The sequence below is a fragment of the Podarcis erhardii genome, assembly GCF_964252035.2.
Source record: "Podarcis erhardii genome assembly, chromosome: 1".
NCBI classification, from domain to species: Eukaryota; Metazoa; Chordata; class Lepidosauria; order Squamata; family Lacertidae; genus Podarcis; species Podarcis erhardii.
The window spans coordinates 21,536,843-21,608,931 of NC_138497.1; the positions used below are offsets into that span (position 1 = coordinate 21,536,843).

General features: G+C 42.5%; 2 protein-coding genes across 2 annotated transcripts in view; both read right to left on the minus strand.

Moving 5' to 3' along the window:
• LOC309342856 (alpha-1-antiproteinase-like) overlaps positions 1-1,894 on the minus strand; it is a 9,894-nt gene extending 8,000 nt beyond the window's left edge. Inside the window, exons 1-2 of the mRNA XM_081863800.1 lie at positions 1,825-1,894; positions 1-470 (exon numbers count right to left, since the gene is read on the minus strand). The exon at positions 1-470 is cut by the window's left edge and continues 184 nt beyond it. Of these exons, the coding sequence (XP_081719926.1) occupies positions 1-470; positions 1,825-1,879 (525 nt within the window). The 5' untranslated portion in view covers positions 1,880-1,894. The remainder of the gene's footprint in view (positions 471-1,824) is intronic.
• A 21,297-nt stretch (positions 1,895-23,191) lies between these two features.
• Positions 23,192-52,256, minus strand: LOC309343043 (alpha-1-antiproteinase S-like). The gene is given in 5 exon segments (XM_081864181.1): positions 23,192-23,514; positions 50,128-50,275; positions 50,570-50,840; positions 51,249-51,336; positions 51,338-52,256. Coding segments are annotated over 5 exon segments (1,251 nt in total). The 5' UTR covers positions 51,890-52,256; the 3' UTR covers positions 23,192-23,322.
• Positions 52,257-72,089: the final 19,833 nt, after the last annotated feature.

Sequence of the window (72,089 nt, forward strand, 5' to 3'; positions counted from 1 at the left end):
GAACTTCTTCACGAGTTTCACTTGGTCATTTGTGAATAGGGCATTCCCAATGCTCAGCTGGATTTCAGCATTGGGGAGGTTCAACATGTGTAACAGATGGCGGAAACCCTCGTGTATTTCCTGCTCGCTGGTATCTGACTGGTTACAGCCAAGTCCTAACAAAAGCTGACTTAATGTGGTGTTTTGAGCTCCCAGTGACAGTATGGCCAACGCAGCGGAAATGCTTAGAGGGGAAAAGATAATGTTCTTCTCAGAGGTCTCTGAAGCGACATGGTGGTAGAATCGAAAGGCAAAGTCAGCATTTCCTTGGACTATCTTCACAGAAGGCAAATCTCTGTCACCTTCAGCAAGAGGAGAATGGTCATGGTCCTCCTTGTGGTCAAGAGTATGGTGACAGTGGGCAAAAGCACAGAGCCCAGCCAGAAGCAAAGACAGGTAGATGTGAGGCATTGTGTTCCTCTGGAAATTCTCTGGGGGGAGGGGATCACATTTAAAAATGATTATTGCAACTATACAATGAAGGAGGTTGGCATTGCGTTTATGTCTACTTTATATTAACATGGCAGACAATTCTTTATTTGTTGCTTTTGTCGTTTCCGGTCTCTTAAGCTTCTCTGGTACTGTTGTGCGGAGGATTCTGGCTTGCATTTCAGCTATTGTCTGGCATTCTGGCAGAAAATTTTTAAAAACCCACTCCCCCCCCCCCTTTGGGCAGAATATTAGGGACAAAGTGATCTTTGTTAAAACCCATGTTTTTGTTTTAAAAAAGGAAACAAACGTGCCAGCACTCATCATGAAGACTCATCATGAAGTTGCTATAGGAAGTTCCAAACATTTAACAATTAAAAAATAAATAAATGGTGCCAGTACTGTGTGCCCCCAGAAAAAGCACAGGTTAAAACCTTTATCAATAACCCAAAATGGAATAAGGTATAAGACAGCAAAATTTGCCTGATGCTATTTCTTTTTTCTTTTTTCATTTTATCTTTCATTTTAATTTTGGATTGTTACATGCAGTTACACCTTTTATCATTCTTTACAATACATACTATCGACATATATATTACTGTCTATTCATTTTTCTGATTTATACCATTGTGACTTTGCTCCATCCATGCTCAGCTTTCAATATTATTCATTACTATAATATTGTGTTAAGGAAAATAATTTACATATTCCCCATTAGTCACTTTTCTTCTTTTAATCTTAACTTTACGAACTTCAGTCAATGCATATCAATAAATTTGTTTTGAAACAATGTTTTGTCATGTATTCTTCCACACATTCCCATTCTTTTTTAATTTTTGATTTGATTGGAATCTAGTAGCTGCTGTCATTTTAGCCAGATCTATCAATTCAAAAAACTTGTTTTGCCACTCCGCTACTGAGGGAGCAGTGCCCCTTTCCAGTTTTTGGCTAATGGTAGACTGGCAGCAGCTGTGGCACATAAAAACACATTTTTCTTATCACCAGGGATGTCTTTTGAGACTAAGCCTAGTAGAAACGCTTCTGGCTTTTTCTCAAATGATGTTCTAAACATCTTTTTTAGTTCTTTGTGAATGCTGCTCCATAATTTTTTTATTTCCCCACATTCCCACCATACATGATACATCGTTCCCTCCACCTCTTGACATCTCCAACACAAATTTGATTTTAGTTTGTATATTTTGGCTAGTCTGACGGAAGTCATGTACCACCTACATGACTTCAGTACGTGCCTGATGCTATTTCTAACCACCCTTTGCAACTCCCTATTTCTAAAGCTGCTTCTATTCCGCAGCCTCCTTTTCAAGCCATTTTTCACTATCACCTCCTTTTTCATACCTGCTCCTCTTCTCTCCTTTCCTGACATCTCCATTTGCACACAGACCACCCCCATGGTACCCTCCAAGCCACCCTCTGCTGTAGCAGCATCGGGAAAGGCACGCTTGATACTTACAGAACGTTCAGATGTGTCTCTGGGAAGAAGCAGGGAAAACTCTTTCCAGTAAGCAGCTATTTTTCTTGGGGCACTGTCTGCTTCATTAAACACAACTGACTAACCCCAGAACAACAAATATTGACCATGGCTTGCATTGCTGGACACCAATAGTCCCAAGTCTAAAGCGTTGTGGCGATCACACAGGGTTCCCGGACGTTTGACAGTCTTTTGATCCCTTTGCCACCACTGTGTTTGCTTCCCCGCTGCCACCAACCCGTTTATCTCGGGTACACACTGTCCAGACAGTTTTTAACATTAAACCAAATAAACAAGTTTATTTTATAAGCATTAACAAGTTTATGGTTTCAGATAATTTTTCTTGTCAGTTTCTTAACCTTAGTTTCTTTATCGGCCTATACCTTCCTAACACCTTCTAACTGATTATCCCAACTGTTTAACTGACTCCTCTTAACATATTCTCTCACTCTCTCACATCAAACTAGCCCAACCCACAGACTTATCCTCCCTCCCCCTTCTCTAACTCCAGACTGACTTCTTAACAACTCTAACTCTAACTCCTCCCCTTGGGTTCCTATAGGTTAGACATTTTACAATTAGCCAAGCCTTGTGAACCCAGTATGATGTCACCAACCTAGGAGGGCAAACGCCACAAGCGTACTGTCCCCTCTAGTGAGGATAAAATTGGGGGTGTCAATGGGTTCTCCTGACAATCTCATACCCCCAATTGTCCCATTTTAAGTGGGACATCATGGATCACAGAAGCCAATCCTGGATTCTGTTTGGATCCTGAAATGTCCCATTTAAGAGGGGCAATCTGGCACAAATCAACAGGGCCAACCCTGCTGTTTCTAAAGGTCCTGAAGGCAGGCCAAGGAGGAAGGGGGAGGAAGGAAAAGGAGGGAACTCATGCCTGTAGTAAAAAAAACTTCCAGGGCTTAAGGGAAGGTCTTGGTTTTGGGGAAAAGTGTCTCCCTCTGTGTGTGAGTGACAGCTTTAGTTCTCTGGTGACAGAGAGAAGCAAGAGATAGAACTGGCTGTTGTGTGGATGTGGGTCAGAAAAATGCAGGTCACACTACTGAAGTTGAATCCTGAAAAGAAAGAGGTGCTTTGCATTCTGGGCAGTGTTGCACATCCTTGGAAGGAGCAGCTCTGTAGTCTGGCGGTACTCCTGGATACAAAATTGTCACTATCCAAATACTCCCTTGAATATCAACTTAATTGAAGTACATTGTCCACTGCACTGATAAATTTCCCCATTCCCAGAGGGCTAAACTATCCTAAATCCCATTATCACTTTTGAATGCCGGCAAGACCATGGCAGTGATCTGCCCTCTTTGAAGATAGTTCCAGGAAATATTGGGTTTGCCTCTAGATTACACCACCAGCTTGCTTCCAGGCTTGCTTATAACATTTTCTTTTAATGTGAAGAGTGTCTGGTTCACAAAAAAGCATCCAATGTCAGGGACTGGTCTGAATTGGATGCATTCAAAAATTCATCAGTGGGGTTGTCGTTGTGGGAGCAGGACCTAGCTACCACGACCCTTAGGCCTTCTCCACCGCTGTCTTGGCTTCTCGTACACTTTCTAATTCTGCCACCTTGGCCTAAAAGGAATGAACTTGATCCCAGGGGACCAGGAACTCATTGCACCTCTGACATGCCCATGACTTCTGCCCCATGGGGAGATAATCATACATACGCCGAGGGTGCAAAACATTGGAAATTCCTCCAAGTCCCTACTGACTTTCTACATGCATGGTTGGTTATGTTGTCGTTGTCATCATCCGATTAAGAGTTAGGGATTACATTGGGCAGAATGGGGTGCCCTGGTCTCCTCGCCCTGCTGATGAACTCACATGTCTAAGGCACTTTATCAGCCAGAGCTGATTCTGGTTCTAAATTTATATTCTCCTGAGTAGCTCCTCCCAGCTATTGTAGTAGGCAATAAGATCAGGGTGTGTGGCTCAACTTCTGTTAGCCTACTGGGGACGGAGAGTGAACAATGGGTGCTCATTAGGTAGCTAGTAAAATAAGTTTAAATACAATTGACGGGAAATTAGAAAAAATAGAAAACACAATGGAAAAAAATGAAAATGAAAATGAAGAAATAAAGAAAAAAATAACAGAAGTCTTTCCCACATCCCCACCATACATGATACATCATTCCCTCCACCTCTTGACATCTCCAACACAAATTTGATTTTAGTTTGTATATTTTGTCTAGTCTGATGACTTCAGTACGTGCCTGATGCTATTTCTAACCACCCTTTTCAAATCCCCATTTCTAAACTGCTTCTATTCTACAGCCTCCTTTTCAACCCATTTTTCACTATCACCTCCTTTTTCATAAATGCTTCTCTTCTCTCCTTTCCTGACATCTCCATTGGCACACAGACCACCCCCATGGTACCCTCCAAGCCACCCTCTGCTGTAGCAGCATCGGGAAAGGCACGCTTCACATGAAGCTGTCTCTGGTTGCAGGAGTTCAAAATAAACAGTTAGAGAGAAGCAAATGCACATATTTCGAGTGAAGATCGGGAGATAAGACTGCTAATTAAAGTGATCTATCTGAAGTGGAGCGACGGGCTGGATTAACAATAAATCAAGAAGAAGATTCATCAAAGTATTGGTATGTCGGAACGGGACTGAAAAGGGGGGTGGGGCTTTTCTTTTTTTATCTTATGTGAGTACCTGACAATCCTCCCCCCAAGAAAGAATCGTTGCAATTACTGATTACAAGCAGGATGATTAAGATCTGTGTAGAAATAAATTACTAATCAAAGATATGGGAAAGGAGTGAAAGCTCTTTGTGATGCAATTATAAAAAGAGAGATTTTCTATGGCAGGCCTGGCCACAGGATATGGAGGGGGAGGAGGACCATGGCTTGTTATTATATCGGACTGTGAGTTTGACCTGGCAGGGCCCCCTGAGAAAATTGAGGAGAGACTGGCATGCCTGTGGAAATTAACGGACAGACTTTGGGAATTTTTTGTACGGAGGTGTGGAAATGGCGTCTGTCTATTTTGATATGGCTCTTGGAGGAGTGTAAAATCTGTTACAATATGAGAACATCGCAGCTGCAGACAGCCAGCTTGTTGACATTATGTGATATGGCTAGCTGTGGGAAAGTAAATTCCCGGAAGTTCACAGGCTTTGGTAGTCTGTGTCCAGTGTGTAATTTGAGACCTTCCTCTTGCATATGTACAGGAAGTCTTAGTCTCTTGCTTGCTGGAGTCTGAAGTGATCGGACGTGTTTTCTTGTAGGCTTGTACAGTCAGGAATAAAGACATGTAAATAGATTTCTGGCTATCTCCTTTCCCTGCTGGGAAGCAAAGAGGGAGGGGGTGTGCATTTTCCCATGCTGGGAGATGTCGCCTATTGAGACCTATCCTGGACTTGTGGGGATTGCAGCCAGGGAGGTCACCGGTAAACAAGCCGGGAGCCTGGGAGAGGAGCCAGCCTCTCCCAAAGAGGCTTGTTTTCCAACATGTGGTAGCAGATCGGAGGTCGATGGATCGTAAACATTGTCCGCAAAGGGAGTGGTAGCACGCGGATGGTGGCTACTGAGTAACGGCTGAGGACGGCTGAACACTGGTGGAGATGTGTTTTGCTGATAAGCTACGTTCCACGGACCCCTGAAGGTATGCTGATTTATGGCTGAAAGAGTGAACGTGGATAGGAATCCTTCTCCGGTTCACTGAAAAGAAGCTGTTTTTTCGGATTAAAAACAGCACAGAGAAGGCCACATACTTCACATTCCAGGGCAGCTGATAAAGTCTGCCATTGCCTGCCAAGTTCCGTTGCCTAGAGACAAGACGTGAGTACTTTTTGAGCTAATTTATGAGCTAGTTAGCTTTAGAGGCAACGAGAGAAAAGCAAGCCGAAACGAAAGCGAGGCTGGGACTGAGAGGCTGGGAATAGCTGTTGGAATTTCAGCATTTGCTTGCTATCTCACAGACTGAGAAAGGGACTTTCCAAGCTGGGCTAACTGCCAGGTGCAAGCAGCTTGTAAACAGCCCAATAGACTTTTGGATTTTACAGCTCGCTGCTGAAGGCTGAGGCTTGGAATTAAGATGGCTCTGTTCTCTCAGAAACTCCGGAAAGTTTGTGAAGCTGGAGTGAGAAGCAAGGGCCGAGAGTTGGCTGCACCAGAGGGGGAGAGCCAAGATGGCGCTGGCCAGATTCTTGAGAGCTCATTGAAACCTGGGAGGAGCTTTGAGCCTCAAAGGGGAGGTGAAGGAACTGTTGCTGTTCCTGTTGCTGCAATGGATGTTGCTGACAGGGGGAGTGAGGCTCGGAGTTCCCCACTGCTATTGCAAGGGAAGAGCAAGCTGAAGCTCTGAACGTTGTTCGTTGTTACAATTGTGGCCAGCCTGGGCATATTCAGAGGAACTGTAAGAAGCCACGTCAACAGAAAGGAGCTAGAGGGAGCTCTGCAAAGCCTGAGGCTTCAAGCAAAGGTGAAGCCAAGTCCCAGGCAAAACCAGCTAAGGCTTTGATGTCGCTTGAGGCCGCATCATCGGTGGAAAATGCTTTTATTTTGGACACAGGTTGCACGCAGCACATGGCATCACGCTGGGAATTGTTTTCTACGTTTAAGAAGCAACGCTTCACTGTGAAGCAGGCCAATGGCCAGGAGTTAGAAGCGACTGGATTCGGAACTGTGTATCTGGAAAGCCTGAACTTGACTATAAGCAATGTGTATTTTATTCCTGATTTAAAGTTCAATCTGCTGAGTGTTTCGCAGATAACTAAGAAAGGACTGGTGTTGTCCTATGATAAGGAAAGCTGCAAAATCTTCAAAAATGGAGAGCTGTATCTTTCTTCCAGAGAGAAAGATGGACTGTATCTGTTGACATTTGAGGAATCTGATTACAATATGTCTATTGCATGTGATTCTAAAATGATTTCTCTTGCAGGTGTGACGAAAGACGTCGAGGATCAGAAGACAAAGAAGGTTAACAGAGTTTTTCAGTGAGTGTATGCTGATGTAACTGGTCCTCTAGCACCATCTAGAGGCAATGCTAAATACTATCTTGTATGTGTTGATCACTTCTCTCATTATGTATGGATTTACATTTTGCAGAGGCCCAAAGAAGCCTTAACAAGGTTTCAGGAGTTTTCTGATAAGGTTAAGAATGTTCATGATGCTAATCATAGAATCATAGAGTTGGAAGAGACCACAAGGGCCATCGAGTCCAACCCCCTGCCAAGCAGAAAACACCATCAGAGCACTCCTGACATATGGTTGTCAAGCCTCTGCTTAAAGACCTCCAAAGAAGGAGACTCCACCACACTCCTTGGCAGCAAATTCCACTGTCAAACAGCTCTCACTGTCAGGAAGTTCTTCCTAATGTTTAGGTGGAATCTTCTTTCTTGGGAACCCTGTGTGATCCGGGAACCCTGTGTGATCGCCACAACGCTTTAGACTTGGGACTATTGGTGTCCAGCAATGCAAGCCATGGTCAATATTTGTTGTTCTGGGGTTAGTCAGTTGTGTTTAATGAAGCAGACAGTGCCCCAAGAAAAATAGCTGCTTACTGGAAAGAGTTTTCCCTGCTTCTTCCCAGAGACACATCTGAACGTTCTGTAAGTATCAAGCGTGCCTTTCCCGATGCTGCTACAGCAGAGGGTGGCTTGGAGGGTACCATGGGGGTGGTCTGTGTGCAAATGGAGATGTCAGGAAAGGAGAGAAGAGGAGCAGGTATGAAAAAGGAGGTGATAGTGAAAAATGGCTTGAAAAGGAGGCTGCGGAATAGAAGCAGCTTTAGAAATAGGGAGTTGCAAAGGGTGGTTAGAAATAGCATCAGGCACGTACTGAAGTCATGTAGGTGGTACATGACTTCCGTCAGACTAGCCAAAATATACAAACTAAAATCAAATTTGTGTTGGAGATGTCAAGAGGTGGAGGGAACGATGTATCATGTATGGTGGGGATGTGGGAAAATAAAAACATTCTGGAGTAACATTCACAAAGAACTAAAAAAGATGTTTAGAACATCATTTGAGAAAAAGCCAGAAGCTTTTCTACTAGGCTTAGTCTCAAAAGACATCCCCAGTGATAAGAAAAATGTGTTTTTATGTGCCACAGCTGCTGCCAGTCTACCATTAGCCAAAAACTGGAAAGGGGCACTGCTCCCTCAGTAGCGGAGTGGCAAAACAAGCTTTGTGAATTGATAGATCTGGCTAAAATGACAGCAGCTACTAGATTCCAATCAAATCAAAAATTAAAGAAAGAATGGGAATGTGCGGAAGAATACATGACAAAATATTCTTTCAAAACAAAAGTATTGATATGCATTGACTGAAGTTTGTAACGTTAAGGTTAAAAGAAGAAAAGTGACTAATGGGGAATATGTAAATAATTTTCCTTAACACAATATTATAGTAATGAATAATATTGAAAGCTGAGCATGGATGGAGCAAAGTCACAATGGTATAAATCAGAAAAACGAATAGACAGTAATATATATGTTGATAGCATGTATTGTAAAGAATGATAAAAGGTGTATCTGAATGTAACAATGCAAAATTAAAATGAAAGATAAAATGAAAAAAGAAATAGCATCAGGCAAATTTTGCTGTCTTTTACCTTATTCCATTTTGGGTCATTGACAAAGGTCTTAACCTGTGCTTTTTCTGGGGGCACACAGTACTGGCACCATTTATTTATTTTTTAATTGTTAAATGTTTGGAACTTCATGGTGATTCTTCAGGATGAGTGCTGACACGTTTGTTTCTTTTTTAAAAACAAACAAACATGGGTTTTAACAAAGATCACTTTGTCCCTAATATTCTGCCCAAAGGGGAAAAAGTGGGTTTTTAAAATTTTTCTGCCAGAATGCCAGACAATAGCTGAAATGCAAGCCAGAGTCCTCCACACAACAGTACCAGAGAAGCTTAAGAGACCGGAAAGGACAAAAGCAACAAATAAAGATTGTCTGCCATGTTAATATAAAATAGAGCTAAACACAATGCCAACATCCTTCATTGTATAGTTGTAATGATAATTTGTAAATGTGACCCCCCCCCCCCCCAGAGAACTTCCAGAAGAACACAATGCCTCACATCTACTACCTGTCTTTGCTTCTGGCTGGGCTCTGTGCTTTTGCCCACTGTCACCATATTCTTGACCACAAGGAGGACCATGACAATTCTCCTCTTGCTGAAGGTGACAGAGATTTGCCTTCTGTGAAGATAGTCCATTTCTACTACGACCTTCGTTTGGAGGTGAGAAGAACATTTTCTCTTTTTTTATAATATTTTATTCATTTTCAAATACAAATTTATACGACCATTATCAGAATTTATCACATAATCTTTTTTTTTTACTTCCCTCAGTTTCTCTGCCAATCTTCCATTTTATTTATTTGTTTACACATTTTCTAATTTTAATATTGCCTTTAAAATATACCCTCCCCAGCCTTATTCCCTTTTTTGCAATATTCCTCATATTTTCACAGAATATCTTGAAAACCTACAAGCGTTGTCTGTTCATCACATATATTTTTCATATAATCTGTAAATTTTCCCCAGTCCTCGATGAACTTCTGGTCTTGCAAATATCGGATCTTCCCTGTTAGTTTATCCAGTTCTGCCAAGTCCGTAAATTTTGCTCTCAATTCTTCAACCGTCGGTAATTCTTCCTGTTTCCATTTTTGGGGCAGGAATATTCTCGCCGCTGTTACTGCGTACTGGAAAAGTTTACAGTCTTTTTTACATATTTCATTTCCTACAATTCCTAAAAGAAAAGCCTCCGGTTTCTTAACAAATGTATATTTTAACATCTTTTTCAATTCATTATAAATCATTTCCCAGAAGCCTTTCACTTTCTTACATTCCCACCACATATGATAAAATGTCCCTTCTTTTTCTTTACACTTCTAACACTTATTACATGTTTTATACATTTTTGCAAGTTTTACTGGTGTAATATACCATCTATATACCATTTTCATAACACTTTCCTTTAATGCAGTACATGCCGTAAATCTTAATCTTTCATTCCATAGTTTTATCCAATCATCCAATTGTATATTAGATCCAAAATCCCTGGCTCAATGTACCATCACTGATTTAACTTCTTCATTTTTGTATACAATTCCAGCAACAATTTATACATTTTTGATAAAATTTTATACTCGTTACTTAGTATTTCTGTTTGAAATTTTGAATCCTATTCCACATAACCGCACTCTTTACAATCCTTTTTAAACATTTCATTAACCTGATAATAATGCAATAATAATAAAGGAGACTTCTATGTGGATGAGGAAACAAAGGTGAAAGTCCCTATGATGAACAAAGTCAGCTGGTTTGAGACTTACCATGTTAAGATCCTGTCCTGCAAGGTTGTGAAGCTCCCTTACAAGAGCAACGTTTCAGCATTATTTATTCTTCCTGAATAGAATAGATCAAGCAGACCTCTCCGAAATTCCTGGGAAGCGTGAGCTGAAGATTTCCAAGGTAGGCTTCTCAAAATTCTACAGGTTGATCTATATTTTCTTACATCCTCCATTTTCCACCAAAGGTACCCTCTTGTCTGAATTATGTTCAAATGAACATAATTTGGGGTACTTGAACCACAATCCCATCTCTCATGGGGAGGAGGAGGCAAAAATATTTGCTACTCCAGCTCAGATGATTAAGAGGCACCAAAAACCCATCTCTCCCTCTGCTATAGCCTAATGGCATGAGTGGTGCTTGATGACAGTTGAGGGGGGAGCCCCAATGGAGCTGGTCTCCCAACAGAACTGATGGAGAGACTCTTAAGCCCCAGTTCTCCTTCTTCCCTTGGTCATGCTATCTGGGGCTGATGGGATCTAAAAATATCAGGGGGGCCACAGAATTTTCTAGAGCAGATGATTCGGTACCAGTTGCTTTGCGAAGACTGCATTTAGCATTGGAGAAGGAGGAGAAATCTGATATATTTGCAAGCTTTGTGCAGACAGTCTCGTTTATCACACACCTGCTTTAGTCTGACCTGCTCAGGCACTGTAATTATTTTTTACGATATATACGATATCTTTATTGTCATTGTGCTACACAGAACAATGAAACTGAAAATCTACTAAAAACATTCAACCCCCCCTAAAAACTCTGAAACCCCATTTTCAAATACAATATACTATAGTGCTGATTAATTATATGCTGTGTGTATTACTGCAGCATAATTTCAAAGTATATTACTAAATATGTCTTTTATCCAGTTATATAAACTTTTTGTATTTATCTGTTTATGTGCTGGCTACCTAGTGTTTATAATATTATAAGAGTAATATGCCTTTGACTGTGTTGACCACAGCAAACTATGGCAAGTTCTTAAAGAAATGGGAGTGCCTGATCACCTCATCTGTCTCCTGAGAAATCTCTATGTGGGACAAGAAGCTACAATTAGAACTGGATATGGAACAACTGATTGGTTCAAAATTGGGAAAGGAGTACGACAAGGCTGTATATTGTCTCCCTGCTTATTTAACTTTGATGCAGAATTCATCATGCGAAAGGCTGGGCTGAATGAATCCCTAGCCAGAATTAAGATTGCCGGAAGAAATATCAACAACCTCAGATATGCAGATGACACAACCTTGATATGCAGAAAGTGAAGAGGTACTAAAGAACCCTTTAATGAGGGTGAAAGAGGGGAGTGCAAAATATGGTCTGAATCAAAAAAACGAAGATCATGGCCACTGGTCGCATCTCCTCCTGGCAAATAAAAGGGGAAGAAATGGAGGCAGTGAGAGATTTTACTTTCTTGGGCTCCATGATCACTGCAGATGGTGACAGCAGCCACGAAATTAAAAGACGCCTGCTTCTTGGGAGAAAAGCAATGACAAACCTAGACAGCATCTTAAAAAGTAGAGACATCACCTTGCCAACAAGGGTCCGTATAGTAAAAGCTATGGTTTTCCCAGTAGCGATGTATGGAAGTGAAAGCTGGATTATAAAGAAGGCTGATCGCCGAAGAATTGATGCTTTTGAATTATGGTGTTGGAGGAGACTCTTGAGAGTCCCATGGACTGCAAGAAGATCAAACCTATCCATTCTTAATGAAATCAGCCCTGAGTGCTCACTGGAGGGACAGATCATGAAGCTGAGGCTCCAATACTTTGGCCACCTCACGAGAAGAGAAGACTCCCTGGAAAAGACCCTGATGTTGGGAAAGATGGAAGGCACAAGGAGAAGGGGACGACAGAGAACGAGATGGTTGGACAGTGTTCTCGAAGCTACCGGCATGAGTTTGACCAAACTGCGGGAGGCAGTGGAAGACAGAAGTGCCTGGTGTGCTCTGATCCATGGGGTCACGAAGAGTCGGACACGACTAAACGACTAAACAACAACAACAACAACAACAATATGATAATATTATATATGATGTATATATGAAAGAAATGTTCGTATTTATAGCATAATCAGCCTGGAATGGGGATCTTGCTTCTCATCAACAGTAAGGGAGAGAGACAAGAACTAGGAAAAAATAATTATGGAGAAGATTGACATCAAGATTTCCAGAAAATTCCATCAGTTCCTTGAGGCTGACTGATACAAAAATATGATGCTTAGAACTGGTTAGAGGAACCAGATCAATAGGTAATCAGAGTGAGAAACGACCACATGATGTTGTTTCTTCAGACATTTAGTGGATTTATTTGTTTTGAAGGCCTAGATTTTCTCATGATAAAACCCTGAGTCAGACACAATCTTGCACTAATTTTTCTTGTATTTCTTTGTATTTCTTTGCAGGCTATTCACAAAGCTTATGTAAATGTCTACGAGAATGGTAATGAAGCTGCAGCTATTACTGCCACTGAAATTGTTCCTACCTCCCTTCCTCGTGTATTTGCTTACAATCTCCCCTTTTTGTTGGTGATTCTTCAGGAGGATACTTCATGGGAAAAGTCATGAATCCTACTGAGGCATGATTTCTCAACTTGTGTTGCAGCACAGAAAACATGGAGTTTCCAATATGAAGCATGATTGATAAGATCCTTTTAGGTATCAGGGTGATTACTGTCACATGTTCCCAAATTGAACAAATAAAACACTGATTGAGTTGTCTGCAAAATCACTTGGCGTTTTTCTTTCTTTTCTCACAATCTTAAAAAATATGCTGTTTATTTCATGTGTGCTCTCTAGCGTTCACTCCATGATCATTTGGAGGGTGTAGACCCCTGTGCCATTTGAAAGATCAGGTTAACAGTATTTTATTATGATCTCTCATGCAGGTGTAGTATCCACAAGTAGCCAACAGTTGCAGGGAGAAGGTCAGAATAAGCTGAGGCTTTGCAGGTCCTCAGTGTGGAGAACACGGAGAAATTATATTCGGTGTTAGGGTGAAGGCAGAACTGCTCAACACATACTTGGCCTCTGTCTTCACTGAAAAGAAAAGCAGTGCCCAACCTGGTGATAACAGGGGGGAAAAAATAATCCATAGAGGGAGCTGCAGTCTAAGACAGGGAAAAAAGATGGTAAAGGAAATTCAAATGAATTCAAATCTGCAGGGCCTGATGAGCTGTATCCAAGAGCCTCTGTCTATAATCTTGGAGAATTCTTGGAGAACAGGTGAGGTCTTTGCAGTCTGGAGGAGGGCAAATGTTTTCCCCATCTTCAAAAGGGGAGGGGGAGAAGACATTGGCAGTGACCTTGACTTCAAGGTCCTAGAATGGATAATTAAACAATCTGCCTGTGAGCACTTAGAAAAGGATGCTGTGATAACCAAGACCCAGCATGGTTTTCTCAAACAAATATCTGTATATTGTGCCTCTTGTCATATGTCTTAGGCACGTGCATTTTATCCTACAGTGATTTGGCTTCCTTGGATTGCTGTTAAATGCCCCTGCAGTTTCACTGCCTAGTTGCCATCCTTCCCATTTAAAGTGTCATAAACATTTTCACTCTTATCGCTATTGGATGTCAGATACGCAGGCAGGCATCGGAGTTTCCCCTCTCTCTGGGAGCTTCCAATAAGGATTAAAGAGCCTCAGGCAGGTTTATACTTCATTTGATTTACAACAACAACTACCGAGAGCAGCCCTGGGCCATCTTCTATCAGAATGTCAGTTGCTCACTCTGAATCCCCTCCCCTTCCACAGCAAGAAGTGCACCAAAGGTCTGCTCCCCACCCCTGTGCTTCCATTGTTCATTAACCTTTTCAGTCCTCTGAGTTCGAGGGGAGGGAGGGAATTCCCCTCCACTTTCGATTGAAGAATCTCCCAAACACTCCCTCCCTCCTGGTTGCTTAGCTACCATATCAAAGCTGTCTAACTCTTCCTCCAACTGTGCAGCCTCTAAATCTGCTTCTGGGAATGTTGAAAGAAGATGGGGATGAATCCTCCCCTTCTTTCCCTGTTACAGGCTGAACTGTCTGCAACTGCATTCCCCCATCTTCAGAGTCAGACCAGTCTCTGGCATCCAATTCAGACCAGCCCCTGACACTGGATGCTTTTTTGTGAACCAGACACTCTTCACATTAAAAGAAAATGTTCTTATAAGCAAGCCTGGAAGCAAGCTGGTGGTGTAATCTAGAGGCAAACCCAATATTTCCTGGGACTATCTTCAAAGAGGGCAGATCACTGCCATGGTCTTCCCGGCATTCAAAAGTGATAATGGGATTTAGGATAGTTTAGCTCCCTGGGAATGTGGAGATTGATCAGTGCAGTGGACAGTCTGGCTTCTCTCTGTCACCAGAGAACTAAACCTGTCTCTCTCACACATAGAGGGAGACACTTCTCCCCAAAACCAAGACCTTCCCTTAAGCCCTGGAAGTTGTTGGGTTTTTTTTTACTACAGGCAGGTGTTCCCTCCTTTTCCTTCCTCCCCCTTCCTCCTTGGCCTGCCTTCAGGACTTTAAATTTAGGCCCTGTTGATTTGTGCCAGAGTGCCCCTCTTAAATGGGACATTCCAGGATCCAAACAGAATCCAGGATTGGCTTCTGTGATCCATGACGTCCCACTTAAAATGGGACAATTGGGGGTATGAGATTGCCAGGAGAACCCATTGACACCCCCAATTTTATCCTCACTAGAGGGGACAGTACGCTTTCGACTTGGGACTCTTGGTATCCGACAGAAGTGGTGGAAGGTCAAGATGGCGTTGTTAGTGCTAGAATCGACTTGAGCTCTGCATCAGTTGATGCGGTTTTTATTATTTTTATCAGTCTTTTATTAGCTTTTATCAGCTGCAGTATTTTATCTCTGTCATTTGGCAGCTATTATATTCACAAACTTGAGTTAAGGGCTTGAGTTAAAAGTCTTAGAGAAAGTCTTGGAAAGTCTCAGAGAAAGCCTTAATTAGCTGCAGCTCAACTCAACCTACCAACTACTTATTAGCAGGAGTGGAGATTAAACACCCTCTCGTGGGAGGATGCCAAGCTTCCTGATTTTCAGCAGAAATTAGTAGTGGCTCTATCTCTGGGGAAATGTCTAGGAAAAAGAAGCGACCGGCCTCATCTCCACAAGTCAGCCCAGAGCAGAAGAGCAAGCAGAGTAAAATGGACGATTCTGTAAGAGCCCAGAACTCAGAACCTACTACATGAAATAGAACTCATTCCCAGGTAGGTGGGGATGCTTTAATGGGTGGAGATCACCCAGAGGAGAAAGCTGAGATGAGCGCTAGTGAACTATTCCATGAACTACTATCTGAGGAGGCACCGCTCTATGCAGAAATACTCGCGGACCACTGTCTGCTGACTGCAAGAACAGTGGAGGAAATTAACATCAAATTAGAAAAGGTAACGTCTCTCCTGACGGAGTTGGTGCTTCTGGTAGGCAAAAATAGCTCACTCAGTACTAAAGAGACCAAGCAAAGCGTTGCCCTCCCCCTAGACCACCGTGTACAGGGGTGTAACTGTCAGCATATGAGCTCATCGCAGCTGCAGACATCCAGCTTGTTGACATCATGTGATTTGGCTGACTGTGGGAAACAGCGTTCCAGTCAGTTCACAGGGCAGTTCACCGGAATTTGCTCAGAGTGTAATATGAGACCTTCCTCTTGTGATTGTACAGGAAGTCTTTGTCACTTGTTTGCCGATGTTTGAAGAGAGCAGTCATGTTTTCTGTAATGCTGAAGAGTCAGAAATAAAACCATGTAAATAGACGTTTCTGACTATCTCTATTCCCTGCTGGGGAAGCAGGAAACAGTGGGTGTGCTCTTCCCACGCTGGGAAGGGTCGCCTATAGAGACCTAGCCTGCGTTTGCTGGGGAATGCAGCCAGGGAGGTCACCGGAGATCAAGCCGGGTGCCTGGGAGAGTTGCCAGCTTCTCCCGATAGAGGCTTGATTCCCAACATCTGGTAGCACGGGAGCCGATGGTTTTGCTACTTGTGGTAGCAAAGAGGTCGATGGATCGGATTCATCCTCTGCAAGGAGATAAAAGGAGATGTGGTAGTGAGCGGATAGCTCACTCAGTACTAAAGAGACCAACCACAGCGTGGCCCTCCCCCTAGACCATCGTGTACAGGGGTGTAACCAGTCTGGACTTGATAACCAAGAGACTACAAATAGTAAAAACAACAAAAGCGAAAGTAGGGACCTGATCCTACAAAGCACTCAAGTAGCTCTCGATATATATCCATTTAATTGTATGCTGCCTTACTTAAATCAATCGACAGTGTGAAGAGAAACTTTAAGCTTTTACTAAATATCTATTGCAACACTCTGATTGCGATAAAGTTGCTTTGCATGGACCCCCAGCACACTAGACTCATGCTGACATTTTCTGACTCAGCTACCCCTAAAATGCTCTTGAAATATAAGGCCCTCTTACAGGACTATAATATTGAGTTGAGGCACGTTTTTAAAGACACAGAACGAAAACAACTACTGCCCAACTTGTCGAATAGCCAGACCGACCCCAAGCAATCAACTTGGGAATTTTGCCATAGGGCCATGATTCATTCGGAGGGGCCGTCAAATATGGAAACGTGCGGTGAACCCATCCGTAACACTCCCTTGGAGAGGAAAACATCAGAGTAAAAAGGCCAAACACACAAAGAACGCCAGCCCAATCTAGATAATTCAAAGATAGGACACTCCATTACGCCTTTGGCAGATCCAGAATTTCACCACTCTTTACCCCGGCTGGAATCTGATCAGCCAATGCCAAGTGACACTCCTCCGAAGGGAAATGTGACACACAGAAAGCAAGAGACAGATTTTATTGTCTTTGACGAAGACCCCCCGAAGGTCCCAGCAATTCACATAACACCGTCGATGCCAGGAAATCGGGAAAATGTTGCAACTCAACCCCGAGAACAGCAACACTGTGCATATCCTAAGAACGGTTGCATCACTACCGAACTAGTGGGAGAGCTGATAACAATTTCCCCACCACAATGAAGCCAATCCGGTTATGGAACGTGCAGTCTTCACATTATCTCGTGGAACTGTCAGGGAACTGCCATCGGAGCTAGAGGCGGAGGGAAGGCTCCAGAGGGATGCTGGAGAGGGTCCCAGTAGGGAGAGAGGCAGCCCATCTGCGGGGGAAGGAAATCAGCGTAACACCAGTGGAGAAGGGGGTCAGATGGGGGAATCGGAGAGGAGGCTTCAGGACTCTTCACCGGAGACCAGCGGGGAGAGCACAGGTACGCCGCTGCCCACGCCCTCCCTGCGCAGAAGACTTCCGCGCAGGGAGAGTAGGAGGAGACTTGGCGTCAAAGAACTTCTTTGCTGGAAGAGGTTCAAGAAACACCCACTGACGGATTCTGCCAGCGACTGAGACAGTCACGAAGTGAAGGGCTGGCCAGACAGAAAGGGTTCAACCAGGTACCCTAGCCAGGAGTGGTGGCAACATACGCACGAGCAACCCCTAGAACCATTGCAGCAATACGTCAGTCACCGACGTTGCTTTTGCGCAGCTCCAGAGAGGCAGCATGATGAGGCAAACCAGGGAAGCCGGAGAGACGGAGCAAGCAGCTGGAGTGCAAAATCTGGTAGAGAGGAACCGAGATTTGGAATAGCATGTGGCTCTCCTGATGGCGCGGCTGGATGAAAGATGGACTCAGGATGCACAGGTCAGACCCACCCCATCACAAGGAAGGTACCGGGGCTGGTACACAAGTTTGGGGGGAAACCCCAGGACTACAATGCGTTCCAAACGGAAATAGAGTACGCTTTGGAACTGCAGCATAATGACTTTGCTGATGATGGGGAAAGGGTGGCCTACATTGTGGGGCATTTGGAGGATGGGGCATGGGAATGGATCAGGCCCCTAATGGCGACGCAAAATGCTGCCTTGAAGGACCTTAGGAAATTTTTCCAGGCAATGAATGCGATGTATTCCAGTGAAGTGGAGCAAAGTGTGACCCGGCGAGAACTGATGGGGTGCAAGCAGGGGAGTCAGTCAGTTAGAGACTACTGGTCGCGCTTTGCAATGTTGATCCACCGGCTCGGGTGGGATCTGGACTCTGAACCGATTCAAATGTTGTTTGAGGAGAGGTTGTCCCCAACTGTGAAGGACGAGTTGTCCTGCGTGCCCCGCCCGCAGTCAATGGATCAGCTGACCAAGGCTGTGCTTGCGATTGGAGTGCGGCAGGAAGCGCGGGCTCAGGAGAAACGCGAAGTGAGAGGGGAACGTTGCCATGACTACCGCATTCCTGAAATACCGAGACAGCTTTCCCAGGCGGCTGAGCCAATGGAAATAGATGGCGCGCGAGAGAGAGGTTTCAAACTCAAGTGAAGGTCGCAAGAGGGAGGGAAAGGATTGGAAAACCACCAAGACGTGTTTCCTCTGCCAACGGACAGGACATTTTGCCAGGGTCTGCCCTCAAAGAAAGGCCTGGCAAGGGATGGTGGAGGCTGCTGGCTGTGAGGAGAAGGGGGAGGTAGGGCAGGCGCAGGGAAACGACTACGCCTGGCTGCCAACCTGCGGGGGCAGCAGCCAGGCCAGCAACCAATAGAAGTGCCCCAGCCTGACCCCTCCCCCAGGGCAGCTATAGCCATAGAAGTGGTCTAGAACTCCCGAATGGGCACCCAGTCAAAGTTGAGGGGCTGCTGGATTCGGGCAGCTCCTGCAATTTCTTCAGCAGGGACTTCGCTCTGGAGCACCAACTCCACCTGCTGCCCCTGGATTTTCCCTTGCAAGTGACCACCATCGATGGCAGGGAACTTCTGGGAGGGGAAGTAACACACCAGACCCCGCCAATGCGAATGAGGGTTTCCAGGCACACGGAGACCATTGCCTTTCACGTGGCCACACTGGCAGGACCCCCAATAATACTGGGGATGAGCTGGCTGGCACTGCATGATCCAGTAGTGTCATGGCATCAGCGGTCAGTCACCTTTGGGTCAGCTTACTGCTTGGAACACTGTCTGGAGTGGGGAAACCCAAGAATGACAGTGGCCAGGGTGGCTGGGCTAGCGGTGGAAACAAGAGGGGAGGTGCCACCACAATATGCTGACCTGAAGGAAGTCTTCAGCGAGAAGGAGGTGGATAGACTACCCCCCCCCATAGGCCCTTTGACTGCCAAATCAACTTACTCCCAGGGGCTCAGCTGCCGGTGGGTAAGCTGTATGCCATGTCTGACCGGGAGATGTAGGAGTTGCGGCAGTTTATTGACAAGAACCTGAAGAGGGGTTTCATAAGGGAATCAAAGGCGTGGGGGCAGTCTGGTGTTCTTTGTGGACAAAAAGGAGACTAATCAGCCTAGATTAGTCGTAGATTACAGGGGTTAAACCTGGTATCAGAACTTGTGACCTTCCCAATGCCCAGGATTGACGACATTTTAACACGGGTGAGGCAGGGGAAAATTTTTACCAAACTGGACCTCAGGGGAGCGTACAATTTGATTAGGATAAGGGAGGGGGATGAATGGAAAACCACCATGTTCACCCCCCTGGGGGCTTTTGAGTATTTAGTCATGCCATTTGGATTACAATCGGGCTCCGCCTGCTTTCAAGCATTCATGCACCACGTGTTGAGGCCCCTGCTGTACAAGAACTGCGTAGCCTTTTTGGACAACGTCTTAATCTATTCGGACAATGAGAAGCAACATGTCAGAGACGTCAGGGAAGTGCTAAAGAGACTGCAGAAGCACCAGTTGTGGGTCAAGCTGAAAAAATGCCAATTTCATGCCAGAGAGGTCGAGTTTCTGGGGTACAAGTTGTCAGACAAGGGCCTAGCTATGGACCCAAGCTAGGTGCAGGCAGTGCTGGAATGGAAGGCCCCCAAAACCCAGAAGGATGTGCAGAGGTTCCTAGGGTTCAGCAACTTCTACAGGAAGTTCATCAAGAACTTCGCCCACTTGACAGCACCCATCACAGATTGTCTCAGTAGCAAAAAGAAGTTCGCCTGGACAGAAAGTGCCCAGCAATCCTTTGAAAGACTGAAGAAGGTGTTTGCTTCGGAAGAGCAGCTCCTGCACGTTGATCTGGAGAAGCCCATGAGGCTGGAGACCGACGCGTCTGACCAAGCCATTGGGGCGGTACTTTTGCAGCCAGGGGCCAAGCAGGGCTGGAGGCCGTGTGCCTTTTTCTCGAGGAAGCTGAGCAAGTTGGAGCAAAACTATACGGTGTATGACCGCGAACTGCTTGCGATCTATGCGGCGTTTCGCCGATGGAGACATCTGTTAATAGGGGCGCAGCACAAGATCCAGGTTTGTACTGACCACAAGAACTTGGAATACTGGAGGACCGCGCGAGTACTCAACCAGAGACAGATTCGATGGGCACAGGAGTTCTCCAAGTTTTCCTTTTAGATCCGATACGTGCCGGGAGAGGAAAACGTAAGAGCAGATGTTCTCTCCCGGAAGCCGGAGTACATGGAAGGAGAGGGACCACCGGAGATCCGACACGTGTTCCCCGAGGACCGATGGGTGTGTGGGGGAACGTTGGTTGGGAAACGAGAACTGTCCGGGCTTACTAGAAACGACGTGTTTGCTCAAACTAAAATCAGGGAACTCCGAGACGGAAGGGAAAACCATGGAGGGTTTGAGGAAAAGGAAGGGCTACTGTACTATAAGGGGGCGCTGTATGTACCTGGGGAGACCTTGAGGGGGAAGGTACTCAAACAACTCCACGGCAACCCAACAGCTGGGCACTTTGGACAGCACAAAACCATGCTGCTCATCACCAGGCTGTTCTGGTGGCCAAGGGTGAGGGAAGATGTACTGGAATATGTACGGGGGTGCGACCACTGCCAGAGGGCAAATGGGGAGAAGGTTGCCCCTGCAGGGTTACTGGAACCCTTACCCACACCGGGAAGACCCTGGGAGGTGGTGTCCATTGATTTTATGACAGATTTGCCCAAGTCAAGGGGGAAGACAGCAGTCATGGTAGTAGTCGATCTACTGACGAAGATGTGCCATTTCATAGCTTGCTCACATGCGGTGACGGCAGAGGAGACAGCCAGGTTGTTTGTGGATCACATCTTCAGGCTGCATGGGGCTCCCTCGAGGGTCATCTCAGATCGCTGGAAACAATTTACTTCCCGGTTCTAGAGGAAGCTCATGAGTTTGCTTCAGGTCGAAGTGGGCTTCTCGACGGTGAGACACCCAGAAACCAATGGACAAGCCGAAAGAGCGAACAGTATACTCCAGCAATACCTACGCTGCTACGTCAGCAAGAGACAGAACGATTGGGTAGAGAAACTAGCGCTGGCTGAATTTGCGTACAATAACGCTGAACATGTGTCCACGGGAATGAGCCCGTTCATGGCCAATTATGGGTGTCACCCCAGGGCCTTCCCAGGGAAGGGGGAGGAAGGATAGAGTGTACCTGCGGCAGAGCAGTTTGTGGAAGAAATGGAGGCCTTGCACCAGCAACTCAAGATGAACTTGGAGCGGGCCAAGGAAGTTTAAAAGAGGCAGGCAGACAAGCACCGTCGGGAGGGGGAGGCCATACGGGTGGGAGACCGAGTGTGGTTGTCAACCCAAGGGTTACCCCTAAAGGGAGGGTGCAAGAAGTTGCAGCCAAGGCGGTTGGGACCTTTTGAGGTAACACAGCAGGTGAACTCTGTGGCATTCAAGCTCAAGTTGCCTGACAGCATGGAGATACATCCGGTGTTCCATAGGTCCCTACTCTCACTGTACAGGGAGGGGCGGGAATTCCCGGGGCGGGAGGGAGGAGTCACGACCCACCAGCAGGTAGAGGAGAGGGAACACCACAACCAAGCCACGGAAATACTCGATTCAAGGTGGCGAGGGCGCCAGGTGGAGTACTTGGTAGCTTGGGAGGGAGAACCCAGGTCAGAAAACACGTGGGTCCCCGCTGAGGCGATCAATGATGGGTATCTAGTGGAAGAATTCCACAGCCTGTTCCCAGATAAACCAAAACCACTAGCGAGATTCTGGGAGGAAGAATTTGGAACCACAGACGATGAAGAGGACTTTATGGGTTTTCCTGCCTCCGAAGAGGAGGGAGGGGAGGTGTCAGAGGGAAAAGAATCAAACTGGGAGGCCCACCCCACGGGAAGAGATCGGAGCGTGTGGGAAGCAGGTTTTGAATCCCCAGAGGATGGCGACACCTCCTTCAGGGGATTCCCCACATCGTCGGCTGAGGAAAGGGACAAGGTTGGATCAGAAAGTCGGGCCGGGGGTGGAGGGGGTCCTGGGGGGGGGAGGAGGATGTCAGGGAACTGCCATTGGACCTAGAGGCGGAGGGAAGGCTCCAGAGGGATGCCAGAGAGGGTCCCAGTAGGGAGAGAGGCAGCCCATCTGCGGGGGAAGGAAATCAGCGTAACACCAGTGGAGAAGGGGGTCAGATGGGGGAATCGGAGAGGAGGCTTCAGGACTCTTCACCGGAGACCAGCGGGGAGAGCACAGGTATGCCGCTGCCCACGCCCTCCCTGCGCAGAAGACTTCCGCGCAGGGAGAGTAGGAGGAGACTTGGCGTCAAAGAACTTCTTTTCTGGAAGAGGTTCAAGAAACGCCCACAGACGGATTCTGCCAGTGACTGAGACAGTCACGAAGTGAAGGGCTGACCAGACAGAAAGGGTTCAACCAGGTAACCTAGCTAGGAGTGGCGGCAACTTACGCACGAGCAACCCCTAGAACCATTACAGCCACTTAATAAAAATTATTTTTATTTTTTTATTTTTTAAAAAAAGGCCACACAACCAGGGGAAGAGTTAGACAGCTTTGAGATTGCAGCTGATAATAATAAAATTCTGTTAACCTGATCTTTCAAATGGCACAGGTGTCTACACCCCCCCCCCAAATGATCCTGGAGTGAATGCTAAAGAGCACACTTAAAATAAACAACATATTTTTTAAGATTGTGAGAAAAGAAAGAAAAACGCCAAGTGATTTTGCAGACAATTCAATCAGTGTTTTATTTGTTCGGTTTGGGAACATGTGACAGTAATCACTCTGATACCTAAAAGCATCTTATCAATCATGCTACAAATTGGATACTCCATGTTTTCTGTGCTGCAACACAAGTTGAGCAATCATGCCTCAGTAGGATTCGTGACTTTTGCCATAACGATGATGGTATCAGTTTCCTCGTCAACAGTCACAAACAGAAAGGGGGCATTGAATACCAGTACAAGAGGAAGGGAGGTAGGACCAATTTCAATAGCAGTAGTAGCTGCAGCTTCAGTGCCATCATCGTCAACATTTAAATAAGCTTCGTGAATAGCCTGCAAAGACATACAACAAAAATTAGTGCAAGATTGTGTCTGACTCAGGGTTTTATCATGAGAAAATCTAGGCCTTCAAAACAAATAAATCCACTAAATGTCTTAAGAAACAACATTATGTGGTCGTTTCTCACTCTGATTGCCTATTGATATGGTTCCTCTAACCAGTTCTAAGCATCATATTTGTGTATCAGTCAGCCTCAAGGAACTGGTGGAATTTTCTGAAAATCTTGATGTCAATCTTCTTCATAATTATTTTTTCCTAGTTCTTGTCTCTCTGCCTTACTGTTGATGAGAAGCAAGATCCCAATCCCAGGCTCATTATGCTAAAAATATGCACACTTCTTTCATATATACATCATATATAATATTACCCTATTACTCCTATAATATTATTAACACTAGCTTTCCAAAAGTAGCCAACCCATAAACAGATAAATACAAAAGTTTATATAACTGGATAAAAGACATATTTAGTAATACACTTTAAAATTATGCTGCATAATACACACAGCATATGGTGCATCAGCACTATATTATATTGTATTTTAAAATGGGATTTTAGAGTTTTTTGGTTTTTTTGAATGTAGATTTTCAATTTCATTGTTCTGTGTGGCACAATGACAATAAAGATATCGTATATATCGTAAAAAAAATTACAGTGCCTGAGCAGGTCAGTCTAAAGCAGGTATGTGATAAATGATACTGTCTGCACAAAGCTTGCAAATATATCAGATTTCTCCTCCTTCTCCAATGCTAACTGCAGTCTTTGCAAATCAATTGGTACCGAATCATCTGCTCTTGAAAATTCTGTGTCAGAGGTGGGGAAACTGTTGCCCTCCTGATGTTTTTGGATCCCATCAGCCCCAGATAGCATGTTCAAGGGAAGAGGGCGAGCTGGGGCTTAAGAGTCTCTCCATCAGTTCTGTTGGGAGACCAGCTCCATTGGGGCTCCCCCCTCAACTGTCATCAAGCACCACTCATGCCATTAGGCTATAGCAGAGGGAGAGATGGGTTTTTGGTGCCTCTTATCCTAGCTGGAATAGCAAATATTTTTGGCTCCTCTTCTCCATGAGAGATGGGATTGTGGTTCAATGACCCCAAATTATGTTCACTTGAGGGTACCTCTGGTGGAAAATGGAGGGGACCTTCCAAAGTGGCTCTGGCTTTCACTGCAGGCCTAAATTCTGCCCAGCGCACCCCCTTCCATGAGATTCAGGAAACTTTTATTTTAGTGGAAGATCCAGCCTGCACCCCAGGCCACAGTTGACGGCACGGTTTCTAGTCAAGTGGACAATGCTGTGGCCTGTAATCCAAATGTGCACCACAACGTCTCCTGAAAGCAAAAGAAGGTAACAAAGCCAGGTCTGGTATACCGTGAACAATCACAAGGTCTTACAAATATATCTCTTAAAAGTATCAGACTTCCACTGCCCCAAGTCCTTCATCCTTTCAGCTGAGAGTCTCAAATGCATTGCTGTGGTAGCGGCCCCAATCTGAAAGGAGTTGGCCATGAATTCAGCTGGGGGTAAACCACAGACAGCAATTGCCCTTCGCATAGCGCGCATGAAGATGGACTATATTTATTGACTTTTGATCAAAATGATTGCATTAATTGTACTGCATCTGAGTCTAACATGATTTCTCTTGCAGGTGTGATGAAGGACGTCCAGAAGGCGATGAAAGTTAACAGTGCATTTCAGCGAATGTATGCTGATGTAATTGGTCTTCTAGCACCATCTAGAGGCAATGCAAGATATTATCTTGTGTGTGTTGATTATTTCTCTCATTATGTGTGGATATACATATTGCAGAATCCAAAAGAAGCCTTAGAAAGGTTTAAAGAGTTTTGTGACAAGGTTAAAAATGTTCATGATGCTAACATTGATTGTCTTTTCACAGATGAAAAGCCAGTTTTTCTTTTACAGGATTTTCAGGATTTCCTGGATAAGCAAGGGATAAAGCACAAGGTTGCTGTTTCTGCAGGTGCATGGAACAAAAGTGTCTGTGTAAGAGTGAACAAAGAATTGCAGGATGGCATGAAGGCGCAATTGCTGAGTTCACATTTGCCACATGAGTATTGGGCTGAATCTTTATTGTGTTATTGTTACACTTGGTTGAGAAAGGTTTCAAAAGGTTTGGGAAGTTCTCCTTTTGAAAAGCTATTTCATAGAAAACTTTCTGTTGCCCATTTTAAGGTTTTTGGATCTCATGTGAAGTCTGATGCTCCAGGTGGAGTAAAGAATGCTAGAGGCATTTTTGTGGGTTATGAAAAGGGTCTCTACAGTGTAATTTTGTCTGAATCTGGTCAGGTGATTCTCACAAAATTTCTAGAGAGTGCTCCTGAACAGGAGAGAGTAATTGTTCACACATTTCCCACTGAGGACAATTCAGATGATGATGATGATTTTACTGATCACAGTGGTACTGAGAGTGACAGTGATAGCTCAAAGAGCTCAGTTGACAGAGTCATTGAAAGGAAATCTCACACTATGGCTAGACCTTCACAAGTGAAGGATGAACCACTGTTTACTATTGGAACTGGTTCTCCAAAGAGTCCTGAGACTGAACCAGTGAGCAGAGAGGATCAGCACCTCATACGCAGGTCTGAGAGAGTTACAAAGGGCGTACCACCCAAGAGGTATTCCAAAGAGTTTGCTAACTCAGCTGTTGCATGCGTTACTATTGTTGACAACTCAAGACAGGTTGAAGCTGTGTCTAAGTCAGAGACAAAGACACAACAGGGAGTTGCTAAGCATAACACTACATTCTCTAGCCAAGGTAATGCAGATGCACTCATTCCTTGGAAGTCAGACAACCAGAGAGGTACACTGGTGAAACCGACGGGTAGTTCCAAGGGTGGAACTGAAACAACAGGGGATTGTTATATGTATAACAGCTGTTTGTTTTCTTCTCTGGATCAAGCTTTGTTCGCAGCACACATTGATTCATATGGGGGAGTATGTTACAATATGGATGCAATGCAGCTGCAAACTGCTAGCTTGAAAACATCACATGATGGAATGTTGGGACTGTTCCGTGGGAAACAGAGGGACAGTCAATTCACAGGGCAATGCACCGGAATTAGCTCAGAGTGTAATATGAGCTCTTCTGCTTGTTCTTGTACAGGAAGTACAGGAAGTCTTTGTCACTCGACTGCTGGAGCTTGAAGAGAGCAGTCATGTTTTCTGTAATGTTGCAAAGACAGAAATAAAAGCATGTAAAAACGTTTCTGTCTATCTCCTTTTCCCTGCCGGGAGAGCAGGAGGGAGGGGTGTGTTCTTCCCACACTGAGAAGAATCGCCTATCGAGACCTAGCCTGGATCTTGCTGGGGAATGCAGCTAGGGAGGTTAACAGGAGACCAAGCCGGGTGCCTGGGAGTGTTGCCAGTTACTCCCGATATAGGCTTGATTTCCGACACAGCTTGCTTCCAGGCTTGCTTATAAGAACATTTTCTTTTAATGTGAAGAGTGTCTGGTTCACAAAAAAGCATCCAATGTCAGGGGCTGGTCTGAATCATATGCCAGAGACTGGTCTGACTCTGAAGATGGGGGAATGCAGTCGCAGACAGTTCAGCCTGTAACAGGGAAAGAAGGAGAGGATTCATCTTCCTTCAACATTCCCAGAAGCATATTTAGAGGCCACACAGTCAGGGGAAGAGTTAGACAGCTTTAAGATTGAAGCTAGGCATGAGAGATAATAATAAAATACTGTTAACCTGATCTTTCAAATGGCACAGGTGTCTACATCCGCAAATTATCATGGAGTGAATGCTAGAGAGCACACTTAAAATAAACCATATATTTTTTAAGACTTCTGGTTTGACCCGCAGACAGCGAGGAAGCACGGAAAACCCCGTCGGGGTTTTTCCAGCAACACGGGGGCTTGGGGAAGTCGCTAGGCACTGCGCACCCCAAAAATCTCAAGGGGGGACCCTTGAGGGACAGGCTTCCCAGCAGCGGAGGAGCGGCTTCGTCTTTTTTTCGAGGTTTTCCCTTAGAAGAACTCGAGGACGGCAAGACTGCGAACGCAAATGGGAGAGCACCGACCCTGTGTTGTGATGCCTGTAGCTTTCCCTGAGAAGCGCGACGAATCTCCAGAAAGATAAGAATAAAACCCTTGGCGAAAGTGGAACATCTACATCCCAAAATTTGGAAAATTGGACCAAGTGGTTTTTGGATGTCTTAAGACTGAAAACAAGGAAGTCATCCCGGCTGAGGGGGAAAAATGGCGCAGGAAATAAAGTCGCAAGAAGGAGAAAGGAAGTGTCTTGTTGCCTATCTGAGTGAGTACAAATAATAAAAAAAGCCCACAGCTTCTTTCTTCACTGTGGCAGATTAACTTTTCAATTACAAAGTAACCAATAAGGAATTGACTAGAGACTTTGAACATCTTTATGCTGGAAAGTTAAGAGCTAAAGAGTAACCGCGTCCATTTATTTCAACTGAGTTGCAGCCAAGCGGACTGTTTAAGAGAATTTGACAAGGCTTTAAGGAGATTGAAAAGAAAGACTGCATGAAAATTCTACCCCCTCCTCTCTGTCGGATTAAAAGAGATCACGATTAGAAAGGGAATGTATAAGAACTGTGGATGTGCTGTAAGGGATAAAGGAAAGAGGGACCTAAATTAAAATCAGCTTTATTCTCCTGCCTCTCCTCGGCACACAAAGCAAATAAGTGACCATCCCTCTGTCTACTTTTATATTAGTTGTTTTGTTTTTGAAACCTTATTTAGTTTCCCTTCATTAAGTAGCGCAAAAGATCTGGGGACCACTGAGCTATACCGGTCTCTCTCTTCTGTCACTTTGTTTTACCTTTGGAGGGATCTTACTTTGCTTTTCTTTGGAGGGACTGTTTAGAACTTTCTATTTTTATGATCGATGAAACGATAGTGCAGGGGGCACTCTGACACAGTCTGAGTTGGAAAGAGCTAGAAGATTCCAGACTTTGTCCCCAGTGGAGAAAATTGGAAATTACACCCCACTCTTCGTCTTAAGCCTTGGTATACTGAATTCACCCTTCTCACTACAACTTAAACTCACTTTTCTAAATTAAAACTTTTTCGACCTGGCAAAGTTGAATGGACTTTGGACTTTGGACTTACATATTCCTTTAAGGATTCTGAATTCACTTAAGGAGCTTTAATATTGAAGATATTTGGATAGTCTGATATCTGCATAAAATAAATTACGACTATATATTTTGAGATCCTACTTCGGAAGGGTACTGAAGTAATAATTTATCGTGGAAGAAGCCAGTGGGATTGAGCCGACAAGTGGCGGAAGACATCAGAATTATCTAGACCTGTGTTGAATTGACCAGGACTATTTATTAATTATGTTTTTTCCATAGAATATCTGATAACTATTCTTTCTCTACTAGAACATTTGGTAATTAATTCCTCTCTACAAGAACATTACCTTTTCTTACTTTTTTGTTTTCTTCTTCTTTCTTTTTTTATCATATATATTTGGTGAAAAACACGCAAATATGGTTTTTATTTTCAAGAATTAAAACCTCTGGGTTCCTTTTAGGAAAAAAATTAAGTTCTATCAGAGGTTTAAGTTTGGGGTTTTTTTGTTGTTGTTCTTTTCCTTTCTTCTCATTTGCTTTGTTTCTCTTCTGGGAAAGATCTTTAATTTAAATATTAAAGTTCCTAATGCTGCGTAGTTGGATTAAAATATAATCTATATAAGATGACCTAAAGTAATAGATATTTCAGCATTAGCAAACTTATTGTGGATTCAGAGAAGAAACTCCGGTATATTTTTTGGTTATATGATGTTTATTATTTAGATCTGACGGGGTTTGCTTCAAGTCTTGGGGATAAAGACTCCCCTCAGATTTGAATACTGGGAGGAATATATTGGAACACATAGGATCTAGAAGAAAAAGGAGAGAGAGACTGTGAGCCCTCTAAGGGAGAGACTAGGAAATAAAACTGATAACTTGGGAAAACAACGTAAAATGTTGGGGGGAAATGGGAAAAAGGTATCAGGGACCCCTGGGGAAAGGAAGGCATCCAGACAAGAGGAAATCAAAGATTTAGATATCTTGTGGTTAAAGATTAAAGAGGAATTTAAACAAAGTGAGGCACATATGGAAAATAAATTAGGAGAGGTGCAGGAGATGATAGACAAAAAATAGAAGGGGCCGTTGGAGAGCTTTCTAGTAAAATTCAAGACCTGACAGTTAAGTCAAAATCAATCGAAGAAACAAACAGGAAAATTCAAAAGGAGATGAAGGAACAAAAGAAAGAGACAGAAAAAATAAAGGAGGAAATAAGAGAATGGAATAATAGACAAGACCAACTGTCAGATAGCTTAGCCATGGTAGAAATGCGACAGAAACAGTTTAACTTAAAATTTAGAGGAGTGGGTGAAGAAGCAAACGAGAATGTGAAAGACAAAATGACTAGAGAGCTTGCAAAATGGTTAGAAGTAAAAGAGGAAGAGGTGGCCTACACGATAGATAAGGCATTCAGAATTAGAGGGAAAACACAGCAACCAAAATCCAAAAAACTTGCTGGCGACTGCTTAGTGGTCTTCAATTCAATTGAGATGAAAAATATGATTCTAAGACTAAGCTATAAAAAAAACCTTATAATTGAAGGAAGACTGATTATTATTTATAAAGAAATTCCAATTAGGCTCTTACGCAAAAGGGACGGATACAGACAAATAGCAAGTATTTTGAGAAGGAATGCCATATCGTATAGATGGGAATTCCCAGAAGGGATTACCTTCTATTACAAGGATAAGAGATTTAGATTGATGAGTACCCAAGAAGCTGATAAATTCTTGAGAAGATACGAGAAGGAACTTGGGAAAATGGAAGAAAGGTTGGAAGAGGGAGAGAGATTTACAGAGGTGAGAGAGAAGAAGAGAAGGAAGGAGAAGGGGAAGGAGAAAGGAGAGAAGGAGAGAGAAGAGGAAGAAGTAGAAGAAGAAAAAGAGGAAGAGGGGGCTGAGGGAGGAGAAGAAGAGGAAGAAAATGAGGAAGAAACTACAAGGAACAGGAAAGTTAGACTATAAGCTTGTGCACGCATGTAATAAGAACTAGAAAATAATCTGTTTACTACAAAGGAATTTCAGAAATAGACTGGAAAGAGAAGCTGCTGAATTACAACTTATCACCAAACTTAAAACCATGGAGAAACCTGGTCTGAACAAAGACCTTGGATTCTTATCTCATTATACATGACAAAGCCATTTTTCACCTTTTCACCCCTTGCTTTTTCCTGTAAGACCTATTGCAGTCGTTAAGAGTCGTCAACAGGCTCATCACAGCTATCTGCCAATCACCCATTCCCACCACCCTTCTGAGTAATACCCCTCCCCACCTTCTCACTATATAGAAGGGTCTGGAAACTTCTGTTTCAGTGTATCTGAAGAAGTGTGCATGCACACGAAAGCTCATACCAAGAACTGACTTAGTTGGTCTTTAAGGTGCTACTGGAAGGAATTTGTTTTGTTTTAGAAAATAATCGTATACGATAATGACTCTTAAAATCCTATCTTGGAATGTGAACGGACTAAATGACAAATCTAAAAGGAAGAAAGTTCTGAAGGTTTTGATGAAAAAGAATGTTGATGTGATATGCTGTCAGGAAACACACGTGGCCAAAAAACACAAACATATTCTGATAAATAAAAGGTTGGGGACTGAATTTATCAACTCAGATATAAACAAAAAAGAGGAGTGGTGATGTATGCAAAAGAAAAAGGAGACCCCAAATTAATATGTAAAGATGAGGAAGGGAGAATCGTGGGGGTACAGATTATCCATCAGGGAGAAAAATTAAACGTGGTAAATGTTTATGCCCCAAACACGAATAAAGCAGATTTTTTTTAAAAAAAATGGAACAAATATTATTGGACCTAGAGTCTGTCTCGCCAGAGTGGTGCATGCTCTGGTTATCTCCCGCTTGGACTACTGCAATGCACTGTATGTGGGCTACCTTTGAAGTTGACTTGGAAACTACAACTAATCCAGAATGCGGCAGCTAGACTGGTGACTGGGAGCGGCCACCGAGACCATATAACACCGGTCTTGAAAGACCTACATTGGCTCCCAGTATGTTTCCGAGCACAATTCAAAGTGTTGGTGCTGGCCTTTAAAGCCCTAAACGGCCTCGGTCCAGTATACCTGAAGGAGCGTCTCCACCCCCATCATTCTGCCCGGACGCTGAGGTCCAGCGCCGAGGGCCTTCTGGCGGTTCCCTCGTTGCGAGAAGCAAAGCTACAGGGAACCAGGCAGAAGGCCTTCTCGGTAGTGGCGCCCGCCCTGTGGAACGCCCTTCCAGCAGATGTCAAAGCGATAAACAACTACCTGATATTCAGAAGACATCTTAAGACAGCCCTGTTCAGGGAAGTTTTTAACGTGTGATATTTTACAGTATTTTTGGTTTTTATGGAAGCCAGAGTGGCTGGGAAGGCCCAGCCAGATGGGCGGGGTATAAATAATAAATTATTATTATTATTATTATTATTATCATCATCATCATCATCATCATCATCATCATAAATTGATCCTATTAGGTGACTTAAATGGAGTTCCAATACCAGAGTTAGACAGAAGTGTAAAAAAGAAAAAATTGAGTCAAGGGAAACTACCTAGATCATTTAAAAACCTTGAAGAAAAGTTAGACTTGGTGGATATTTGGAGATACAAAAACCCATTGACAAAACAATTTACACATTTTTCAGAGCCTCACCAGAGCTGGGGTAGAATAGACCAGATCTGGGTATCAAGAGAACTAGTAACAAGAGTTGAAAAATGTGAAATACAACCCAGAACTCTTTCTGATCATAATTCAATATCTTTGGAAATTAAATGTGGAGTTCAGGGCATGTCCATTAAACTTTAATTAGTTTAATGTTAAGTAAACGTCCAGTGCGCTTCCAACGCCATAAATCTTATCTCAGCAGAGAATTTCGTGCAGCGGTTGAAGAAGGCAGGAGAGTCAGTACCTTTCAATGAAGAATCCTGGAGCAAGCACTTTGGAACTAAGGAAAAAAACTTTATTTACAAAAGCAAAAACCCTGGCGATAAAGCACACATGCTTTTATCTCCGGCATAAAGAAAAAACTTTACTCTAAACTTAACTCATATCAGCAAGGGGGGAAGAGGGAGAGAAACACGTGTGAACTGACTATTTATACAAACCAACTCACATTCCTGGATGCTTAATGACTTCCACCTGCTCAGTGATTAGAGCGACTTGTTACCTCTTAACCCTTTAGTACCAACACCCCCTCTCGCTCGTAACACTGAGCTGTACCAACCTTAATTCAAATTTAAACCTGAACAGAAATATTTATGAGATTGCGGACTCAAGGCTTTTGTAAAACCGTCTGCGAGATTTTCTTGGCTTGGACAATACTTTAGTTCAATTAAACCTTGTTTTACACTTTGGCATACATTTTGATAACGGATATCCAAGTGTTTTGTGTGTGCCTTGAATTGACCTGATTTAGCTAGTTTAATACAAGGTTGATTGTCTTCCCACACTCTGATAGGTAGGGAATATTCTCCAAACAATTCTTGTACCAGTTGCTTATAAAATTCCAGTTCTCTACATACATCTGATAATGCATTGAACTCAGATTCAGTTGAAATTAAAGCTATAAGTTATTGCTTTCTTGATCTCCAACCAATTAGTGCATTTCCAAATTTTATCGCCATTCCTGACACTGATTTTCTATCTGGTCCAGTATCTGCCCAACTACTGTCGGCCCAACATTCAAGTTGTGTGCTACCCTCTGCTGATAGTTTTAAGTTTGGAGATACCTTAAAACTCTTTTTACTCCTTGCCAAGCATGCATTGATGGTTTTTCAGCTTGTCTGCACAGCATGTTGACAGCATATGTTTATATCGGGCCGAGTCCACTGTGCAATGTGGAGTAGACTGCCTATCGCTGACTGGTAAACCCCGGGATTACTGAACTCTGCCTGTTGCTCGGCTTGAGCATCCTTTGTGTAATTTAACTCCATTGGGGTTTTAACACCAGCACAGTTGTCCATTTTAAACCTTTCCAGCAACTGCTGGATCTTAGCTTCTTGGCTGAGCCAATAGTTCCCATTTTCATCTTGCTGAATTTTAACTCCTAGATAAACAGATACAGTGCCTAGTGATTTTATCTGAAACTTTTCTCCAAGCTTTGTGGCAAATTGTTGTGCAAGTTTATCGTCCTTTCCACTATATAATAAATCGTCAACAAATATCAAAACTGCTTCTTGTTCATATCCCGAGCCTTTTAGATAAAGACATGCATCTGCTGCACTTTTTCTGAACCCCATGCTCTCTAGAGCATCATTTAAGCAGGAATTCCAATTACGGGCAGACTGTTTCAACCCATAAATGGATTTGTGTAGGCACCAGACCTGGTTTGGCTTGTCTCCTTCAAAACCTGGTGGTGGTGTCATATAGACTTCCTCCTGTAAGTCTGCATTTAAATAAGCCACATTGACATCAAAATGAAATAACTTATTTCCCTTCTTAGCTGAAGAGGCTAGAAGCATTCTTAATGACTCCGATCTTGAAGTAGGGGCATAGATTTGAGAATAGTGGGACTTCCGGGTTAGCGCGAACGGCTAATGGCGGATTCCCTCCGAGCTCCGGAGGGAATCGGCTCTACTGAAGACGGGTCTTGCCGTGCCGGCGACACGGGGACCCTCAGAAACCGCAGGCGCGGAAGCCTGAGGACTTGGTGACTCGGTGGGCACCTTAAGCGCCCTCCCCGACCCACGAAGAGCCTTTTCAAAGGCTGCGGAGAGGGTACGGAGAGTGGCGTGGTGCTGAGAGTAGACCGCTACTTCAGTGGAGTGAAGCCGCAAGCCATGGCCGGAGAGCGCTGACTTTCTTCCCAAAATTTGGACTGGATAACAAAGGACCCGTGAGTAGTGGAATTTGGACTTTAAAAATTTTATCCTGTGAATTCGGCACGATCGGGGGATGTGTTAAAGGGAAGTCCGCACCCCCTCTACTTATAGACGACTTAAAGCAAGGAACGGAGAATTAAGGCAGAATGAATACTGTTTTGATGATTTAAAAGTTTTTCACAAATTTGATAGAAGAAGATCTTGTGCTGGAGAGAAAGGGAATTTTGGAACTTTGTGTGTAATCCCCCCCAAAAACCCGGGAGTGTCCTATTTGGGTGCCGGAGGAAGAAGTGAAAGGAGTTTGACAGCTGTCAAAGAAGCTGTCAAACGGGCGGACAAAGTAAAGAATTTTGTTATTTAACAACTCTTGGAATTAAAGCTGATACATTTGGACTGAGGCGATTGGAAACAAAGTATTGATAATAACAAAGTAACAGATTATTGGAAAAGGACTACTAAATAACTGAAAGCCCCCTAGGGGGAATTAGTGACATTACAATGGCTGCAGAGGGAAAATTACTGGCGGAGATAGAAAAAATGTTCTTTCTCGTGGGAATCCTGCAGGAGCAGAGTATGGCTCTGAGTAAAGTTTTTATGACCTTGAATTCTGAAACAAACAACTCTGCTGAATGCACAAAGGAGACGCATGATAAAAACTCTGCAGCTGAGCAGGAAGAGATGCCTTTGGAATTGACAGAGAAGAAAGAAGGAGTTCAGACACTACAAGTGGAAAATATCAACCAGGAATCTGCATTGTTAGAGTATGAGCAAGAAGACCTTTGGATTACAAACCTGCGAAAGATGAGAAAGAAGAAGAGAGAAGTCCCTGGAGTACTTGGAATATTAAAACTAAAAAGAATAAAGCAACATGATTGGGACTTTCCTCTTGAGTATGGAAAACTAGATGGTCTTTCGCAGCAAACACTCTTTAACATTCTGGATGAAAGAAAATATGATGTGACTCTGACTGAACTCCTTCGGGGTCTTAGGACCAACAAAGAGGATTACCAACAAAGTTGGCAGAGAGGGACTGACAGAGAATCAGACGCCTCGGACGTGAGGAATCCGGGCTAAGAACTATTTTTTGTTTGTTTTTTGGACATTTGTCTGGGAAGGGACAGAAACCGGGGCAGGGGGGGGAGAGAATAGAACTATAAAATGTTATGTTTTGTTTTACTTGGTCAATGTGACCTATAATTAATATAATAAAGGGAAAATTTGTGGAGGGGAAGTTAGATCGACCTTAAAAAAAAAGAAATTAATGATTATAAGAGAATTGGATAAGTTGAATATAGATAAACAAAAAGAATTTAACTTTTAAAAACAATATGAATATCTTTAAGAGGTTAGGTAAGAACTTGCTGAATTAATTTTGGAACTGGGATGTAAGAGGAGGGGGTGGGGGGAAGTCAATGAAAGTGGGTAAAGAAAATTAGGGTATGTAATTGTATTTGTGTGTTTGTGTGTTTTTGTCTTTGTGTGTGTGTTTGTTGTTATAAAATGTAAAAACCCAATAAATTTTTTATTTTTTTTTTTAAAAAAGAGAATAGTGAACACCTTTGCACTGCGAAAATCCTTTTGCAACTAGTCGGGCTTTATATTGCAACTCCTCAGTAGTTGTGGGCTTTAAACAATATACCCATCGACAACCTACAGCTTGTTGCCCTTTCGGAAGCTCTGTACTTGTAAACACAACGAGAGACTTTATTGAAGCCATCTCCTTTTCCATTGCTTCCTGCCACTTTACGGCTTCTGAGCTTGGAAGCTGTTGTACCTCTATATAGCTATCTGGCTCACACTGTGCCATATTTACGTATACACTCGTCACCTTAAACCGCTCTGGTGGCTTGCCCTTTGTGGCACGGTTTGACCTGTGCAATTGTTCCTCTTGTGCCCCCTCTGACCGTTGGCTGTCAGAATCTGTCTCAGACTTAATATCTGGATGTGCCCCTAGGGATAAAGACCTCCGTTTAGATACCTCCCTTGGGCTTGGTGTTGCAGGCGGCCTACTTCGCTTTTGCTGTCTGCTAGGCCTACTGACTGCCGATGTTGGAACACTCCTAGATTCTGGCTTTTCTACCTTAGGAGAAGAACCTTGTGCCTGGTCAGAATCTGCATCTGAACCATGTGCACCATCCCCTTCTGGCTCACCACCCTCTGGACATTCATTCTCATCATAAATGCCTATATCATCTCTCAAAATGTCAGGGTTAGCATGTAAGTGAGTCCATCCAGATTGCTCACAAAATTCAGCGCTCCTACTGAGGACCACTCTTGTAGTATCCCCATTTGGGTTCACGAACCTCCAAGATTTGGCGTGTGGTTTGTACCCACAAAAGATGAGTTTCCTAGCCCTTGGACTTCCCTTTTTCCTTAACGCTTTTGGGATAAGTACATAGGCTTGAGATCCAAACACCCGAAAGTAATTAACTTTAGGCTTCTTCCCGTATAAAGCAAAATATGGCGTAGTGTCAATTACCAAATTATATACTCAGTTCAGAATATGAGTAGCCGTCTGCCAGGCTTCCGCCCAGTAACTTTGAGGGAGTTTAGAATCAAACAACATAGAGTTTGCCAACTCTTGTAGAACCCTGTTTTTGCGTTCGGCCACACCTCCTTCTTGGGGGGGAATAAGGTGTAGACAGACGATGCTTAATTCCCTTTCTCTTAAAGAAATTCTGCAACACAGACCCGGTAAATTCTGACCCTCTGTCTGTCTGAAAAGCAAGTACTCTAGTACCGAATTCAAGTTCTACTGCACGAACCCAATTTTTAACTGTTTCTGCAGTATCTGCTTTTGTTTTGAGAGGAAAAAACCATGTGACTTTTGTTTTGTCATCCGAGAGACACAGTGCATACCTCGAACCTCCCATGCTAGCAACAGGCATTGGGCCACATAGGTCCATATGCACAAGTTGGAATACTTTGTCAGATTTCCTATCTGAACTGGGATAGCTGCATCTATGAACCTTCGCCCTTTTGCATGCAGTACAATCTAAATATTTAGTACATTTGTTCATTTTGCACCCTTCTGATAATTCAGGTTGCCTTTTAACATACTGAAAATTAATATGTCCCAAACGGCGGTGCCATAAATGAACACAAGAATTATGGGTAGGCAAGTTCACACAACCAACATGAACCTGTTCAACTTCATCTGGACTTGTCTCAAAATAATATAACCCATTTCTGCATTCCACCTGCAAAAGAGATACGTTATTCTTTGAAATAGTACAAACTCCATTTTCAAACACAGTTTTAAACCCATCTCTATCAAGTTCTGACACAGACAAAATATACCCCTTCATTCCCTTTAGCACATAGGCATCAATTTCTGTATGCAAACAATTCAAGAACACTGTGCCTACGGTCTCTAAGGAACGCTTAGTTGAATCTGCCATTGTCACAACTTTGTTGTTGTTTAGTCGTTTAGTCATGTCCGACTCTTCGTGACCCCATGGACCAGAGCACGCCAGGCACTCCTGTCTTCCACTGCCTCCCGCAGTTTGGTCAGACTCATGTTTGTAGCTTCGAGAACACTGTCCAACCATCTTGTCCTCTGTCGTCCCCTTCTCCTTGTGCCCACCATCTTTCCCAACATCAGGGTCTTTTCCAGGGAGTCTTCTCTTCTCATGAGGTGGCCAAAGTATTGGAGCCTCAGCTTCAGGATCTGTCCTTCCAGTGAGCACTCAGGGCTGATTTCCTTCAGAATGGAGAGGTTTGATCTTCTTGCAGTCCATGGGACTCTCAAGAGTCTCCTCCAGCACCATAATTCAAAAGCATCAATTCTTCGGCGATCAGCCTTCTTTATGGTCCAGCTCTCACTTCCATACATCACTACTGGGAAAACCATGGCTTTAACTATACGGACCTTTGTCGGCAACAAAGGTCACAACTTTAGGGGTTTGCAAATGCCTGCAATTCTGCAAACGGACACTAGATGGCGCCACCAGGTGGTGAGAAGCACCACTGTTGATTAACCAGTGTAGATTGCTGCCTTGGCCACGCCGTTGCATCAACGCCATTGCTGAAGCCATGTGCTGTGTGCTGTGGGAGTAGCCACGACCTCCTCCTCTTCTCCGACGTCCCCTGGAACTCCTTGTCTGATAACTAGGGGTAACGGCCTTGGTGCTGTCTTGACCAGGTTCACGTGTACAGTTTCTGATTAAATGGGAAGAGGAACCACAGCAAAAACAGTGTGTAGCTACCAAAGCATTTACTGTGTTCTCAAACTCAGCGTCCCCACTCTTAGGCACAGCACAACTCCCCTTTGAAGACAAACCTCTTTCTCTTTGCCTTTTATCCTGTTCATCTGCAAGCCGAGAAGAAATGTATTCAAGGGTTAATTCAGCTGAAGGCATAGCTTCCAAAGTTAAAGCTAGAGTCTCATAGCTTTTATCAAGAGAAGACAACAATATGTATGACTGCTGCTCCATAGAGAAAGGAATGCCCAGCTGTCTTAGTTGATTAAACACTCCCGGTTGGAGACGTAAATCAAACAAACATCTTGTAGCATGGATCTTGGCCCCCGCAGTGTTTCTGGAATTTAGCCGCTGCAGAACCGTCCAGACCTCATGCGTGTTCTTTAACTCAGAAACGTAAGGCATTTGCTCTGGTCCCACTGCCAAAACTAATAGACCTTGGGCTTTCCTGTCGCGTTTCTGTGAAGCTGCTGCTGCTTTGTCTTCTGCAGACATGTCTGCAGCTGCCTGTAAAGGCGGTGCTTCAGTACAACTCCACAAGTCTTTTGCTTGTAACCAAACCCTTACTCTAGCCTTCCAATCTTGCCAAGTTTCCCATTGAGTCGCGTAAACGGGACAGCAAAACTTTCCTGGGACTCTGCCATCCTCCCTGGGGCTTAGGAATGATACTCACACACCTGTAGACCGTCTCCCAGCTGCTGAGGTGGCTCCTTGAGGAATAAGACGTCTTCCAGCAAGTACAAACTGCGCAGTGCCTGTTTAAAACTTTTCTAGGCACGTTGCAGGACTCAAGCTGCTTTAAAGGCTTTCGTTGTCAGCAACCGCTTCTGTCTTCACTCCAGTCCTTTCATAAATCACTCTGAACTGCACTCCTTATCTCCTTCTTGACGTACAAACAGCCATAACCTGTCCATTAAACTTTAATTAGTTTAATGTTAAGTAAACGTCCAGTGCGCTTCCAACGCCATAAATCTTATCTCAGCAGATAATTTCGTGCAGCAGTTGAAATAAGAGAACAAAAGAAAGATGAAATCCTGATCTAATTAAGAGAATGCAAGAAATATTAATAATAAATCCTAGTGATGAACAGACCAAACAAACATCCAAATTGTTACAAACACAATATTCAATGCTAATCAATCAAGAAATCGAATGGAGAATCAAATCAATGAGGCAAAAATTCTTCGAATCAGCAAACAAAACAGGGAAATTCTTGGCCTGGCAATTGCGAAAAAGGAAAAAGCAAAATGTGATTAATAAGATAAAAATAGAAGAAAGGCTTGTGGAAGATCCTAATGAAATAAAGAAAAATTTACTGAAATTCTTTGAAAAACTTTACCAGAAAGAAGAAGATATAGTAGAAATAGGAAAATACTTAGAAAATAACAGAATAACATCCATAACGGAGGACGAGAAAACCCAATTGAACAAGTGCATAACAGTAGATGAAGTCCAGGAAGCAATAAAGAGAACGAAACTAGGGAAAGCACCGGGCCCAGACGGTCTATCGGCTAAATATTATAAAACTCTTGAAGAATACTTAGCCCCGGTGTTATGTGAGGTAATGAATAATATTCTACAAGGAGGGAAGATACCGGACTCCTGGAAAGATGCTCACATAACGCTGATACCTAAAGTGGACTCAGATAAATTAAACCTAAAAAATTATAGACCGATATCACTTCTCAACAATGATTATAAAATATTTGCTGAGATAATGGCAAATAGACTCAAGAGCTATTTTAAAAATGCAATACATACGGATCAAGCTGGATTCCTTCCTAATAGACAACTAAAAGACAATGTTAGGCATATAATAAATATTATTGAATACTTGGAAAAGAAGAATGAAATTCCTGCAGCACTATTTTTTATCGATGCAGAAAAAGCATTTGATAATGTATCATGGCGATTCCTACTAGAATGTATGGAGACAGCAGGGATAGCAGGTGCCTTTATGGAGGGAATCAAAGCAATTTATTCAAATCAAAGAGCTAAACTGATCATTAACAACAATCTATCAGACACATTCGAAATTTCAAAGGGCACAAGACAAGGTTGCCCTCTGTCTTCGCTTCTTTTTATAATGGTGTTGGAAGTGATTGCGAATAAGATAAGGAAAACATCTGAGATACGAGGAATCAGAATTGGGGTGAAAGAATTCAGACTGAAGGCATACACCAATGACCTGGTGATATCAGTTGAGGACCCGGTACAGAGTATTGACAAAGTTCTTGGACTTCTAGAAGAATTTGGGAAAGTGTCAGGCTTTAAGCTAAACAAAACCAAAACCAAATTGATGGTTAAGAATATGGGAGAAGATCTAAGGAGGCAGCTAGAACTCCAATCGGGAATCAAAGAAGCAAAAAAGATAAAATACCTAGGAGTGTGGTTAACAATGAAGAATATAAATTTAATGGCTGATAATTATACAAACACCTGGAAGGAAATCCAAAAGGAACTAGATATTTGGAATAATCCTGGTCAGGCAGAATGGCTGCAATCAAGATGTGTATATTACTGAAACTTTTATTTTTATTCCAAAATGTCCCAGTGATTAGAGGAAGTTCAATATTTAAAAATTGGCAAAAAGCTCTTTCCAAATTTATATGGCAAGGCAAAAGACCGAGAATTAGATCTAAATTGTTAATGGACAGAAAAGACAGAGGAGGATTCTCGGTCCCAAACTTGAGCTTGTATTATGAAGCCTCGTGCCTTTGTTGGCTTAGAGAATGGGTTACTTTAAAGAACACAGATCTGTTAGATTTAGAAGGCTTTGACCTAAGATTTCGCTGGCATTCTTATCTTTGGCAGAATAAGGAAAAGGTGCATAAAGGCTTCTCAAACCACATCATTAGAGGAACACTATTAGAAGTGTGGGAAAAGAATAAAAAATTACTGGGAAAAAATACCCCCTGGTGGTATCGCCTATTGATATATTACCTATTAAAAAAATAAACATGGAAGGTGAGAGACTGACCTATGAAGACCTCCTGGAAAGATCGGAAAAGGGATGGAAAATTAGACCCTATGAAGAGTTAAAAAGTAAATTAACAGGTTGGCTGCAGTATCACCAAATTAATGCCTTATGGAAGGATGACAAAAAGATTGGAATGAATGAGAAAAAATCTAAGTTCCAGGTAGAGATAATAGAAAGTAAAACCAAATTATTATCAAAAATATATAATCAACTTTTGGATTGGGACACCAAGGATGAAGAGGTTAAAGAGGTCATGGTAAAGTGGGCAATAGATATTGGATACAATTTGTTAAGATTAGATTTATTGCTCAGATAAGCCTTGGCGTCCAGCCCGCTTCGGCTGCGCAGTTACCGGACTTCAAAGGCCACATTCCAAAGGCTCTGAGCAACAGCAGAGTTTCAGCAGCGGCAAGAGAAAGCTGCAAAACTTCCAGTGCTTTCTTCAGTGTGCCCAAACAAAGGCCACACAGGATCTCAGCAGCTAAAAGCAGTTTTATTTACAGCAGACTATCCATTATCTATTACAGCAAACAGCATCGTGAAAACACGTCCTCTCTCCTCAAAAGCGAAAGTAGAGAAAAAGAACAAAGGCTGGAGACTCTCGGAAATGACGAAATCTCCCCCCTCCCAGAAATAGGCAGGGCGTACACTCTGAGCTATTTAACCCTGTAAGCTCAGGTTCTCCTCACAAAATTTGGATTTTGAAAAATGGACGAAGTTGTGGACTAAAGGAATGAAATTTACAGCCTGTACTGCCCTCAGAGAAAATATGGAAAAGATTATGTATCGTTGGTACATCACTCCTGTGAAATTACAAAAAAAATGTATAAGACTGGTGACAAAAGGTGTTGGAAGTGTAAATCCAAAGAGGGATTTGTGAAGAAATGGAAATGTGAAGAAGTTAAAAAAAAATTGGGATTCCATCTACAATGAATTAAAGAAAATACTTAAATACATCTTTGTCAAAAAGCCCGAAGCTTTCCTTCTGGGAATGATTGGAGAGGAGATCAGGAAAGAAGATTACATAATGTTTCAATATGCAATTGTAGCTGCCTGGATTCTGTTAGCACAAAATTGGAAAACCCCAAATATCCCGACCGTTAAAGACTGGCAAATTAAATTGTTTGAGTATTCGTGTTTATATAAATAAGTCCTGCGTCCAGCCACTCTTCCCTCTGTGGGCTCTGCTGTGAGCTGGCCTAGCAGGGTAGCAGAGTAGCAGCGGTCCTGCGTCCGTGTGAGAAAAGGGATAAATCAAGTCCAGAGACAGTTCGGTTCTTATCTCTAGAAGCGTTTATTTACAAGCCATAAATCAGTCTCTTTCCATCAGAGCTTTCCGGCATCTCTCCGTGCTTCCAAAAGCACACACTCACAGCCTCTCAGTTGAGCTGTGTATCTCAGGCAGAAGCGAAAGCAACTCTGCTCAGACTGTGACGCACTTCTCTGCATCAAGCTCCTCCCAGATACAGGACACCACAGAGTTTTAACCCTGTCAGTTCCAAACTCCACATTGAGTACATGGATTTGGCAAAAATGACGCAGAACATCAGACAGAAAAAAGGCATAAAGTTTATTGACGATTGGTCTAAATTCATAACATATATGGAAACAAACTCTAGAGATATAAAAATTACAGTAGGTTTAATATAACTCTTGCGATGTGCAGATGTTATAAAATGAAAAACTGCAGAATGGTTTTAATTTTCAGTTGGAAATTCACCTCTCAGTTGAGCTGTGTATCTCAGGCAGAAGCGAAAGCAACTCTGCTCACAGACTGTGACACACTTCTCTGCGTCAAGCTCCTCCCAGATACAGGACACCACGGAGTTTTAACCCTGTCAGTTCCAAACTCCACACCCCCTCTTGTCCTGCATCTGGGGACAATAGCCAACAATGCTTTCCCCATACACAGACCCTCACAGAACTCCTCGTGCTTCTGGAAGGTTAATGGTTTTGTGAAACCATCAGCGAGGTTCTTGGTTGAGGGACAGTATTTCAGAGCAACTAGCCCCTCACGAACGCTCTGACACACATTTTGAAAACGTATGTCCAAATGTTTGGTCTCAGCCAATTTAAGGCACGGTTGATTGTCTTCATGCACCACAACGGGCAGACAATTTCCCCCACAGATTTCCTCGACCAAACACACATAGAACTCCAGCTCTCTGCAAACCTCTGATAGCGCACTGAACTCAGCTTCAGTAGATGAAAGCGCTATGAGACTTTGCTTCCGGGACCTCCACCCAACTACTGAGTCCCCAAACTTCACCACTAGGCCTGACACTGACTTGCGGTCCTCAAGTTTAGCCCAGTCCGAGTCCACCCAAGCAGTCAGCTTGACATCGCCCTCAGCTGACATCTTGAGGCAAAAGTCTTTGGTATCTTGCAGGTAACGTAGCACCCGCTTTATACCATTCCAGGCCTGCACACTAGGACTTGAAGCCTCTCTACTGAGCAGATTGACAGCGAACGCTATATCTGGTCTGCTCCACTGTGACAGATACAACAGACTGCCCAGAGCTGACTGAAAGAGTTCAGTGTTTTCGAACACCATGCACTCTACTTGCTGACACTCCTTCACATATCCAGCCTCCATGGGTGATCTGGCACCCGCACAATCAGACATCCTGAACTTCTCAAGCAACTGTTCAATCTTACCTTTCTGGCGAAGCAAAAAACTTCCATCACTTGCTCTTGTGATCTCTATGCCTAAATAGGACTTGACATCTCCAAGCTGCTTTAGCTTGAACCGCTTTCCAAGCTCTCTAGCAAACTTCTCCACCTGTTTACCTGTCTGTGCCATGATCAAGAGGTCGTCAACAAACACCTGCACCACTTGCTGTTTCAAGCCTGAATCTTTAATGTAAAGACAACTGTCTGCAAGGGATCTCTTAAAACCTAGCTCTTCTAAGGCTTCATGTAGGCACATATTCCAATTTCTGGCAGATTGGCGTAATCCATAGATGGATTTGTGCAACCGCCACACGACGCCTGGCTCACTGACTTCAAACCCAGGAGGAGGAAGCATGTACAACTCCTCCTTGAAATCTGAGTTCAGGTAGGCGACATCTACATCAAAGTGGTTCACCTTCCAACCTCTCTGTGCTGCTATCGCCAAGAGCGTTCTCAGAGTCTCCGCTCTCGAGGTTGGCGAATATACCTCGGTGAAGTGGACACCCTTTCTCTGTGTGAATCCTCGGGCCACTAACCTCGCTTTATACTGTGGTTCTCCTGCTTCTGTGGGTTTCAAGCAGTAAACCCATCTGCAGCTCACGGCTTTTTCGCCCATCGGCAACTTCGTGAGGGAGAACACACCTAGAGACTCCATTGAGTTCATCTCCTTCTGCATCACCTCACGCCATTTGCTAGCTTCTTCCTGAGGCAACTTCTGAACATCCTCAAAGGATTCAGGTTCATATCTAGCCACACCAACCCAGACACTAGTGGCTTCATACCTTTCAGGTGGCTTTCCCTTGGTTGATCTTGCTGACCTCCTCAGCATGAATTCTGGAACTGCGCCTGATTCACCTGGATCAACCCTACTATCCTCTGTGTCAGAAACATCCCCCTCTGACCTGCTGCGCCGTTTCGGGCGTACAGCTGGTTCTGCTGGCGAGGATGGTGCACTCCTTAGCTCAGACTTGACAGAGACCTGTGGAGGGGTCCTGGGACTCCCTTTTGGAGAGCCTGGCGCTGGACCCTGTGGCTGTGGACCGTGCACATCAGCAACAGGTTCAGCCTCACCCTCCTCTTCTTCCTCATCTGAGTCTAACAGAACATCCGGGTTTCCGTGAAGACATTTCCACCCACTCTGCTCGCAAAACTCAGCACTGCCACTAATAAGCAGCCTAGACTGGTTGCCAGTAGGGTATGCGAAACGCCACGCCTTTGAACCTGGCTCATAGCCCACAAAGATCATCTTCCTAGATCTTGGCTCACCCTTTCTGCGCATGGCCTTTGGAATGAGAACCCAAGCCTCAGAACCAAAAACATGGAGAAACCCCACCTTCGGCTTCTTCTGATGCAACAAGAAAAATGGTGTGTTGCCTACACTGGAATTGTACACCCTATTCTGCACAAAACACGCTGTTCTATAACTCTCAGCCCAAAAGCGCTGTGGCAAACCTGAGTCTGCCAACATAGCGTTCGCTGCTTCCTGTAGCGTGCAAAATTTTCTCTCTGCAACTCCATTCTGTTGCGGAGAGTAGGGGGCCGTCAATCGATGATTGATACCCTTCTGCCTGAAAAACGATTGCAGCGCAGAACCTGTGAACTCCCCCCGCGATCAGATTGAAAGGAAACCACCCTGGTAGAGAACCGCAGCTCTACCGCTGTGATCCAATCCCTGATCAGCGCAGCTGCTTCTGACTTATATTTAAGCGAGAAAACCCAAGAAAATCTCGAAAAATCGTCAATCAGAACCAGAATCCATTTAGACCCAGCTAAAGAAGGTGTTGGCATGGGCCCTGACAAATCCGCATGCACAAGTTCAAAGGGTTTGCTGGTTTTCCTCTCTGACCTGGGATATGTGCATGTTGTGACCTTCGATTGCTTACAGGCTTGACAATCTAGGTATTTGTCACAAGCCTTGAACCTACAACCAATTGTGTTCTCTGCGGCTTTTCTCACAAGTGACCACCCAGCATGTCCAAATTTCCTGTGCCACAAGTGTATACAATCATGGTGTGGTGGGACATTTGCACACTGCACCTGTGCGTCTTCAATGGACTTTCCACTAGCCCCATTTTCCACCAGCCCCATTTTTCCACCAGTCCCATTTTCCACCAGTCCCATTTTTCCACCAGCCCCATTTTCAACAGGCATCTGCACCAGAAAGAGCCTGTCTTTTCTCTCAACACTGTAGATCTTCTTCCCATCCCTGTAAAAGGAACACAAATTGTTAGAAAACAAAACATCGAACCCATCAGCATTTAGTGATGACACACTTAAAAGAGAGTGTGCAAGCTCTGGGACCACAAAAGCCTGCACCCAATGATCCAAAAAAGAACAATATAAAAACCCAGATTCAGTCAATGGTCTCTGCGACCCATCTGCTAATTTGACATAGCGTTGAGTTTTAACTATCTTGCAGTTCCACAGGAACTCTCTAGATGGCACTAGACTGTGAGTCACTCCTGAATCGATAATTAGAGATAAAGTGTCTCTCTGGCTGTTTTCCAAGGTTGCCATGGCGACGCTCGTACCCCCACCAGGGCCTCTGTCAGTGCCAGTGCTGGTTGCCATGGTTGCTGCAAGGTTGCTGCTGGTGTTCTCACGCTCCGCTGTCTGAGAACCGCTGCTTATCTGTCTTCCTAGCAGGTGGCTGACCTTGCATTCCAGAGCCTCTGCAGAACAATGCCCTTCGCTGTTGGACTTCGCCTCAGAGCACAAACAACTCTTGGAGACTTTGGCTTTCTCAGAGCTCTTGGAACGGCCTGCACCCCCACTCCTGGGTACCACGTTGCCTGAGGAACAGACTGCAACTGCCTTCCTCTTCCCAGCTCCTAGCCTTTCTCCAGCACACAGTCCATCACACAGATGTGTTGAAACATAGAAACAGCTTCCCAAAACAGTCCCAGCCTTTTCTGGACTTTCTGGGCGTCCCTCAGCCCCTCCTGGGCTTTCTGCTCCCTTTGGGCATCCTCTAGCCCCCTCTGGTCTGGCTCCCACTGCAGCCTGACATGCTGTCTTCAGTGCCTGCCACGCAACCCAGGGCTTCTTCCCTTGGAGCTCTGGCAACAGCCAAGCCTCAACGCTGGCCCTTAAAATGGCTAGCACCCTTTGCTCTCTCTCCAGAGCATCAGCCACGGCTGCTTTGGGCTGGGCCTGGACTGGATCGGCTTGCGTGCATTCCCACAGCTGCCTTCCCTCCAGCCAGTAGTACATGCGCTCACTCCAGTCCTGCCAATTGGCCCCATTCAGTCTTTCACCGGGATAGCTGTCTTGGCCCTGCTGTGCCTGTGCAGCAGCCATTCTCCACCCACCGGGGCTTTAAGTGTATTCACACGTCTGCCAGCAAGCTGGACCTCCGAAGCAGCCATCTTCCTTGGCTTTTGGCTCCGCTCTCCAGCATTCCTCACTGCCCTTCCTGGCAGGAGATCACAGCAACTCAAAGCTGGCAGCCTTCCTCCCTTCTCACACTTGTCAGGAAACACGTAACTCCCATGACCTATTCGTGTGAATATAAATAAATCCTGCGTCCAGCCACTCTTCCCTCTGTGGGCTCTGCTGTGAGCTGGCCTAGCAGGGTAGCAGAGTAGCAGCGGTCCTGCGTCCGTGTGAGAAAAGGGATAAATCAAGTCCAGAGACAGTTCGGTTCTTATCTCTAGAAGCGTTTATTTACAAGCCATAAATCAGTCTCTTTCCATCAGAGCTTTCCGGCATCTCTCCGTGCTTCCAAAAGCACACACTCACAGCCTCTCAGTTGAGCTGTGTATCTCAGGCAGAAGCGAAAGCAACTCTGCTCACAGACTGTGACGCACTTCTCTGCGTCAAGCTCCTCCCAGATACAGGACACCACAGAGTTTTAACCCTGTCAGTTCCAAACTCCACATTGAGTACATGGATTTGGCAAAAATGACGCAGAACATCAGACAGAAAAAAGGCATAAAGTTTATTGACGATTGGTCTAAATTCATAACATATATGGAAACAAACTCTAGAGATATAAAAATTACAGTAGGTTTAATATAACTCTTGCGATGTGCAGATGTTATAAAATGAAAAACTGCAGAATGGTTTTAATTTTCACAAAATCCAAAACCGAGATGGAGGGAAGTCAGTCGTTATTTGTTGTTATTTAATGTCTGTTTTTTGGTTGGTGTAGGTGTTCTGCTTTGGGTGATGTTTGCCTTTTTCTTTGGTATGTGTGGGCTATTTTTTATTTTTATTCTTCTTTTTTGTTGTTGTTTGATTATAGAAAATGAATAAAAAGAAGTTAAAAAACAACAACAACATATTTTTTAAGATTGTGAAAAAAGAAAGAAAAACACCAAGTGATTTTGCAGACAACTCAATCAGTGTTTTATTTGTTCAGTTTGGGAACATGTCACATTTATCACTCTGATACCTAAAAGCATCTTAGCAATCATGCTACATATTGGATACTCCATGTTTTCTGTGCTGCAACACAAGTTGAGCAATCATGCCGCAGTAATATTTGTGACTTTTCCCAGGAAGATGACTGCATCAGTTTCCTCATCAACAACGTGCATCAGAAAGGGGTGATTGAACTGAAGTACAGAAGGAGGGGATCTAGGAACAATTTCAATGGCAGCAGTAGCTGCAGGTTCAGTGTCATTCTCGTCGACATTTAAATAAGCTTCGTGAATAGCCTGCAAAGAAATACAACAAAAATTAGTGCAAGATTGTGTCTGACTCAGGGTTTTATCATGAGAAAATCTAGGCCTTCAAAACAAACAAATCCACTGAATGTCTTAAGAAACAACATCATGTGGCCGTTTCTCACTCTGATTACCTATTGATCTGGTTCCTCTAACCAGTTTTAAGCATCATATCTGTGTATCAGTCAGCCTCAAGGAACTGAAGGAATTTTCTGAAAATCTTGATGTCAATCTTCTCCATAATTATTTTTTCCTAGTTCTTGTCTCTCTCCCTTACTGTTGATGAGAAGCAAGATCCCAATGCCAGGCTGATTATGCTAAAAATACGAACACTTCTTTCATATATATCACATATAATATTACCCTATTGCTCCTATAATATTAGAAACGCTAGTTTCCAAAAGTAGCCAGCACATAAACAGATAAATACAAAAGTTTATATAACTGGATAAAAGATATATCTAGTAATATACTTTAAAATTATGCTGTGTAATACACACAGCATATGGTTCATCAGCACTATAGTATATTGCATTTTAAAATGGGGTTTCAGAGTTTTTAGGGGTTTTTGAATGTTTTATGTAGATTTTTAGTTTCATTGTTCTGTGTGGCACAATGACAATAAAGATGTCGTATATATCGTAAAAAAAATTACAGTGCCTGAGCAGGTCAGTCTAAAGCAGGTATGTGATAAACGATACTGTCTGCACAAAGCTTGCAAATATATCAGATTTCTCCTCCTTCTCCAATGCTAACTGCAATCTTTGCAAAGCAATTGGTACCGAATCATCTGCTCTTGAAAATAGTGTGTCAGAGGTGGGGATACTGTGGCCCTCCTGATGTTTTTGGATCTCATCAGCCCCAGATAGCATGACCAAGGGAAGAGGGAGAGCTGGGGCTGAAGAGTTTCTCCATCAGTTCTGTTGGGAGACCAGCTCCATTGGGGCTCCCCCCTCAACTGTCATCAAGCACTACTCATTCCATTAGGCTATAGTAGAGGGAGAGATGGGTTCTTGGAATCTCTTAATCATTCTAGCTGGAATAGCAAATTTTTTAACTCCTCCTCTCCATGAGAGATAGGATTGTGGTTCAAGTACCCCAAATTATGTTCATTTGAACATAATTCAGACAAGAGGGTACCTCTGGTGAAAAATGGAGGATGCAAGAAAATATAGATCAACCTGTTGAATTTTGAGAAGCCTACCTTGGAAATCTTCACCTCAGGCATGGAAGTAATTCCAGAGAGGTCTGCTTGATCTGTGAATACCTCCGTAATATTCATTCTTCTTAAAATCCCTTTCATAGCATATTTGCCAGAGATTGTAAACCTTGGAAGGAATAGATCTATTCTCCTGTTGAAAGAGGAACCAGAGGCTAGTGAGATATTGCTTGAAAAAAAATGTGCCAGGAGGATTTGGGGTGTCATATGGAGGACAGAATTCTAATCAAAGATGTGCTCTCCCAAGCCCACATTCCTAACATGTTTGCACTCCTGTCTCAGCAATGTCTAGGCTCAATTGATCCTGTTCTGGAATTACAACGGACTTGGTCATTACACAGCCTATCACTACCCCTCAAACTCACAACAATATATTTACACCTACAAATATGTACTACACTCTTTCCACTATAGCATGCGCACTTACTGTGATTTTGTTGAATTCCTCCATTTTAACAAAACGTCTTTGCTAAGAGCATTTTCCAACTGCTTCAATTTTCCTTGGTCAGGAAGAATAAATAATGCTGAAACGTTGCTCTTGTAAGGGAGTTTCACAACCTTGCAGGACAGGATCTTATCATGGTAAGTCTCAAACCAGCTGACTTTGTTCATCATAGGGACTTTCACCGTTGTTTCCTCATCCACATAGAAGTCTCCTTCTCTTGTATGCAGAGAATTGAAAGGTTTTTCCCAATTGGCTTATGGAAAGAACAATAACAGCATACATGTCATTTAATTCTTCAATATATTAATTGTCATACTCAGAGCTTTTAATAAAAGCTTCTGTTTAGTGGCATCTTACTGTGCTGAGATACCTGCCTTTGCATCTCTATTCTTAATCTAGTTCCCAATTACTTAATCTCATTTCCAGGAAAAGGTACTCACAATATATTTGATTTGTTTCGATAATGGTGGAGGTCAATTTTCTGATTGATTAAAGGAATTTCTTTGTGATGAGAAGTCTGAGAAGATTCTTCTCACACAATGGACAGATGATGACTCCATACTAAAGCACCAACAAATCTGAACCACAGCTTAAAGTGTAATCCTTAAACTGAGAACATTCAAGAAGCAAAACCTGTATAAAACAAGTCCATCTGACTTACCTCTCATGTAAATATAGTTCACAATAATCATTAGGGCCTCTCTGTTAAGACATTTGACAGCATCAACTATTTTCCCATTCGTTTTTTTTTCCTATATAGCTATTGATTTGACTTTTAGCTACTGCAGGATTCTTGAAGTTAGTCGGAAGAACATCCGTCTCATAAAAATGTTTGGCATCATCCAGGAACTTCTTCAGGGGTTTCACTTGGTCATCTGTGAATAGGGCATTCCCAATGCTCAGGTGGAGTTCAGCACTGGGGCGGTTCAGTATACGTAAGAGATGATGGAAACCCTCGTGTATTTCCTGTTCAGTGATATCTGACCGGTTAAAGCCAAGTCCTGACAAAAGCTGACGCAACGTGGTTGTTCTAGCTCCAAGTGACACCATGGCCAAGGCAGTGGAAATGCTCAGAGGGGAAAAGAAAATGTTCTTCTCAGTGCTCTCTGAAGCAACATGGTGGTAGAATCGAAAGGCGAAGTCAGCATTTCCTCTGGCTATCTTCAAAGAAGGCAGATCTCTTCCACCTTCAGCAGGAGCAGAACTGCCATGGTCATGATCCTCTTTTTGGTCAGGGGTATAGTGACATTGGGCAAAAGCACAGAGACCAGCAAGAAGCAAACACAGGAAGAGGTGAGACATTGTGTTCCTCTGGAAGTCGTCTGTGAAGACAAATCACATTCAAAATTCATCATTGGGGTTGTCGTTGTGGGAGCGGGACCTAGCTACCACCTCCCCTAAGGCCTTCTCCACCGCTGTCTTGGCTTCTCGTACACTTTATAAATCTGCCACATTGGCCTCAAAGGAATGAACTTGATCCCAGGGGACCAGGAACTCATTGCACCTCTGACATGCCCATGACTTCTGCCCCATGGGGAGATAATCATACATATGGCTGAGGGTGCAAAACACTGGAAATCCTTCCATATCGCTACTGACTTTCTACATGCATGGTTGGTTATGTTGTTGTTATCGTTGTTTTTCTGCTGCTCCAAAGCCAATGGATTCACATGACAAAAAAAGGAGTTTCTGACTAAACGTGAGGAATAACTTTCTGACGTAAGAGCTGTCCAACAGTGGAATGGACTCCCACAGAATTTTTAACACAACTGCAATGAGTGAGCTCCAATCGCAGTAAGCAAGTCGGTGCATACACTGGTATTGTGAGGGGCAACGTTTGGCTAAACGACCCCTGAAAAGGTTTGGAAGGAAGCTCAAGGCAAAGGAACTTTGGCAGTGTCTTTTTGGAGTCCCGGCACCTCTCACCGAAAGAAAAATGGCAGAGGTGGGGGAAAATCCAGACACAGAGAAGATCAAACAGCAGCAACAAAACCTAAAAGGAAATAAGACTGCATCATTGTATTCACATTGATTTGTATGAAAGATAAGATCCTCCAAACAAAGAGTAAGAACAAGTTAACCATAGATGGACAAGTAATAATAATTTTACGAGAAGTCCTACCCAGGTTGATAAAAAAAGAGACAGCAATTCCAATTTCTAACAAAAACATTAAAGGCCAAATCAATATCCTTCAGATGGGAATACCCAGGGGGGATTTCCTTCAATTTCAAAGGAAAAAGACAACGATTTGAGACATTTCAGGAAGCAGATATATTTTGGAGGAAGTACGGAGGAGACTTAGGAGGAGGGAAAAGCAAAGTAAGAAGTGCGGAAGGAAAAAAGGGAGAGCTTTCGGATGAGGCAGAAGAAGAAGAAAGAGCTCAGCAAAGGGTGGAAGGATAAAGAACTATGCCAGTGGTAAATAATCAGACCAATAACTATTACAAAACTCTTCTCCTTTACCACCGCACATAATTTAAACTCTTTCTACTAATTTTACAATTTTTTAACTAATAAAGAATGAAATTTAAATTGTTATCTTGGAACTTAAATGGTTTAAACAATAGGAGGAAAAGGCAGAAAATAGAACGTATCTTAGAGAGGCAGAAGTAGGACCTTGCTTGTTTACAAGAAACCCACGTCAATACTAAGCATAAAAGATTATTGGTAAAACTAAAGTTAGGGAAATAATTCATCACAACTGATGTAAGAAAATAGAGGGGGGTTGTAATGTATGTTAAAAGCAAATACGAACCAGTATTGTTATATGAAGAAAAAGAGGGGAGGATTGTAATAGTCAAAATATCTCTAGAGGGGGAACCAATTGTGGTAGCGGGAATCTATGGATCAAATGAAAGAAAATCAGAATTCTATGTTAAAGTAAGATCATTGTTAATGGAATATATAGATATGAGAATTATTGTGTTAGGGGATTTAAATGGAGTAATGGAACCAGAATTGGACAGATCGCAGAAGAAGAGAGGGGAAAATGAAGGGAAGCTGTCAAAACGTTTTGTGGAAATGGTAAGGATTTTCGATTTAGTGGATATATGGAGATATAAATATCCTGTTGAAAAGGAGTTCACATATTTCTCAGAAGCAAAATATATGTATAGTCGAATTGACAGTATATGGATTACTAAGGATATGACATTTAAAGCAGAGAATGCCGAAATCTTACCAAAAACACTTACAGATCACAATCCAGTATCATTAACTCTTAAAGGAAAAGAGGAGGGGGGGAGGTGGAGAATGAAACAATTGGAAACAATTGGAGGAAAGGGACAGATGTAAAAACAGTGTGGGATGCTGGGAAGGCAGTTGCTAGGGGATATTTCATACAACAAAACTCAATAGCATATTAGAATAAAGAAAAAAAGAAAAGGGAGCTTTTAGAAGAAGTTAAAAGGAAGGAAAAATTGGCCTATGCTGTAGGAGTGCAAATATCCAGAGATGTAGTGATCAGGTGGGATTGCTATGAGGAATTATAACAGATATAGAGTAAGCCATCTGTGTCAGCAATGAAAGCATTGCGTTGACTGGGTTTAAACTATTTTTGATATGATTCTTGATCAATCTACACCCCTGCATCCCTGTTCCATTCCTCTCTTCCTCACATGTCACGGACACAGCAGTTGCTTAGACAGGCAGGCATCCTGGGTCCTCAAAGATAGTGGGCAAGTTTCTTTGATGTAGGATGTTAATCTTAGGGCCAGGAAGCAGATCTCACATTAACGGGATAATGGTCACTGTCCTCCTGGCCATCCTTCTTAATAATAATAATAATAATAATAATAATAATAATAATAATAAATGTTATTTATATCCCACCCTCCCCAGCCGAAGCCGGGCTCAGGGTGGCTAACAACAATAAAACAGTACAGACTTCCGGAGGCGGCGCGAACGGCAATGGCTGCCCTCTTCTAACCGGGAGAGGGAAGCTCCACTGACAACGGGTCGTCCGCTGCGGCGAAGCGGAGACCCACTTTGAAAAACCACAGGCGGCAGAAGCTTGTGGTCTCGGGACCCGGCGGGCGCCAGGAGCGGCCCCCGAAACGTTGAAGGGACCCTGTAAGGGGCTCCGGATCACGGAGGGGGTAGCGGCGCTGTGGGTCGTTTCGCAATCAACGGAGCGAAGCCGCGTTGCTGCTGCCGGTGAGCGCTGACCTTTCTTCCTGAAACCTCTGATTTGGAAAGTAACAACCCGTGAGTAATAAGGACTTTACAAAATTTTAAGATCTAAAAATAACGAATTTGGCTGAAAGCGGAGTGACGAAAAACAGGAAGTCCGTCTTCCGCTGACACTGAACCTCAAAGTAAAGAGCTGGAGGAGTGGAGGCAAAGAGCGAACTTTCAACCTAACTGATCTGGGCACCCACTGAAATTACTTTTAAGCAGATTAAGGACTCTAAGTAATTGATGTTATGACTTCTATGGGGACTGTGATACCTTTCTTCTATTTGGATTACAATTTAAGTAAGAAACCCAGGAGCTGGAACTGCCTGAGCAGCTGAGCAGTCAGCCTGCAGATTTGGATACTTTGAACTTAAACTTTGAAACAATCTGAGGGAGTTTGGACTTGCTACTTTGAAGTACCTTTCGGAATTCCAGTAAGCACTGTCTGAAACATTGTGGCTTTTTAAATACTAACTCTGCTAAAACCTATCTTAGTGAAGGTTCCTGGACATTGATTTAGACTTTATTAATTTTATTGGAATTGATCTCTTCCCTAAAGACATTTTAAGCTCCCCCTAGAGGATTTGGGATTTAAAGCAGTGACATTGTTTTACTTTCTTTTTCCCGGCCTCCTGTTTGACTGTTACCATCTGGGCCGTTGTTTTCTCATGGGAACAACTCAGCTTGACCTTGACTTTTAGATAACTTTGGAATGAGTGGCGCAAAAAGAAAGGGACCAAAAACCAGACAAACAACTCTAACAACCTTAACCGCAGCCTCACAGGTACGCAGATCATCTGTGCCTACTTTGCCTTCTGAGGAAGAAGCTGCTTCTCTGCCACGGGCAGGGGAGGGAGAAACTGAGGAATTACAATTGGAAGATATGGCCTCAGGAGCAACTGGCTCTATTTTAGAGAAAATTCTTGAAAAATTGGAGTCTTTGGATAGAAAAGTTGATCAGCAAACAGCTAAAATTGATCAAAACACAGAATGTTTAAATAGACTAACTGGACAAGTTGCACAGAATGCACAAGCAATTGGAGAACTGAAGGAGGCTGCAGGTGAAAATCAGAAATTGGCTGAGGATACCAGCCAAAGATTGGGAGAGTTAGAAAAAGAGGTAAGACCACTCAGTAAACAAGTAGGTGAACATCAGACCTATCTTTCCATGATAGAACTGCGGAACAGGGAGACCAACTTAAGGATAAGGTCGATACCAGAAGTGGAAGAAGGCAACCTAGCTGAGTTTCTGACTAAAGAATTTTCCAAGTTTTGGAATCTAGAGGAAAAAGACTTTAAAATCGTATCAGCTTTCAGGCTTGGAAGACTTATAAAGAAAGAGAAGCCCAGAGACTGTTTGATAATATTGAGATCAAAGGAGGAAAGGGACAAGATTTTGGGCCTGCATTACGGAAAGTCACTGGACATTTTGGACAAAAGAATTGAAATTTACAAGGATATCCCTAAACAACTGTTGGACCTTAGATCTGACTATTTGGAGCTAGTAAGATTGTTGAGGAGCAACTCAATCATCTTCAGGTGGGATTTTCCCCAAGGATTATCTTTCACTTTTAGAGGGAAGAAGATTAAAATTAGAGCACTGGAAGACAGAGATAAGTTTCTGACTGCATACGGAGAGGACCTTCACAAAGGACTTGAACTACCCTCGGGGCCTGAACCACCAGGGGTACCTGCACCCTCGGACCCTGAAGACCCGGAGAACAAAGTACCACCCCAAGGAAAATAACCAGATTTATTCAGGATGTCTCTGCAACTTTTGAGCTGGAATATAAATGGCTGCAACATCCCGGAAAAAAGGAGGAAAATTTTTCACATATTAAAAAAGGAACAATTGGACATTATTTGTTTACAAGAAACACATGTGACTAGGCTCCACAGAAAAGTATTAATAAATAAAAGGCTTGGCCAGGAATTTATATCTTCGGACATAGTAAAGAAGAGAGGTGTGGTCATATATGCAAAAGAGAGCCTTTCACCTAAATTTCTATTTAAAGATGAACATGGAAGAATTTTGGCAATCGAAATACAACACCAAGGAGAGAAAATCCTGATATTAGGAATTTATGCCCCAAATGAAGGGAAATCGGAATTTTACAAGAAGTTGCATGAGACCATGCTGGACTATCTGGACTACAACAACATCATTATGATGGGAGATATGAATGGGGTCGTATCAACTAACATGGATAAGTCACAAAGCCAAAACGTCACAAAAGACGGAAGACTACCAAAGACCTTTTTTGAAATGACAGACAATATGGATTGGATTGATATCTGGAGAATGAAGAACCCCTTGGGAAGAGAAGGAACATTTTTCTCTGAAGCCAAGCTGACTTGGACAAGAATTGACCAAATATGGATAACTAGAGGTCTGGCACCCAAGGTCAGAAAGGTGGAAATCTGCCCAAAGACTTGCTCCGACCATAATGCACTGAAAATGGATATGACACTATTACCAACCGGTTCCTTTAGATGGAAGATGAATGACAATTTGTTTAGAGATCAGGAGATCATTAAGAAGGCCCAAAAAGCTTTGAAGGACTACTTTGAGATAAACATGAACACTACGGTGGAAAAAAGAACTATTTGGGATGCAAGCAAAGCCGTGATGAGGGGGCTCTTGATACAACAGAATGCTGTAAAGAAAAGGACACAAAACGAGAGGAAAGATAAGATTTTGGAGAAAATTAAAGAATTAGAGAAGAAGTTAAGATTAAATCCGAAGTCACAGCCGATTCTGAGAGAAATCAAACTTCATCAAGCACAATATTCTAAACTGATAAATCAGGAAATAGAGTGGAAGATTAAACTAATGAAACAAAAAACCTTTGAATCGGCAAACAAATGTGGGAAACTGCTAGCATGGCAGTTGAAGAAGAGACAAAAATTAAACACAGTTACAAATTTGGAAATTGAAGGAAGAAACATTCAGAACCCCGCGGAGATTAGAAAATGTTTTCAGAAATATTTCAAAAAATTATACACTCAAGGGCCGCAGGATGAGGTTGAGATTAAACAATTTTTGGGAAAAAATGGACTTAAAAAACTGTCACAAGAAAATAGATCACTCCTGAACAGTAAAATAACACGACAAGAGATTGAACAAGCCATTCAGAACATGCAACTGGGCAAATCTCCAGGGCCAGATGAATGTGGTTAAAAAAGTAAAGTACCTAGGGGTAAATATAACAGCAAAAAATCTGAGTCTATTTAAGGATAACTATGAAAAATGTTGGTCAGAAATTAAGAGAGACTTAGACAGTTGGAGAAAATTGAAACTTTCTTTGTTAGGCCGAATTGCTGCTATTAAGATGAATGTATTGCCAAAAATGTTGTTTTTGTTTCAAACACTACAGATTGTGGACAAGACGGAGTGCTTCGGGAAGTGGCAGAGAGATATTTCTAAGTTTGTCTGGCAGGGCAAAAAGCCCAGAATTAAGTTTAAGATATTAACTGATGCGAAAGAAAGAGGGGGCTTTGCCCTGCCAGACTTAAAGTTGTACTACGAGGCCGCAGCTTTCTGCTGGCTAAAAGATTGGCTACTTCTTGAAGACACTGATGTACTGGATTTGGAAGGTTTTAATAATGCTTTTGGTTGGCATGCATACTTATGGTATGACAAAGTTAAGATTAACAAGGCCTTTAAGAACCATATTGTCAGAAAAGCAGTATTTAATGTATGGACAAAATATAAAGACTTATTGGAAAACAAAACTCCAAGGTGGCTTTCTCCTCTGGAAGCTAAGGCCCAAAAAAGACCCAATATGGAGGCCAAATGGCCAAAATATTGGGAAATATTAGAAAAAGATGGAGACAATTGGAAATTGCAGAGTTTGGAGAAAATGAAGGATAAAGTGCGAGACTGGTTACATTACGCTCAGATTAAAGAAGTTTTTAAAAATGACAAAAAGTTAGGGTTCCAGGTGGAGAAATCGAAGTTGGAAACAGAATTGTTAGAACCAAAGACTAAGGTATTATCAAGAATGTATAACTTGCTGTTAAAATGGAATACACAAGACGAAATGGTTAAATCGGCTATGATAAAGTGGGCACAGGACATTGGGCATAACATTATGTTTGAGGACTGGGAAAGGTTGTGGACCACTGGGCTGAACTTCACTGCATGTAATGCTCTGAAGGAAAATGTAATGAAAATGATATACAGATGGTACATGACCCCAGTTAAACTTGCCAAAATATACCATTTGTCTGATAATAAATGTTGGAAATGTAAAGAAAATGAAGGAACATTCTTTCACCTTTGGTGGACCTGCCCTAAAGTGAAGGCCTTCTGGGAAATGATTTATAATGAGTTGAAAAAGGTATTTAAGTATACCTTCACTAAGAAACCAGAAGCCTTCCTTCTGGGTATGGTCGGCCAGAAGGTGTTAAAGAAGGACCGAACATTTTTTATGTATGCAACAACGGCAGCAAGGATACTCATCGCTAAGAACTGGAAAACTCAAGATCTACCCACACTGGAAGAGTGGCAGATGCAGCTGATGGACTATATGCAATTGGCCAAGATGACTAGCAGAATCCGAGACCTGGGAGAAGAGAGGGTTGAAGAAGACTGGAAGAAATTTAAGATTTATCTACAAAAATATTGTAATTTGGTTGAATGTTAAGAAGGATGCTAGATCATAAATAACTGTCCACCACTGAATTAGATTTGAATTTGACGATAAGTGAGATTAAGGAAAATATAAATTTTTTGGAGAACTGCTAGATTTTCTTTAAATGAGCGGATATAAGGTTCTAAACAAGATGATAATTTGCTTGAAAAAATTTTATAACGATGTAAGTGGGAGCGGGAGACGTGAGGGAGTCCAAAGAAGTGATGAAACTATGTTATGATATAAGTAATGTTGTTTATTATTTATGTATTGTATTCAAAAACTTTAATAAATATTTATAAAAAAATAAATAACAACAATAACAACAATAAAACAGTACAAATGTACAGCACAAACAACACTCTAAAATCATTCATTATAAAATTAATTAAATTCAAGCCACTGGCCACCATTGGGCCAGAGCTCCGCGAAGATTGCCAAGGGAGGGGGTCAGACTGTGCCTTGGCCAAAGGCCTGGTGGAACAGCTCTGTCTTGCAGGCCCTGCGGAAAGATGTCAAGTCCCGCACGGCCCTAATCTCTTGTGACAGAGTGTTCCACCAGGTCGGAGCCACAGCCAAAAAAGCCCTGGCTCTAGTTGAGGCCAGCCTAACTTCTCTGTGGCCTGGGACCTTCAAGATGTTTTTATTTGAAGACTGTAAGTTTCTCTGTGGGGCATACCAGGAGAGGCGGTCCCGTAGGTACGAGGGTCCTAGGCCGTATAGGGCTTTAAAGGTTAAAACCAGCACCTTAAACCTGATCCTGTACTCCACCGGGAGCCAGTGCAGCTGGTATAGCACCGGGTGAATGTGATCTCGCAGCGAAGACCCCGTAAGGAGTCCCGCTGCAGCATTCTGCACCCGCTGGAGTTTCTGGGTCAGTCTCAAGTGCAGCCCCACGTAGAGCGAGTTACAATAATCCAGTCTGGAGGTGATCGTCTCGTGGATCATATGTATTGCTTGTTTATTACCTCCTGGGTTGCCAGATGCTCTTCTTTGTAGTTCTGTTCTTTTTTTACCCCAGAAATATTTGTGCTTAATTAGTTTTAGTAGTTTAATTTGTCCCCACGTGGGTTTGTGGAATTGCTCAGAAGAAATCTGATTGGTTCTTACGAACACTCTGTAAAAAGCTCTTTTGTGAATAAAACTACCTAGGATGGGGGCTGCGGAGATCTGACACAGACAAGCACAGAGAGACACAATTATACACACCCTTCCCAGAGTCTTGCTGGTTCAAGCCTCTGTGGGTATTCTTATTAATCAGAGTTCAATCCTTCCTTTACTTTGCAAACACAACACTATGCAAGCAAAAATAAAGAGAGATTAAATCAAGAAATTAAATTACTGAGAGTAGAATACAATAAAATTATAGAACAGGTGGTAGAACAACAAATCAAAATTTGGAAATATAAAAATTTTGAATGGGCAAATAAACCAGGCAAGATCCTTGCCTGGCAATTAAAGAAACAAAGAAATGAAAAATTAAAAGATAAGATAAAAGTAGAAGAGAGGACAATAAGAGATATTACAAAAATTAAAAAAGAATTTGAAAAATATTATAAAAAATTATATCAGAAAGATGAAGTGTCAATAGAAGAAATAGAGGAATATATAAAGAAAAATAAATTAATAGAGAAAGCAGAAAATGACCATAAATTATTAAATGAACCAATATCAACTGTAGAAATTAAGGAATCAATTCAAAAATTAAAAATAGGGAAATCCCCAGGTCCAAATGGCATACCAGAAGAATACTATAAAGATATGTTAAACGAATTAATCAACCCACTAAAAGAAGTAATAAAGGAAGCGATAGAGAAGGGGGATATTCCAAACTCTTGGACCCAAGCGCATATAACGCTCCTGCCAAAACAAGGTATGGACTTGGAATCTGTCTCAAATTATAGACCCATTTCGTTGTTAAATTCGGATTATAAAATTTATGCAGGATTATTGGCTAAAAGGTTGAAAAAAATAATAGCAAAAATAGTACATAAAAATCAGGCCGGATTTGTGGAAGGAAGACAAATAAAGGATAATATTAGAAATATAATAGACATAATGGAATATCTACAAGTAAGAAGAGATAAACAAGCAGCCCTAATTTCAATTAATGCGGAGAAGGCTTTCGATAAAATCTCATGGGAATTTATGAAAAAAACTATTAAAAGAATTGTGTCTAGGCGAAAAATTCCAAAAAGGTATGAATGCATTATATCACCAAGCAAAAATTATTATTAATGGAGAGTTTGGAGAAGAAATCAATATATTTAAAGGTACAAGACAAGGCTGCCCCCTATCCCCAATGTTGTTTATAATAGTATTAGAGGTTCTATTAAAGAAAATAAGGCAGGACAACCAAATAAGAGGAATAGCAGTTGGTGAAAAAAGATATAAGTTAAGAGCCTTTGCAGATGATGTTATGATCACAACAAAAAATCCCCTACAATGCACACCTAGAATATTGGAATGGATAAACGAATATGGCAGATTAGCAGGATTCAAATTAAACTATGGGAAAACCAAAATATTAGTGAAAAATATGGAAGAAAAAGATAAAGTGAAATTACAATAAATTACAGGATTGGAAATTAAAAAGAAAATAAGGTATCTTGGAATAAATTTAACAACAAATACTATGGATTTAAGTAATGAGAACTATGGGAAAACATGAAATGAAATAAAAAATGATTTGCAAGTATGGGGGAAATTAAATCTTTCCTTACTAGGGAAAACATCGGTAATAAAGATGAACATATACCAAGGATGATGTTTTTATTTCAAATTATCCCAGTACTAGGAGGAGATAAATGTTTTAATAATTGGAAAAGAGATTTGGCCAAATTCGTGTGGTCAGGGAAAAAACCAAGAATAAAACACAAAATAATTGGATTCTTATCTCATTATACATGACAAAGCCATTTTTCACCTTTTCACCCCTTGCTTTCTCCTGTAAGACCTATTGCAGTCGTTAAGAGTCGTCAACAGGCTCATCACAGCTATCTGCCAATCACCCATTCCCACCACCCTTCTGAGTAATACCCCTCCCCACCTTCTCACTATATAGAAGGGTCTGGAGACTTCTGTTTCAGTGTATCTGAAGAAGTGTGCATGCACACGAAAGCTCATACCAAGAACTAACTTAGTTGGTCTTTAAGGTGCTACTGGAAGGATTTTTTTTTCTTTTGTTTTGACACAAAATAATGATAGACAAGAAGGAGAGAGGAGGATTTGGCCTCCCTGACATGGAGTTATATCATGATGTGGTGGGTCTGACCTGGCTAAAAGAATGGATCAAATTAGATGACTCAGATGTATTGGATTTAGAGGGAGTAGAGACGAGATATAGATGGCATGCCTATCTAATAGATGAGAAAGTTGAAGTACATAAAGGCTTCCCAGGGCATATAATCAGAAAGTATATATATAAAAAATATGGGAGAAATATAAAGAACCGAAAACTCCTTGGTGGGCATCGCCGGCAGAAATTGTCGCAGTGAAAAAATTAAATGTGAAAGAAAATTGGGCTACTTATAAAATTGTATTAAAGGAAGAAAATGGAGAATTGAAATTAAAGGATTATACAGAAATTAAAGCTCATGTTAGTGACTGGTTCCAATATATTCAAATTAAGTAAGATTAGCGAAAGACGAGAAGTTAGGATTTGAAAAAGAAATATCAAAATTCGATAAATACTTAATACAAGAAAAATAAAAAATATATCTAAATTGTATAATCTGATCTTAGAGTGGGAAACAAAGGATGAACTGGTTAAAGCATCCATGATTAAATGGGCGCAAGATATTGTGGAAAATATTATGTTTGAACAATGGGAAAGATTGTGGAAAGAAGATATGAAATTCACTATGTGTTATATATTGAAAGAAAATACAACATAGATCGTATTTAACATCTGAAAGAATAGCAAAAAGGAATAAAAATTGTAGCGATGTCTGCTGGTGATGCAACACTGGAAAAGGTACTATGATGCATATATGGTGGAATTGTTTAAACATCAAACAATTTTGGGAAACAATATATAACGAAATGAAAAAAAATGTTCAGATATTCATTTAGGAAAACACCAGAAGGTTTTCTATTGGGAATAGTACCAGGAAGTCTAAGGGAAGAAGACAAGACATTATATTTATACACAACAGTAGCTGCAAGGCTACTGATTGCGAAAAATTGGAAAAGTGGTTTTATACCGACAAAAACAGAGTGGCTTGCCAAATTATTGGAGTATTACAATATATCCAAAACAATGGGAGAAATTGGAAGGATCTCAAAAGAGAAGATAGACAGGGACTGGAAGGTGTTTAAAGGATACTTGCAAAACCATATTGAAATATCAGAACTCCTATTAGAATAAACAAGTTCCTTTTTAAATACTGAAATACTAAATAAGATGGATAACAATGTGTAATAGAAAAAGAAGCAGAAAATTGGGTTAAAGGTGTGTGAAAGAAAGTAATAGAAGTGAAAAGAAATTGCAATTGAGTAGATTGGAAGTCTAACACAAAGGTGGGGTGAGGGGTGAGGGAAGGTGATGGGAAAAGGAAATATCTGTGGGATTGAGTGCAGGTATGTTTGAACATTTTTAAGGATTGTATGAAATGTATGTTTGTATGCTTGTATATTCGTAATATGTGTGTATTAATGCTGAATTATTTTAATAATAAAAACTTTTCAAAAAAAAGAAAAAGTGGGAGAAATCTTCTTCACTGGCGGGTTTTAAACAGAGGTTGGGTGGCCATCTGTCAGGGCTTATTCAGCTATGATTCCTGCATTGCAAGGGGTTGGGTTAGATGAACCGTTGGTCCCTTCCAATTCTATGATTCTATGTCATAATTTCCTAACTCCATTTCTGAAGCTGCTTTTCTCTTCTATTCCCCATTTGCACTTCCGTTTCCACCTTTGCCCCCATTTCCATGCCTCCTCCTCACTTTTCCTTTACTGTCATTTCCACTTGCACATAGACCACCCCCATGGCAACCTCCTAGATCTTCCTCCTCCCATACATTGCAACTATTAAGCCATCTTTCCCCCTTCCTCCCAATTCTAAAGCCATACCTCCTATTTTTCAGCCCCTTTGTAACCCCCCCAATTTTAGCATCACTCCCATTCCCATGCCTTCAACTCCCTCCTTTTTTGCAACTCTCCCTTGCACACAGACCCCCATTTAGCTCCTTTGATCTTTGCACCCAATGCTAATTCTAACCACCCTTTTCAACTCCCCATTTCTAAAGCTGCTTCTATTCTGCAGCCTCCTTCGAACCCACTCCCCTTTTCACCATCACCTTTTTCATACCTGCTCCGCTACCCTCCTTTTCAGACACCTCCACTTGCACACAGACCACCCTCGTGGTACCCTCCAAGCCAACCTCTGTCATAGCAGCATTGGGAAAGGCTAGTTTGATACTTACATTCAGAGGTGTCTCTTGCAAGAAGAAGGGAAAGCTCCTTGCAGTGAGCTACTATTTATCTGTGTTGGGGCACTGTTGAGAAATGTCATGTTGTCCTTCACTAAACAGAGGAGGCTAACCTAACACATATTGACCATGAACTGCATTGCTGGACACCTGAAGTCCCAAGTCCACAGAGTACTCTCCCCTAGAGTGAGGGTTCCAATGGGTTCTCCTGGATCCTTTACACAATATGGGGATTGGGGCTCCTGCATCCCTCTCTCCTGGAAGTATCTTTGCTTCTGTATCTATTGTTGCAAAATAGATACCAAGCAGTAGCAAGATTCCAGCGGGGTTCCAGGTACCCACCCAAGATCTGTGCTCCTTTGGAGAACTGAAGACATGGCAGAGGCTGTTGCAGCTTTAAGAAATATGGTTTGTTCCCTATTTACACTACTGTAGTCTTGTATAACACCATTTTGCAGAGTGAGCTGTAAGCCAGGATGAGCCAGGCTGCTCGCTCAGGTGGCAGATTTGGTTCATTCTTCACAAGTGGTACCCATCTCTTCACAGTTGATTGAAATACGGCTCGCACATTGGAATCAGCAGAAGCTTCCTTTTGCATCCACTTCCGCTTTTAAGGCACTAGGGAGTGGTGGGAGCTGTTAATGCACATGACAGGCAGCGGGGATGGGTAACAACAGCCTGGGCTTCTTGCTCAGGTTGTTCGCTTGAGGCAGGTGAAAAGTCATCTAGGGTGCCCACTGAGCCTCTTGGCCATATTAGATTGCCTGCCTGGCCCCCTGGCCCTGATTGCAGGAAGGTGGGATCATCCTCAAGAGCTGATAGCTTCCAACACCTTCCTAGAGAAGACATTGCCAGCAGGCATTAGGCAACTCCATGAGCTCTCCCTGTGCCTTGTTTCCTCCTTTCTCTTCTCCTGATACTCTTGCTTTTTTAATTGCATTCCTCTTTCTGTGACCAGAATAAGCATGCTAAGAAGCGAGGCTTGGGTAAAAGGTAAATGTGGCGTTTGCCCGTTCTTTTGAAAATGTCTGTACAGGGGGAGAGAAAAAGTTAATAGGTAGACCAATAGAAAAGCCAGAGGTGGAGCCTACCTGTTTATAAAAGGGCTTAGCCCAAGGTTTAGGGAGTTAGTTGGCTGGTTAGTTGGGAAAAGGCAGTTGGGAAAGCAGTTAGCAGGCAGATGGAAATAGAGAGACAGTTAGTGCAGTTGGTTCTTGTGTGAGGGGAGGTAGAAGAGTCAGAGACAGAATAAAATAAGACTAAGAGGGTAAAGGGTAACAGCATTTCGAATGCATTTAAAGTTTATTTGTGTTTGCAGTAACCAACAATCTTCATTGTTAACTTAAGAACCTGACTGAGACTAAGTGATTTACTGGGGAGACCTGGTTGGTGGCAGCGGATTAGTGGTGTACAGGTCAAGAGTCTGTGAAACGACCGGGGGCTCCATATGAACGCCACAGTAAAGGACCCCTGGATGGTTAAGTCCAGTCAAAGATGACTATGGGTGAAGGAACGTTTTGCTTTTGCACACACCGCTCACCGTTTCAAGCTGAAATATTCCTAGAATGTTCAGTTCACACTAAGTTCATACAAACATGGTATTCTGACCTGTTCTTAATGCATAGTTGATCACATCTACGGAACGTGATTGATATGTCCTTTTAAGTCTTACATTATCAATCATTAAGTAATTGTTTTAGGTCTTGTTCTATTAATCACTAGTTATAATTTAATTAGGAAGTTTTCATGCCTGTCTAGTTCTGTGCTCCCTTTCTCAGCCTTTAATCTATCAGTGATTAATACCTATATGTAACCCTTGCTTTGTACTTGTGTTAACCAATCAGCAACAAGCACATATGTGGCAATGCTGTAATATTCAATAAAAGGGACTCCCCGAGACATGCTTGAGAGGATGCCTCCCAGATGACACCTACTACTCGTCTGTCGTTTATTTCAACCCAACATATGGGGTTGCGGTGCTCATCTTGCATTCAGGCCGAGGGAGCTGGCGTTTGTCCACAGACAGCTTTCCGGGTCATGTGGCCAGCATGACTAAGCCGCTTCTGGCGCAACGGAACACTGTGACGGAAACTAGAGCACACGGAAACACTGTTTACCTTTCCACCGCAGCGGTACCTATTTATCTACTTGCACTGGTGTGCTTTCGAACTGCTAGGTTGGCAGGAGCTGGGACGGAGCTGGGACAGATTCAAACCACTGACCTTCTGATTGGCAAGCCCAAGAGGCTCAGTGGTTTAGACCACAGTGCCACCCACGTCCTTGTGCTAAGAAGCAAGGCTTAGACATAGTCCAGGGGTGGGGGACTTCAGGCCAAATGGCCTCTACCTTTACCTTTTTACCTATCAGGCTCTCCCTAGGACAGACTTCTCACTGGTGCTACACCATCAAGTGCATTTGCTTCTCTAGAATGTGTCCTTGAATGGTGATAAATGCGGAATAACCAGCTTCATATAACTACAATATCCTTAAGTCTACTTAATGCATGAAGGCGTTAAGCTGTCTTGCCAGGCTTAGCCATGTCCACTTCCCTTATCTTGAGAGGAAATGGACAGTCAAGCCTATTGTCCCCCCCAGTCTACCTGTGTAGCTCAGCATGTGAAGAGGTTTGAGCTGGTTGCTCCACACGGCTCTCATAAGCCACTCTTGAATTCCTATACCAATAATTTAGGAAATTTTGCCACTTTGTAACTAAGCTAAGTTACCTGTGCAGGTGTATGGGAAAGCACACAAATCAGACTTTTGAAGAGTTTGTATGGAAACTAATTTGTAACTTACCAAACGTGTTATTTTCCTATGCTGGGGGAAGTGGGAAATTTTGTTGGTTTTTTTTTTAAATAATATTTATTAAGAGTTTAAAGATTACAAAAAGAAAGAAAGAAAACTAAAACAAATCAATATAATACAATACAAAAACAAAAACAAAAACACTACGTAAAACATTGAATTAACAAAACAAAACAAAAACAATTAAAAACACTTCCAATATTTTCAATCTTAGCTTTCATTCACTTGTTTCATTGACTTCCTCACGCCTCCCTTTTTGTATTCCACTTCAATTAACTGTTTCAGCAATTCCTTTCCATCTTCCTGTTTTCTGTCCTGTAATTAATCTTAACATATTCTAACCTTATTTTTTCCCCTTTAATACATTAACAATCTATCTGTACCTAGTTCCTTATAACATTTCTGCCAAAGCCATATAACTTCATTCCACCATTTTTCTAAAGCTCATTAATTTTACAATATTTCTGTAAATAATCTTTAATTTTTTTCCAATCTTCTTCCACCGACTCTTCTCCCTGGTCTTGGATTCTGCCAGTCATTTCCGCCAATTCCATATAGTCCATCAGCTTCATCTGCCATTCTTCCCGGGTGGGTAAATCTTGTGTCCTCCAATACTTCGCGATGAGTATTCTTGCTGCTGTTGTTGCATACATAAAGAAAGTTCTGTCCTTCTTTGGCACCAATTGGCCGACCATGCCCAGGAGAAAGGCCTCTGGTTTCTTCAGAAAGGTATATTTAAATACCTTTTTCATTTCGTTATAAATCATCTCCCAGAATGTCTTAATCCTTGGGCATGTCCACCAAAGGTGAAAGAATGTACCTTCAGTCTCCTTACATTTCCAACATTTATTTTCAGGCAAATGGTAAATTTTTGCAAGCTTGACTGGTGTCATGTACCACCTATAAATCATTTTCATTAAGTTTTCTCTTAGGGCATTACATGCCGTAAATTTCAAACCTGTGGTCCATAACTGTTCCCAGTCAGCCATGATAATGTTATGTCCAACATCTTGTGCCCATTTAATCATAGCAGATTTCACCATTTAATCCTGAGTGTTCCATTTCAACAGCAAGTTATACATTCTTGACAAATTCTTAATTTTAGGATCTAACAATTCTGTTTCCAATTTTTATTCTTCCACCTGGAAGCCAACTTTTTTGTCCAAATTATATGCCTCCATTATTTGGTAACAATGGAGCCAATCTTGCACTTTGTTTTTTAATTTTTCAAAACTCTGCAGTTTTACTCTGTCTCCATCTTGTTCCAAAATCCAGCTCCTGTGACAGTTTCAAAAACTTCCTCTAGAGGGAAACAGTTGCAATTTGTAACAGTCCGTAATGTCCCCTTTTAAAATGCAGTTCAAGCAGTAAAGCTAATTAGTTTCAGTTTTCAGTTACTTTTTAAAATCAGACGGAGACAGTCAAAACAATGTATCACTCTTATTTGGCAAGCTGTCAATGAACGTTCTATTTGCAGTGAATAAACATTTCAAAGCACATCAATCTTACTGGTAGCCCGTTTCCAGGTTCGGAGCGGTAGTGTTCTAACTTCCTTCACACTCTCCTGCAGGCATATACGATCCAACACTTTCCCCCTCTTCTGCTTCCAAGGGGGGGTTAGATGTTTTTTACTGATGGAAATTTAGTCCTTTAGAGTAGGCTTTCCAAGACTTTAGATTGCAGCCTCTTTGCTTCAGTCTGTTTTGAACCTCCCCTGTTCGATGCCAAATTAAGACGTTTTAAAAATCCAATTCTTCACTCTACTCACAAGTAGTTGCTTTAAAATCAAATTGTCCACAGGAAAAAGTCAGCGCTCTCTGACAACAGCTGTGCGGCTTCACTCCGTGAAGAAAGCAGTCGGTTCGAAGCACCGCGCCACTCACCCTGTGTCACTCTGGATCCCCGCAACCGGGTTTCCCCGCGAGTAGGGGAGGCGCAGAAGGTGCCAGCCGAATCCCACGTTCACAGGCTTCACCCGTCTGTGATTTATAGTGGGTCTCCACCTTCGCCATGGTGGCCAGACCCAAATTTCCACGAAGCAAATTCCTCCCAGTCAGAGGAATTCCGCCATTGCCGATGGCGCTAACCCGGAAGTCTAGAAGTGGGAAATTTTGTAAGGAACTTGGAATGGCATTGATAACAACAACAACAACAACAACAACAACAACAATAACAATAAATTATTTATATCCCGCCCTCCCCAGCCGAAGCCGGGCTCAGAGCAGCTAACAAAAGTAAAAGTAGTACAGCATTCTAAAATCAATTCATTCTAAAATCAATTCAGAATCAAATTAATGGCAACCATTGGGCTAGAGTTCTATGAGGATTACCAAAGGAGGGGGTCAGACTGTGCCTTGGCCAAAGGCCTGGTGGAACAGCTCTGTCTTGCAGGCCCTGCAGAAATATGTCAAGTCCTGCAGGGCCCTAGTCTCTTGTGACAGAGCGTTCCACCAGATCGGGGCCACAGCCGAAAAAGCCCTGGCTCTGGTTGAGGCCAGCCTAACCTCCCTGTGGCCCGGGACCTCCAAGATGTTTTTGCTTGAAGACCGTAAGGTCCTCCGTGGGACATACCAGGAGAGGCAGTCCCATAGGTACAAGGGTCCTAGGCTGTATAGGGCTTTAAAGGTTAAAACTAGCACCTTAAACCTGATCCTGTACTCCACCAGGAGCCAGTGCAGTAGGTATAGCACCGGGTGAATGTGATCCCACGGCGAGGACCCCGTAAGGAGTCTCACCGTGGTATTCTGCACCCGCTGCATAATTTAAAGGTATAACAGCCTATACTTCCACGCATTAATTAGCTGAATGTTTTGTGATTTTAAATCTCTGTGGGAGTTTTCTCACCAAAGAGCATTTGCCCCAAACTTGGATCTTGGTATCTAGGAATTCTCTCTCTCTCTCTTTTTATTATTATTAATTTTTATTATTTTCAATAATCATAGTAACCTGGGAGTTTAGCATATATATTTTTTCATCCGATATTCTGGGTAGAGATCTGCTTTGTAAGTACTCTGCTATCTCTTCCTCCTTTTCATTACCCTTTTCGTATATTTTTTTGAAATATTTAACAAACCTCTTGGTGATTTCTTTTGTTTTATCTATGATCTTCCCTTCATCCATTATTCTATTAGTAGATCGTTCTGCCTTTTCTTCAGTTGCCATGCCAGTAATTTCCCAGTTTTATTTGCTGACTCTTCTTTATTTGCTGACTCCTTGTGGTCTCTTCCAACTCTGTGATTCTATGATTCTAAAATACCTCTGTTTCATCCACCTTAAGTTATTTTCTATCTCCTGATTAACTAATGCTGACAAATGATTTTGTAATAGCTTACACTTTTTCCTTGCTTTCTCATTTTTAGGATGTTTGGCTAGTACTTTTTCATTTTCTTCAATTTCCTTTTTAATTTTATCCACCTTTGTTTAGTTTCCCTATTCTTTTTTTGAATTGCATGTTGTTGAATATAAAAGCCTCTTATAAATGCTTTATTCACATCCCATATTACCCTAATATCTATATCCTGCACCTTGTTATTTTGGAAGAATTCCGTAAGTAATTCTTGTGCTTTGGCTAAAAAAATTTCGTTTAGGATTTTTTCATTCATTCTCCATCTTTTCTTTACCCTTCTATTTCTTAGTTCTACTGTAACCAAGTTGTGGTCAGTTATTGATCTAGGTAGAATATCTGATTTTTTTTACCTTCGGTAGTAGATTCTTAGTTATCCATATTCCATCAATTCTGCCCTCTGCCTTTTTTGCTTGGGAATGATGGGTAAATTTTTTCTCTATAGGGTGCTTGTAATGCTGCACATCCTTCAGATTCAAACTCTCCACCATACTAAAAAAAGTAGGGGAGAGTCTTCCTCTCGGTCTACCTCCTGAGTCTGTATGATCAAATTCCAAAGAGGTAACTCCATTTAAGTCTCCTAGCAATATAATCGCCTCATTTATAAATTCTAACAACTTATCTTCCACTACCTTGAAGAACTCTGTCTTATTCCCATTTGGAGCATAAATTCCTGTTATCACAAATTTTTCGTTACCTTTCCCCACTTGTATACCCAGAATTCTACCTTCATTACCCTTAAAAAATTGTTTTGCTTCAAATTTTGGGTTAACACATATTACAATGCCTCTCTTAACACATATTACAATGCCTCTCTTTTTCTTTAAATCTGGAGATACAAATTCTAGACCTAAAGATATAAATTCTAGGCACCTAGGAATTCTCATTTGCTTTTCTTTCTTCCCTAGGTGGAGGATGGAGAGATGCAGACATGCACATAGAGAAATCTCTTGACTGAATGTAACCTACTGTAGAAAGATCAGAGGCATGCTTGTTACTCCACCCACTTTTGTCCATGTGATCCCTATAGGTTGCCCATAAGGAAATGTGACCCATGAGCTGAGAAAGGACTTCCCCTACCTGCCATAGCCCATGGGCTCTCCCCTGACTC